Source organism: Corticium candelabrum, chromosome 10 (genome assembly GCF_963422355.1).
Source record: "Corticium candelabrum chromosome 10, ooCorCand1.1, whole genome shotgun sequence".
Lineage (NCBI taxonomy): Eukaryota > Metazoa > Porifera > Homoscleromorpha > Homosclerophorida > Plakinidae > Corticium > Corticium candelabrum.
Genome location: NC_085094.1, coordinates 4,954,412 through 5,024,494, shown reverse-complemented (window position 1 = coordinate 5,024,494; position 70,083 = coordinate 4,954,412). Strand labels below are relative to the sequence as shown.

General features: G+C 40.8%; 5 protein-coding genes across 7 annotated transcripts in view; all 5 read right to left on the bottom strand.

The window, feature by feature from the left end:
• LOC134185298 (tyrosine-protein phosphatase Lar-like) overlaps nt 1-4,795 on the bottom strand; it is a 6,043-nt gene extending 1,248 nt beyond the window's left edge. The window contains exons 1-15 of the mRNA XM_062653079.1: nt 4,777-4,795; nt 4,184-4,489; nt 3,804-4,112; nt 3,432-3,725; nt 3,028-3,360; nt 2,686-2,970; nt 2,315-2,626; nt 1,923-2,246; nt 1,513-1,848; nt 1,345-1,457; nt 1,100-1,277; nt 985-1,041; nt 589-927; nt 394-506; nt 145-325 (exon numbers count right to left, since the gene is read on the bottom strand). Coding sequence (XP_062509063.1) covers nt 145-325; nt 394-506; nt 589-927; nt 985-1,041; nt 1,100-1,277; nt 1,345-1,457; nt 1,513-1,848; nt 1,923-2,246; nt 2,315-2,626; nt 2,686-2,970; nt 3,028-3,360; nt 3,432-3,725; nt 3,804-4,112; nt 4,184-4,489; nt 4,777-4,795 — 3,499 coding nt within the window. The remainder of the gene's footprint in view (nt 1-144; nt 326-393; nt 507-588; nt 928-984; nt 1,042-1,099; nt 1,278-1,344; nt 1,458-1,512; nt 1,849-1,922; nt 2,247-2,314; nt 2,627-2,685; nt 2,971-3,027; nt 3,361-3,431; nt 3,726-3,803; nt 4,113-4,183; nt 4,490-4,776) is intronic.
• Nucleotides 4,796-10,998: 6,203 nt separating this feature from the next.
• LOC134185296 (phosphatidylinositol phosphatase PTPRQ-like) lies at nt 10,999-17,392 on the bottom strand. Its single transcript, XM_062653078.1, has 15 exons — nt 16,974-17,392; nt 16,429-16,571; nt 15,752-16,057; nt 15,393-15,683; nt 14,996-15,328; nt 14,646-14,936; nt 14,272-14,586; nt 13,879-14,199; nt 13,464-13,799; nt 13,055-13,167; nt 12,811-12,991; nt 12,319-12,425; nt 12,078-12,258; nt 11,805-12,006; nt 10,999-11,706 (listed from the first exon to the last, which is right to left on the bottom strand). The coding sequence occupies exons 1-15, from the start codon at nt 17,390-17,392 to the stop codon at nt 11,538-11,540; spliced, it is 3,708 nt and encodes a 1,235-aa protein (XP_062509062.1). The 3' UTR covers nt 10,999-11,537.
• A 4,446-nt stretch (nt 17,393-21,838) lies between these two features.
• LOC134185295 (phosphatidylinositol phosphatase PTPRQ-like) lies at nt 21,839-25,898 on the bottom strand. Its single transcript, XM_062653077.1, has 11 exons — nt 25,891-25,898; nt 25,723-25,817; nt 25,216-25,632; nt 24,621-24,923; nt 24,229-24,552; nt 23,826-24,155; nt 23,422-23,748; nt 22,771-22,874; nt 22,533-22,713; nt 22,269-22,467; nt 21,839-22,203 (listed from the first exon to the last, which is right to left on the bottom strand). The coding sequence occupies exons 2-11, from the start codon at nt 25,796-25,798 to the stop codon at nt 22,032-22,034; spliced, it is 2,433 nt and encodes an 810-aa protein (XP_062509061.1). The 5' UTR covers nt 25,799-25,817; nt 25,891-25,898; the 3' UTR covers nt 21,839-22,031.
• A 1,418-nt stretch (nt 25,899-27,316) lies between these two features.
• LOC134186081 (uncharacterized) lies at nt 27,317-58,647 on the bottom strand. Of its 3 annotated transcripts, none has more exons than XM_062653993.1 (60): nt 58,254-58,643; nt 57,758-58,174; nt 56,160-56,483; nt 55,515-55,835; nt 54,824-55,123; nt 54,444-54,758; nt 54,055-54,378; nt 53,573-53,893; nt 53,203-53,502; nt 52,823-53,137; nt 52,404-52,718; nt 52,015-52,338; nt 51,539-51,859; nt 51,170-51,469; nt 50,790-51,104; nt 50,371-50,685; nt 49,980-50,303; nt 49,641-49,919; nt 49,261-49,587; nt 48,859-49,191; nt 47,618-47,941; nt 47,152-47,472; nt 46,786-47,082; nt 46,406-46,720; nt 46,013-46,336; nt 45,674-45,952; nt 45,293-45,619; nt 44,892-45,224; nt 43,638-43,961; nt 43,172-43,492; nt 42,806-43,102; nt 42,426-42,740; nt 42,033-42,356; nt 41,694-41,972; nt 41,313-41,639; nt 40,912-41,244; nt 39,897-40,220; nt 39,739-39,845; nt 39,491-39,677; nt 39,327-39,426; nt 38,896-39,112; nt 32,222-32,261; nt 31,863-32,154; nt 31,640-31,794; nt 31,501-31,577; nt 30,713-30,803; nt 30,568-30,650; nt 30,473-30,509; nt 30,316-30,413; nt 30,137-30,256; nt 29,910-30,058; nt 29,689-29,824; nt 29,461-29,607; nt 29,312-29,402; nt 29,164-29,255; nt 28,957-29,091; nt 28,795-28,899; nt 28,579-28,730; nt 28,386-28,521; nt 27,317-28,327 (listed from the first exon to the last, which is right to left on the bottom strand). In XM_062653993.1, exons 1-60 carry the CDS (start codon nt 58,366-58,368, stop codon nt 28,229-28,231), a joined length of 14,415 nt encoding a protein of 4,804 aa, XP_062509977.1. In that variant the 5' UTR covers nt 58,369-58,643; the 3' UTR covers nt 27,317-28,228. The 3 variants fall into 3 exon arrangements, with proteins under 3 accessions (XP_062509977.1, XP_062509978.1, XP_062509979.1); XM_062653994.1 differs by having other exon boundaries at nt 49,986-50,303; XM_062653995.1 differs by lacking the exons at nt 27,317-28,327; nt 28,386-28,521; nt 28,579-28,730; ... (15 more) ...; nt 32,222-32,261; nt 38,896-39,112 and having other exon boundaries at nt 39,330-39,387; nt 39,457-39,677; nt 58,254-58,647.
• A 4,341-nt stretch (nt 58,648-62,988) lies between these two features.
• LOC134185294 (fibronectin-like) lies at nt 62,989-65,554 on the bottom strand. Its single transcript, XM_062653076.1, has 5 exons — nt 65,395-65,554; nt 64,829-65,152; nt 64,403-64,684; nt 63,559-63,885; nt 62,989-63,502 (listed from the first exon to the last, which is right to left on the bottom strand). The coding sequence occupies exons 1-5, from the start codon at nt 65,552-65,554 to the stop codon at nt 63,162-63,164; spliced, it is 1,434 nt and encodes a 477-aa protein (XP_062509060.1). The 3' UTR covers nt 62,989-63,161.
• Between the last annotated feature and the right edge of the window lie 4,529 nt (nt 65,555-70,083).

The following is a 70,083-nucleotide window of genomic DNA, read 5'->3' as shown; positions in this document are numbered from 1 at the left end:
TGTGTGTGTGTGTGTGTGTGTGTGTGTGTGTGTGTGTGTGTGTGTGTGTGTGTGTGTGAGCCAGAACAGACAATCCAATGAATTGCCCCCAGATATCAACAGACACGCCAATCAAACGTAGAGTCTTGTACGAGTTCTGTATACCTGGCAAAGTAGTCCGTGTTTGCAAATAGCAAGGCGGCCCTTCAAGAATTCTTGTGTTGTTTGTGACAGCAATGACGGTTATATCATACATCGTGTAAGGACGCAATTTCCCTAGTTGAACAGACTGATCATACACTGTAAGCGACTTAGCTGTTACGTCTCTGTTCGATGCATAGTTGACCTAACACGATTTAATTTAATCAGTTAACCATGCAAATATTAGGTAAAAATGTTGAAAGTATACTGTACCTTTACTTTGTAAAATTCTGCTTTGTAGTCAAACGGATAAGGAGTGTCCCACGACACAAGAATAGAGGTGCTGTTTTTATTTTTGATATCACAATTAAAGGGAGCCGTAGGAGCTATTTAAACAAGAGAAAATGGCATCCAATTTATTGATGTTTTAGAAAACAGTAGTGTGTGTGTGTGTGTGTGTGTGTGTACCTTCGTCACTTGTTCGAAATTTCACAGTAATAGTCTCCTGGCTTTTTCGACTCGATCCTTTGAACACTGTGACCGCTCTAACTAAAACTTTATACCAAGTATATGGCGACAGACCCGTGAGCTTTATCTGACGTGTGCTGCCGTTGGCACGAATTTCTTTGTAAAAATTCCACGGTTTCTTATCTGAGGAACTGATATCTAGCTTTTCATAAAGTGACAACACGTAATATTGGGTATCGCCATTGGGTTTTGTTGGAAGATTCAATCGAATGTTAGCCGAACGAGAAAGAATGTTTGTAGGCTTGGCTAGATCGGAAGGAGAACGAGCTGTAGCCAAATCTGTCAGAACAATCAACGTTATTTTAAAATAACTTGTAATGTATAACTAAAGCTAACCTGCCTGATCAATGGTAGTGGCTGGTGAAGAATGATACAGCAGAGGTTTTTCTGAAACTGTTGGTACTAATACTAATACAAAGATACTAACATTAGATGTTGCATGTACACTTACCTTCAATAGTCTTATCTTTCAAATAACAAGGGAATCCTTCCCAAAGTTGTGTGTTGTTTGTTACAGCAGTCACTGTGATTTCGTATTCTGTAAAGGATAGTAAATTGCTGGCATTACTGCTGAGATTAAACACTATCTTAGAGTGGTTATTTGAATCAGCTGCAGTCGTGGAGTTAACCTGCATTTTGTAACATAAGTGCATCACGTAACATATCACTGAGCATCTTGTTTCATGAGCTAGCAACCTTAACGTAATAAAAAACAACTCTGTAATCACTGGGTTCAGGAGGCTGCCACGACATAAAAATAAAGTTTGCTCCTCGTCTATTCACAGTGCACATTGATGGCGCAGCAGGCTCTACAACATACAAATATTCATTATATGAATCTCACAAAATGCTACAAAATTTGACTTTCATCCGCAGTTGTGAAATTCACTAGTTCACTTTGTTGCGATTTTAGTTCTGTATTATTCATGATGTTGACTGCAGTTACTGCGGCTCCGTAAGATGTGTAAGGTGATAAAGAAGACAACTCTATTTGAAGAGTGCTGTTCTTTGCAGGATGTCTAAACGTATCTATGTTTGATGTGTTATGTGATATCAATGGATCAATATTGTCAGCTTTCTTATAAAGAGACAAGAGGTAGAACTGAATGTCACCATTGGGAGCATCAGGAAGTTTCCACTTAATTAGACAAGAACGAGAGAGAACATTTGTAGCATTTGGTCTTGCAGGCCGTGAAGGAGCTACGAAAAGAATACAGAAAAGTATCTTGTAAACAAGTCAAAGTATTGGTGACTACTGCATGAGTATGTCTAACCAGCTTGTTGTGTTGTAAACGTGATTGTTGATTCATCTATGTTTGCATCACTCCACAGTAGATTTGAACAACAATTAGCACGAGTTCCAGCCTGAACTGTAACAGTATATTGAGTATAGGGCACAAGATTGTCAACAAAAAGAAAAAAAGTATTTTCATGTCTTTTTGCTAATAATTTCTTGACAATCTTTTGCTTTAGAAATGAAACCAACGACACGCTGTATTTCTCAACATTTCCATAAACTATGGCTGGCTTTCTCCATGAGACGATGACTGAATGAGAAGTAACGTTAAACCACTGAACTTCTCTTGGTGGTGATGATGCTGAAACAAAAACATAATAATTTAAGACTACCAAACAGTGTGGTCCTCATGATTCATATTCTGTAAACCTTCTGCATTGGTCTCGAAAACAGTGGGACGTTCAAAGTCACTTTCTAGTTCACGCCCATCCACATTGATGGCAGTAACCCAAACATAGTAGGTAGTGAAAGGAATCAATTTGCCGATTGTTACAGCTGTCTCTGACTGTGAAACTGTTTTATTGCCATTATTAAGATTATTGGGTCGACTAGTGTGATAAGACTGAATATATATTCTGTATTTCTTCAACACACCATTGGCATGAAGTGGCGGCGTCCAAGATATTGATGCACTTCTAGATCTGATGTCATTTGCTTTTACTTTCTGTGGAGGACTTGGTGCTAAATTACACATTAATTAATATTAATGACAGCACATTAAAATTGGTCAATTCACTCACCAGCTTGTTTAGTTGTAAAATTATATGATGCATAATAAGGAGACAACAGAGGACTCACATAAGCTGCTATGTCTATTGTATAGTTTGTATAAATGTCCAAATTAGTAAGATTGAATCTTCTTTCCCTTGTAGATTGCGGGTATTCGTCAGGTCTTGTTGATTTAAAATATCTGATATAGTAACTACTAACTGATCTTGGTGTTGTAAACCGTGGTGGCTGCCAAGTGATTAGAGCTGAAGTACTAGTCACTTGGGAAGTCATAATTTTTTGAGGAGCAGTATTTACTGTCACACAAATACAAATAAAAGCAAAATAAAACACGTTACGTTCTTTACACTAACCTCCACCCTTTGTATCAAACGTTATCACTTGACTTGGACGACTTGTCAATTTTGCTTTGTCAGTTCGTCGAATATTGACTGCAACAATCCACACACTGTAACGTGTTAACTCTGTCAATCCAGTTACTGTGTAAGCTGAGATGCTCCCACTGACAGTCTTGTTAACAACCAACATCTTGCTATCATAGTTACTAGGATCGATATCTCCTCCCTGCACTACAATAATCTCAAATTTTGCTATCACTCCATTGGGATTAGACGGTTTTTGCCATTTGAGATGAACTGATTGTATTTGTTTGTCAGAGGCTGTCAATTGTTGTGGTTGGCTTGGAACTTCATGTACAAATAGAAATAAATGATGTGGTTTGCGTCCATGTGCAAGTACAAATTGCTAACTCACTTACTAGATGACAAAGTTCGGAATTGTATTTGCTTGCTCCACTTGCTTTCCAGTTTAGTGCCTCTTTCAACATTGACAGCCCTCACAATTATAAGGTAATAAGAGAATGTTTTGAGGTTGGTGAACCGACTCTTAGTAGTGGTGGTTGATCTACATGTTTGTTTGCTACTACCATTAATCATATAACAAACTGTATAGTATGAAATTGGGCCATTGGATACTAAAGGACGCTGCCACTTGATCACAACCGAGTCAGCAGACACTGTGTCAACTTGCACATTACTTGGAGGATTAGGTTCTGAACAGCCAACAAGCTAGGTTAGTCAAGATTTGGTAATAAAAATTACATCACATGATGCTATATACAACATCTTACTTGCTTGACGAGTTTGAAATGATATTTCAGCTTTGGTACTTCTCAGCCAAATAGAAAAGCTGACATTGATTTGGGCATATGTAGCAGCTTGAATTATGACTTTATATTTAGTATAGGGTGTAAGATCAACCAAAGTAGTAGTTGGTTGTGTGCTGGTCTCTGAAGTTACAATAGTACTACTATCGAGTTTGAAATAATTGATATAATATGTGAGGTTAGATCCATTAACATAAGGAGGTACCTTCCATGTCAGCACAATGCTAGTTGCCAGTATAGAGAGATGTCTGATCTGTCTGGGAGGAGATGGTGCTGCAGAGAATTTGTATAGAAGTGCAAATTAGTACAAGACATAGAATGCTACTACACATTTGTCTTCTCACCTACTGGATCTGTCCTACCAACAACTACATCAGGATATGAACTGCAGTAAGATTGGTCGTAAGTCACATTTACTTTGATTTCATAAGAAGTGAATGGAATAAGATGGTCCAGCTTAAATGAACGTGTTTTGGAAACTCTGGTTGCAAAATTGGCACTAGTATCCACAGGACGAAACTGAACTGTATAGTTAGTGATACTACAAGCATAGTGATCCTCTCTAGTATAAGATGGGCATTTGAATGAGACAAATAGAGAAAAATTAGAACTACTGGCTATTGTTGGTTTTCCACACTTTAGCCTTCTTTCTGTAAAACAGCAAAGAACATGATTATTTTAGCTAATTCTATTACGTCGTAACAAACACAAACTATTAGCAATTACCAATCCAGTATTTGTTCTAGCATGCCAAACTATACAAGGTTACAATGCAACAAGCAAGAAGACACGTGCAAGTAATACAAATATATATTGTTTCATTGTGTTACTAAATTAATACTAACATTAATACTAAGGCCACCTGTTCCATAACTTCTACTTTAGGAAACATAGATTTCTTATACTGGATAGACTGTTAACATGTTATTGTGCTGACTTGCAAACTGTGGATGCATGGTTACACGTAAAAGAGTAAAGTAGTCTAAATAAGAGTCTTAGTTGTTCGCATTTAAGAAATCTATACCATTAACTTTATAACACAATAATAATTGGATACATAACATAAATTACAAACAAAATAGCATTACATACAAACATAATATCTTACCATAAACTCTCAGTTCAGAAGTTTGGCTAATCGTGCCGTTACTATTTGTGGCAGTGCAACGGTACTTGTTTCCATTAGATGTTTGAACATTTGTGATAGTGAGTGTGTTGCCATTGGCTTTTACATTATTTGATACTTTCCTGGAAAGGACTTGCCAATAATATGATGGAGTTGGATGACCAAATGCATTACAGTGAAGTATAAAATCGTGGCCAGATAACACGTGTGCAGTTTCTCCAATCTGATATACATGATTCTGTTCAGCATGTTGATGGTTTACTGTGGATGGCTGTAAGGTCTTAGCAGAAAAGACTGGAGCAACTGACAAAAATGAAAACAAGAACGTCATAGTTACAAAATATCATCTGTTTGCTCAAATACTCACAAAAAGTTCTCAACAATTTCTAGATGTTTACTAAAATACATGCAACTTTACTTATGCCTGTTATTGCAATGTATGTGATAATTAAGATCACTGTTGTTGTGTACTTGTTGTTTGCATTATCCTGCCTTGTTAAACACTGCAATAGTCAGTGCATCTCGTGTATATGTGATAAAGACATTTTGTCACTATGGAGGCGTTTGAATACTAACTCCAGTTTGAACTGGAATTGTGTTTTGAACTGCCACGCCCACAGTTTCAACAATTCCGGCTCAGATGGTCAAACTGCTAGAGAACTCTTCTGACAGTTTTGGAACTCTCAGAACTATCAATCGAACACAAACTATCCCCATCAATTCCAGTTCCAGTCGTAGTATTCAAACGCACCCTACATGCAGTATCTGAAAAGACAAAGTACATGATAAAGTCATAGGATACATATATTAGTGTGAACACTATTGCTCTCCGGGAAATGTCAAAGGCGGAAAGAGACTGGGTTGAGTCTACTCGTAGAAAGGATAAATGACACAAGCACCATCACTGCTTTTACTACAGCAAGTGTACTTGTTGCAATATTCGCACAAATGCCGTGTCTGTACTAGAGTGTACTAGTCATGAAGACTGAATGCTGATGTCACAAAGATGTATTGACAAAGGGCTTTGCCAGAACACAATTACAAACATACACATATCACCATGAGCTTTAGAAACAAAGCACAAAGCTCCTCTATCGCTCTAGCTTGATCATCGGTACCACAAAAGTAAAATTGAGGTCTCTTAATTATTAATTGTTACAACATCTCCCACCGTTGCTTAATTATTAAGTCTATGAGTTAGTTGTTTGCTGGTAATTGTTTTTAGGAATAATGGTCACGTATTTGCAGCAAATGGCTAAACCATGCATTGTGATTGTTCTTTCCCAATTTTACAACAAAAAGGTGTTCATAGCTCATACTCAATTATCTAATTTTTTTATTTTAAGACTCAAACAGTTGATTTAATCACACACACACACACACACACACACACACACACACACACACACACACACACACACACACACACACGCACGCACACACACACACACACACACGCACGCACACACACACACACACACACACACACACACACACACACACACACATACACACACACACACACACACACACACACACACACACACACACACACACACACACACACACACACACACGAGTACTGTTGACAAACAACTAAAAGTTACGAGTGATTTCCACAACAGCTAGAAAGCACGCGCTTTTTGAAACAACTTACCAATGCACATTTTTAGTAGGCTGCAGGATGTTCTTAGCTTCCGGATATAGTTACTGACACATCCGGGTGTTTACAGGTATGGTACATGTACGTACAGTACTGTGCAGAAGGTCGTGTCCTAGAAGAGTATACGCCAGAGCAGAGTTACCTGCGGATCTTGAGAGCGTTTACACAGTCTAGGCTTTAGACGCATCTAGGCCTAGTGTACTAGCTTGTCTGCATGGCACCTTGATCCATGCACTGTGAAATGTAAATTTATGTTTACTGTGAGTCGGTGACAAGTACGTCAAAGCACACATGACGTCTAATATATCATTTTTGCTCTACAGATCTAGCTAGCCAATTGTAGATAGGCCCTAAACTGAAAAAATAAAATATCAATTAGTAAATGCTCCTTTTACTGAAGACAACTTTCTCTAAGTCAGTTAGCAAACTGTACTATTAATGTCTTAATTAAGCAGTAGTTACTACAATGGTTATTTATCTCATCTTGAGAAGGCACTTTGTCAAAAGAGTTGTAGCTACCTAGCTAGAGTACATGCAATACTGTTGCTGTTGGAGTTTACATATCTAACAGTATTGTCTAGAAATGGCAAGCACATCTCGTTACTTTATCAATTAAGAAAATGAGAACTAAGTCACTTGTACAATTAGCATACTACGTACTAGATATTCGTCAAACAAGAAACAATCTAAATTATTGTTAGTTTTACCTGGAAAGGCGTAGATGTTTAGTTGACAAATGCTAAAACCAGCTTCTACTTCAACTGTAACCTGTCTGGCTGAAACTGTTAAACAGTTATAATTAAATGCTCCAGATTTCTGACCACTCGGCGCACATATTTTTGATTTCTTTCCTGTTTGTGTTGAACACATGATTCTTGCAGTTACATTCCACCCGGTCTGATCAGATGGCGATGACATTGATGCTGTTATGTTTTTCCCAACAATTGTAACGGACTGAAGTTGTAAACATTGTTCAAATGTAATCCCTAAAGTTAGCTGGCGATATGCAGCCGATATGCGTCGAATGACGCAGGTGCTAGTGTCCGTATCAGTCAGCCCTCGCAATTGCTGTCCCAATATTTTTTGTGCGTCTTCTTGGCCTACAGCTAGTGATATTTCAGGAGCTGTTAAGTCTACAGCAACTGTAGACAAAAAGAGATACGTCCAAGCGATGCTTAGCTACACCCAGCCTACACATGCAGCACGAGACTACCTGCATTGTTCGTTTCACATCGAATGCTTCTAGTGAGAGTGTACACGTAGAAGCAAAAACGTAGAAGCCACAACAGTTGTCTGGTCGACGACATCATGAAACACAACAACGAGGATACAGAAATGGCAGCACTGCACGCAAGTTCAGAAAGATTTCCAGTCGAAGAGGAAGTCAGACCAACTTCTCCGAAGAGAAAGTGTTGCCCACGCCTACAAATATCCTACTCAGGTCAGACGTGAAGTAGACTTATAGCGGTATGTTCTTCCGCGTTTCTTCTAGCTAGACACGCTAGCGTTTATCGGTTGACGGAAGTATATCACGTAGAGTAGCAACTGCATTGACACATTCTAGAGTTAGAGCACCTATAATGATTGTGATCAAAGTACACCCTCCAACTATTGCACGTAGTCTAGATGCAGCATCACTCTTCCTGTTTTAGCAAATTATTATTATTAATCTGTACGTTGCAGCGTTGTTTATAGTTGATGTTTTGGCAACGCATGGCCAGTACTAGCTAGATATCTTGCAATTGCATGCACGTGCTGCGTGCAGCGATTTTCTTACCCTAGCTCTAGGCTTGACCTTCGCAACAATTAAAATTAGAAATTAGTATGTTAGGAAATAGTGTTTATATGTTTGTAGACAATATCTGAAAAAATAATGCTTCTATACACTTACTGGACTCCAACAAACTGCGATGTGCATGTGCGAATTAACTTAATTGACGAATGCGTAGCATTTAGTCTTGCGTCATTGTGTACATTTGTATAGCAAACACTTCGACACGTCCAGCCACTAGGCAAGTTTCTGCATGGTTCCTGCTTTTGAGGCACTGTTCATATGTTGTTCACCCCGCATGCACGCCTTTGATGAAATGGCGAGGTATGTACGTGGGCGAGCGCTCTTTCGACACATCTTTCCTGATTTTGTAGACACCCTAGTTCCTAGAACTGACAGTTCTGGAGGCTGATAAACCATTTGTGTAAAAACCTTGCATCTACGCAGTCAGAAAAGTAAATGGGTAAAATAAGAGATTTCTCATGTTAGGCTAGGTCTAGTTTTACATCTGGAGGGGCCCTGCAAAAGCAAACCTAACGCGCGTTAAATAGGCGTGGTCGACTTGCGCACGTCGGTTAGTTTTTCTTACTGAAATTTGTGACATTGACATTATGATTGATTATGTATGCGCACTAGCAACTTGATGACTTTAAATATTTAATACGCCGCAGACTGTAGTAAAATTAGTCTACCTATTTAAATTAAATTAATCATTTACTTGTTAACCGAAAGTATACGCTAATGAAGTCTGGCAAAGTTAATATTTGTATCAGTGACGGCAGACTTTATGTTTTTGTAGATTTTAATTTTAGGTGACTTACTATTATTCTTCTCGACCTGAAGATCACTTATATGGTGGTGATCTCCTTTAATTAAGTTAAAATTAAATTAAATCTAGTGTACACTGTATACATAGTGTATATATCAGCTACAAAATTTACAAATATATATATATATATATATATATATATATATATATATATATATATATATACATATATATAGACATGGGCATAATTTTGGAGCCACCCCCATATCAGCTGACGCAGGGAAATCAACAGGATATTGCAGATTTATGAATATACCTGCTGACCCGCTGATTCTACATCAAATCATGCTATTTGGATATTTAGATTGTTCTCATTGGACGTTTCGACAACCGGTAGCAACAAAAAAATTAAGAGAATGGCCACACTAACCACTGCCGCATTAGCATATCCAAACAATTCATGTTGCATGTGACATCACAGGAGCAGATGAGAATAGACTACAATATGCAAATAGACTGAAACGTATAGTCTCTATTTGATCTTTGAGTATGTCTTACAACGTAAACGAAAAATTCATTTTATTGTTAAAAGTTTTTGAAAACGATTTGATTATTAGCCTTCAAATTTACTGGTTGAACTGACACAGCAAGAAGCAGCTAGTCGTGTAGCTCAACAGGTCACACATCACCTCCAATCTCAGACATGCGGATGGCACAATCAGAGCCATTACCTCACCAATATGACTTGTTTTAATTTACTAAAAAGTGCAGCTTTCACTGTAGATGCATGTACTTGCAGTGTCTGAGAAAGTCCAACTAGTTGTACGGTATCCGTAGGTGCCTCGTGTTCGTGAGTGACACGTCCAGCGGAGTTTTCTGACCGTCTACTGAGACGCCGGGTCCTTGATAGACAATACGTATTTGTTGAAACCCTAGCTAGCTGTCATGGAAGTAAATATGCAAACTTTCTAGTAGTTTAGATTACGTATATCTAGAGGCCTGGTATAGGTACAGTAGTCGTCGTTTTGCGATCGTGATCAAGACAATTGAAATGTACAGTCTAGCTATCCGTTGTAACGACAGTGGTATGGTATTTACTCACATAGAAATTGATATCGGCAAACAATGACTATCAACAGTGTTAGATGCAGCACAGTGTAGTAAAGGATTGATTGTAGTATGGGACGTGTAAATAGTTGACTGTAGGTGGCATTCAGCTAATAAAGGGGTTTCTTGGTTGTCAAGTACACACAATCTCTAAATACAGTTAGATGCAGCACAGTGTAGTAAAGGATTGATCGCACTGTAGTACGGAACGTGTGAATAGTTGACTTTAGGTGGTATTCAACTCCTGAAGATGTTTCTTGGTTGTCAAGTACACACAATCCCTAGCTACAATACAAAAGGATGGGGCGACGGAAGTTCATGAAGCTTTTTCGTCGCCGTTTGCTCACTTAAACGAAACGTTCTTAGACTCATCTGTAGTCGGACACGGAAACGATACATATGTATACATATGTATGGTATATATATATATACCAAGAGCTCGATGGAGAGCCGTATAGGACCACGCCCCTTTCTGTTGTGCGACCCGGATTAGAAGCCTCGCTACGCTCGGCAATAATGGGGATTGGCAAAAGTTATTTTTGAGAAAGTATTTTCGCTCTGCCGGACCTGTTCCGTCGCCTATTTTTTAATCAGTAATGGTAGTCTTTGTGTTTTTGTGAGTTTTATAGTTTTAGGTGATACTCCTCGACCTGAAGGTCGCATGGATTTTGGTAATCGCTGCTAGGTTAATTAAGTTAACTTAAATCTAGTGTACATGGGATGCATATTTGTAATAAATATTAAAAATTTACAAATAAGTCGATTGCGCTTGTCACTCGTTCCTAGATAACAAAGCATATGTACATGTACTGAAAACAACAATCAACCCGTTACTTAAAAAATGTGATTTTATGAATATTTCAAGTGTTGTATAGATAGACGTGATTCGGATATCAACGTTTTGAAGTACCGAGTCTAATTTTATTGTATCATGGATGGTGTGGTAGTCTAGCTAATATATGAGTGTCAAACTCTTTACCTAATCTGTGTCAATAGGTTTATATGATGAATTCAAGAACGCGCGTTTCGTTTCGGTGCTGTACTGTACGGGCATTCATCGACGCTTAGCTAAAAAACTCAACCATCATCGGTGACTAGATCTGAGATCGTCGACTGTAACTAAGCTTCATAGTTCAATAGTGCCGCTTCATGAATGTTTACCACATTTTGATTACATACGTTTTTCTTTCCTGCTATTGTATACAGAAACGTGATACGCGTTTGTTTCGTGTTTGACCAAATATTGCACCATTGATGTAAATTCAAATGTTTACTTCTTCGTAGATAATGGAATCGTCTGATGTTGTTAGTGACCCAACTTTGCTCTGCATCATTGTTGTGCCAACGTCAGCGTATGAAGCAATCTCACATGTCTTCACGGTGACATAATTGTATGCATTACTTTCTGCCATGTCTAGATCATCGATTCCACTACAAAATACATCACAACGTAATTGCCAAAAATTACATATATATATATATATATATATATATATATATATATATATATATATTAGACATTATTTTACCGTGTGGTTTGTGCAATTGATGGCAGCTCATAGCAACGAGCATTTTTTTCTGTGTCATTGGCGTCGTTCTTCAGCATGTGTCTGTTGCAGCATCTCTTGCGATGCCGAACGACATAAACAGCAACCACAACACTAGCAATCACCAGCAAGCAGGGTAACACCCCAGCAACAACAAGAGGTGCTGCAGTAGACTTCGACTCATCTAAACAATAATTATAGATATGTACAAACAGAAAGGATCAACATTCAGCAAATATTCAATCAACTACATACGAATATCGTTTTTGTCGGTTCTTGCTAACAATTGACATGGTGGCCCACTCAATAGTTTCGTGTTGTTTGTAAATGCACTAATTGTGATGTTATAGTTGGTATCAGGTGTAAGATTCGTCTCTTGAAGTCTTGTCTGTATGGTCTTGACAATTTTCGTCTCGAACTGAGACTGAAATATCAACTAAGCACACAACATACATTGAAAGGATTCTTGCACAACAAATTGTAATATACAAATTACTTGATAGAATGCAACTGCGTTGTCTCTTGAAGAATAAGGATTCCATTTCACAAGAAGAGAAGTTAAATTGGTTTTTGTGGCAGTGCAGTTGGAAGGAGTGTCCGGTACTAAATCGAACAGTTGGTAATTATAGCAGAGAAAGAAATTGTGTGCACGACGATGCAACTCAAATGTGCATCAGTTGTGTGTGTGTGTGTGTGTGTGTGTGTGTGTGTGTGTGTGTGTGTGTGTGTGTGTGTGTGTGTGTGTGTGTGTGTGTGTGTGTGTGTGTGTGTGTGTGTGTGTGTGTGTGTGTGTGTGTGTGTGTGTGTGTGTGGACAGACAAACCAGATATGAACAGACAATGGCGTGCCGTTTCTGCCAAGACAAGTTCATAGTGACTATTGCTCACTATTGCTCATTAGTTAGCAAGTGCTTAGTGACTTTTGGTTTCTGAGTTTCGTCCTAGCAAGTGCTAAGTGACATTTGATCTAAAGTTAGAGAACTGTATACTTGGCAAAGTAGTCCGTGTTTGCAAATAGCAAGGCGGCCCTTCAAGAATTCTTGTGTTGTTTGTGGTAGCAACGACGGTTATATTATACATCGTGTAAGGACGCAATTTCCTTAGTTGAACGGACTGATCGTACACCGTGAGCAACTTAGCTGTTACGTCTCTGTTCGCTGCATAGTTGACCTGACACAATTTAATCAGTTAACCATGCAACTATTGCGTAAAAATGTTGAACGTATCCTGTACCTTCACTTTGTAAAATTCTACTTTGTAGTCAAACGGATAAGGAGTGTCCCACGACACACGAATAGAGGTGCTGTCTCCTTTCTTGATATCACAATTAGATGGAGCCGTAGGTGCTAAACAAGAAAAGAGAAGAATCAAATAATTTATTGACGTTTTCAGAAAACAGTATGTATATATGTTTTGACCCATACATGCACAAATCAGAACCATTCGCGAATTGGTTAAACAGTACGGAAATTTGCATAGGCTGGTTAACCATTTGCAACCCATTCGCAATCCATTCGTGAATGATTAGAATCATTCGCTTACGGCTAGCCCATATTTATGCGAATTCCCGTACTGCATATTCGACCCATTCGCGAATGGCCATGGTTCGCATCTACATCTCACAGAATGCTACAAAACTGACTTTCATCTGCAGTTGTGAAATTCACTAGTTCACTTTGTTTGGATTTTAGTTCTGTATTGTTCATGATGTTGACTGCAGTTACTGCGGCTCCGTAAAATGTGTAAGGCGATAAAGATAACAGCTTCATTTGAAGAGTGCTGTTCTTTGCAGGATGTCTAAACGTATCTATGTTTGATGTTTTATGTGATATCGATGGATCAATATTATCAGTATTCTTATAAAGAGACAAGAGGTAGAAGTGAATATCACCATTAGGAGAATCAGGAAGTTTCCACTTAATTAGACAAGAACGAGAGAGAACATTTGTAGCATTTGGTCTTGCAGGGCGTGAAGGAGCTACAAAAAGAATACAGAAAAGTATCTTGTAAACAAGTTTCAAGTATCGATGACTACTGCATGAGTATTTATGTCTAACCAGACTGTTGTGTTGTAAATGTGACTGTTGGTTCATCTGTGTTGGGATCACTCCACAGTAAAGTTGAACAACATGTAGTACGAGTTCCAGCCTGAACCTTAACGGTATATTGAGTATAGGGCACAAGATTGTCAACAAAAAGAAAATGATTTTCATGTTTTTCTGCTAGGTATGTTTTGACAATCTCTTGCTTTGGAAATGCAACTAAAGACACATTGTATTGAACAATAGTTTCATGAACTTTGGCTGGCTTTCTCCATGAGACAACGACTGAATGGGAAGTGATGTTCAAGCACCGAACTTTCCTTGTAGGTGATGACGCTAAAACAATAAAATAATTTAACAATCTAAACTATGCAGTCGTCATGATGAGATTGTTCATATTCTGTGTACCTTCTGCATTGGTTTTGAAAACAGTGGGACGTTCAAATTTGCTTTCTAATTCTTGTCCATCCTCCACATTGATGGCAGTAACCCAAATATAGTAGGTAGTGAAAGGAATCAATTTGCCGATCGTTACAACTCGCTGTGACGGTGAAACTGTTTTATTGCCATTATTAAGATTATTGGGTCGGCTAGTGTGATCAGACTGAATATATATTCTGTATTTCTTCAACACACCATTGGCACGAAGTGTCTGCATCCAAGATATTGATACACTTGTAGCTCTGATGTCATTCGCTTTTACTTTCTGTGGAGGACTTGGTGCTAAAATACACATTAATTAATATCAATGACAACACATTAAAATTGGTCAACTCACTCACCAGCCTGTTTAGTTGTAAAATTATATGATGCATAATAAGGAGACAACAGAGGATGCACATAAGCTGCTATGTCTATTGTATAGTTTGTATAATTGTTCAAACTAGTAAGATTGAATCTTCTTTCTCTTGTATTTTGCGAGTATCTTTTGCGATCAGGTCTTGTTGATTTAAAATATCTGATATAGTAACTACTAACTGATCTTGGTGTTGAAAACAGAGGTTGCTGCCAAGTGATTAGAGCTGAAGTACTAGTCATTTGGAGAGACGTAATATTTCGAGGAGCAGTATTTACTGTCACACAAATACAAATAAAAGCAAAATAAAAAACATGCTATGTTCTTTACACTGACCTCCACCTTTAGTATTAAACGTTATCACTTGACTTGGAGGACTAGTTAACTTTGCTTTGTCAGTTCGTCGAATATTGACTGCAACAGTCCACACACTGTAACGTGTTAACTCTGTCAATTCAGTTACTGTGAAAGCTGAGATGCTTCCACTGACACTCTTGTTAGCAACCAACATGTTGCTATCATAGTTACTAGGATCGATACCTCCTCCCTGCACTACAATAATGTCATATTTTGCTATCACTCCATTAGGATTAGAAGGTTTTTGCCACTTGAGATGAACTGATTGTATTTGTTTGTCAGTGACTGTCAATTGTCGTGGCTCGCTTGGAACTTCATGTACAAATAGAAAAAGTGTTGTTTGCGTGAATTTAGTACAAATTGCTAACTCACTTACTAGATGACAAAGTTCGGAATTGTATTGGCATGCTCCACTTGCTTTCCAGTTTAGTGGATCCTTCAACATTGACAGCCGTCACAATTAGAAAGTAATAAGAGAAAGGTTTGAGGTTGGTGAGCCGACTTGCAGTATTGGTAGTTGTTCTACAAGTTTGTCTGCTGCTAACCTTCTTGTAACAAAATTTATGGTATGAAATTGGGCCATTGGATACTAAAGGACGCTGCCACTTGATCAAAACTGAGTCAGCAGACACTATGTCAACTTGTACATTAGTTGGACGATTAGGTTCTAAACAAGAAAGAAATTAAGTTAACAAAATTAGGTTACATCACAAGATGCTTTATACAACATCTTACTTGCTTGACGAGTTGTAAATGAAATTGTAGCTTGGACACTTTTCAGCCAAATAGAAGAGCTGACATTGATTTGGGCATAAGTAGCAGCTTGAAATATGACTTTATATTGAGTATAGGGTGTAAGACCAACCAAAGTAATAGTTGGTTGTGTGCTGGTCTTTGAAGTTACAACAGTATTACTAGAGGATGTATAATTGATATAATACGTGAGGTTAGGTCCATTGACATAAAAGGGTGCCTTCCATGTCAACACAACTCTAGTTGCCAGTAAAGACTGAACTCTGATCTGTCTTGGAGGAGAGGGTGCTGCAAAGAATATATAAAGTGCAAATTAGTACCAGACATAAAATGCTACTACACATTGTCTTCTCACCTACTGGATCTGTCTTACCAACAACTACATTTTGTTACAAAGACACATTTTAGATTTCAAAAATAGTTGTAGCATGCAGTTACTTAGTTGGCTTACTTTGCTTTTTAAAACATGTCTACATGTGTAAGAAAGAGATGGCAAGCACATTTCTTTACTTATGTTATATTGATCAATTAAGTTATAAAAAACTGAGACAGTGTCTGCTAATACTTGTCTAGTGCTGCTTCAGAGTTACTTGCATCAGTATTCTACGTACTATACTTTTCGTTAAGCAAGTAACAATTTAAATTATTGTTATTTTCACCTGGAAAGGCGTAAATGTTTAGTTGGAAAATGCCAAAACCAGCTAATGCTTTAACTGTATCTTGTTTGGCTGAAACTGTTGAAAAGTTATAATGAAATTCTTCAGATAGTTTACCAGTAGGCTCACATCTTTGTGCCTGTTTTCTGATGAACACAAACTTCTTGCACTTACTTCCCACTTAGTTTGATCAGATGTCGATGACAATGTCGTTTTTGTTTTTTCTAGCAATTTTAACAGACTGAAGTTGTAAACATTGTTCAAAGGTAATCGTTAAATTAAGTTAAGTTCAGCTGGCGATAGCGAGCCTTTTTGTTGCATCGAATGACGCAGGTGCTAATGTCCGTATTAGTCAGCCCTCGCAATTGGTCTCCTGTAGTATCGAGACTCTTGTATTTGCACTCTACATTGTATAACTCAACAAGGTCCACCAAAACCAACTTAGACTCTACTACTGCACAAGCGCCCAAGGCACCTCCCCCAAAACAACCCTAAACTATTACACCCCTTCCCTCTAAAATTTCTAAGTTCCCACATTACTACCCTACAAATGCAGTTTTTCTGGAGGTCTCGAAATCTGTGCGGAACGCCGGAGGACAGCTCTCATTTCCCATTGCTGATCAGCCTCGGTCTCTGCTTGTTCTGTTTGCTGATGTTCGGTGACATCCGGAGCGTTCGTTGCTGTTGACAATCTTGTGCTCTCTTTTCCTTGCTGTTGGTCTACCTCAATGTTGGGATTGTCCTCCATCATTGCTTGTCCCTCTGGACTTTTAGTCTTGGTCGTTCTCTGTCGAACGTGATCTATGTGTCGCTTGACTAACCGTCCGTCCTCTAACCTCACTCTGAAAGATAAGGGTCCCGTCTGACTCTCAACCACGTCTGCTAACCACTCCTGGCCCCTGGCCAAAGTTACGCACAAACACTGTTTGCCCCGTCTCCAGATTTCGGTAACTGCGCGATTTGTCATGATCCTTCCTTTGTTGCTCTTGTGCTTCCCTTGTCTTTCTTGCCAGGTCCGGATGTAGTAAGTCCAGGCAGCTTCTTGGTCACCGTCCCATCAGAATCACAGCTGGCGCCTCCCCTGTTGTCGCTTGTGGTGTGATTCTGTACCAAAAAAGAAATTCATCCAGCTTCATTTGCAGTGTTCCCTGTTCGTTTTTCATTCGCTTCATGGCTGCCTTGAATGTTTGAACCGCCCTCTCAGCCAGTCCATTAGAGGATGGGTGGTAGAGTGCAGTTGTAATATGCACAATTCCCTTGCTCTTCATAAAGTTTCCAAATTCTTAACTCGTAAAGGCCGAGCCATTATCACTTACCATGATTTCAGGTAGTCCGTGGGTTGCAAAAATAGACTGTAGCACCCGAATGGTAGGTCCGGTTGCGGGGTAACGCAGTGATTTTACTTCGAACCATTGAGAGTACGCATCTGACAGTATAACAAACCACCGCCCCAAGAATGGACAAGCAAAGTCGATATGTAATCTCGACCACGCACGTTCTGGCTGTGCCCAATGTGAAGAGTCGCTTTTGGTGGTGATCGCTGATGCTCTTGGCATGTCCCGCAAGATTTTGCTATCTTCTCTATATCAGCATCCAATCCCGGCCACCACATGTAGCTTCTTGCTAGGCTTTTTATTCTAGATACCTCCGGGTGAGCCACATATAATTCCTCCAACACCCTCGGCCACGCCTTCTGAGGTATAATGACTCGAGACTCCCACAGTACACAACCACCCAAGACACTTAGCTCGTGCCGGCGATTCCAGTCATGTCAAAGCTCGGAGTCTACTTCTCTCGGCCATCCACTCAACACATAATGCCTGACAGTTGCCAGGTTGTCCATCTCTGTCTGTAAATTGCCGAAGTTGTACAGTTGTTATCGGTCTGGCAGGGATCATTTACAAGATGTGCCGTGATAGCACCGCTTCACTAGGATCCTCTGTCACTTCTAGTTTAACAGAAAAAGGTAACCGACTGAGTGCATCGGCGTTGGCATTTGTCGTCCCTGGTCGATAACGTAGTTTATACCGATAGCCAGAACATATTATTGCCCAACGCTGCATGCGACCTGATGCCATCAAAGGCACGCCCTTATTCTCTCCTAAGAATGAGACCAACGGCTTGTGATCGGTAAGGATTGTAAATGCTCTTCCACTTAAGTGTCGATAGCACTTCTTCACACCAAACAGCAATGCGAGTGCTTCGCGGTCTATCTGCGCATGTCTCCTTTCTGCTTCAGCCAAGCTCCTAGATGCGAAAGCGATTGGTCGCTCGGTACCGTCGCTTAGCCTGTGTGAAAGCATGGCTCCTACCCCGTACAGTGAGGCATCAGAGGCTACGATGACTTCCTTCCTTGGGTCAAAATGTATCATCACTTGACTAGACAGGAGAGCCTCCTTCGCTCGTCTGAACGCTTCCTTATGCTCATCTTTCCACTGACAACGTACGTGCTGGCGCAAAAGCTGATACAGTGGAGCCAGCCTTGAAGCCAGCTTCGGTAAAAACCGGCCATAGTAATTAATCATACCCAAGAAGGATCGTAATTCCGTAACATTTTGAGTTCAGGTGCAGCTTGAATAGCCATCACCTTCTTTTTGTCTGGTGCTAGCCCCTGACTGTTGATAGTACGACCTAAGTAACTGATTTCTTTCTGCAAAAACGCGCATTTAGCCAGCTTTAGTTGCAATCCCGAGTTGGCTGGGCGTTGTAATACCATTTATGGGTTCTGCAAGTGTTCTTCCAGACAACTTCCCGGCACTTGAATATCGTCTAAATAGACCACTGTCATGGGAATATCCTGAAGGAGAGTGTCGATTACTCTTTGAAATATGTCTGGACCCGAGGCCACCCCAAAAGGTAGGCGTTTGTACTTGAACAACCCCAAGTGATTATTTATGACTACGTACTTCTGCGACGTCTCTTTCAGCGGCACCTGCTGATAAGCTTGGCTCAGATCTAACTTGGTGAACAGCTGACCTCCAGCTAAAGAGGCAAATATATATTATTGATCTTTGGCAATGGGTATTTCTCACAAGGAGCAGCCTGGTTAATCGTCACCTAAAGTCACCGCATATTCTGATTGAACCGTCCATTCTTAGCTAAAACCGGTACTACTGGAGCAATCCAATCAGAGAATCGAACGGCTTCTATAATTTCGTCTCGTTCCAACCGTCTCAACTCCTGTTCGACTAGCGTCCCGTCTTCTCCTTGAATACTTTCTGGTATTTGGTGATGAGCTCCTATGTTGAATCCTTCCTTCCTCGTGTGATGTTCTACCAGTGATATGGAGATGGAATATCTCTTCCCATTTCAGTTTTAGGTTCTGCATCCAGTTTCTACCAAACAAATTTGGACCCTTGCCTTTGACAATGATCAATGGCAGGAAAGCCACTTGCTGTCCATATCTCACTTTCACATCTGTTTCACCAACCAAAGAATGATTTCCCTGAATATGTCCGTAATTGTACTTGTGGCCTACGCAAACCGGGGGCCTTCCGCTTAGACCACAATGCCTTGAAAGTAGCTTCATTCACCAGAGTTACCGCTGCCCCAGTGTTGATCTTCATCTCCACCTTCTGCTGATTAATCACAACTTCTACCTTGAGTGGCTTCACTTCATTGCCACGCCCCACTATGTGTACAGCGTTCATTGCCGTCTCTAACATTTCTTCTGATTTCTGGAAATCCTCTTCTTGGCTTATTTGGTGAGCTGCCTTTGATTCTCCTTGTTGATTTGACTGACTTCGGCACGCTCTCGCAATATGGCTCCGCTTCTTGCACTTCCTACACTCAGCTGTCTGGAAAGGCATGGCTTGGGAAGATGCCAACCCCAACACCGAGAACACTTACTTTTTTCTGGTGTATCGTCCCTCCTACTTGATGTCTGATGTACTGCCACTGGTGCTTGAGTTGCTGTTGATGTAAGACCACCTTGTTGCATTTCTAGCAAAGTTTTCGAAGCTGTTTCCATCGCTCGGGCAATTCGTAGGGCGTCCTCAAATGTCAAGTTGGCTTCTTGAAAGAGTCTCCGCTGAATCTTCTCTTCATTTATCCCGCACACCAGTCTGTCTCTTAGCATGTCTGAGAGAGTATCCCAAAGGCACAGTCTGTCGATAATCGACGCAATCCCATCACGAAATCCGCCACAGACTCACCTTCTTTCCTGTTCAAACTGTTAAATCTAAACTGTTGTAGAATAAGAGAAGGCTTTGGTCTCACGTGATCTTGGACTCTCTTGACGATGTCATCATATTCGACTGCATCCGGTGTCTGCGGCGCGAGACGGTTGCGGATGAGTTCGTACGTTTGAGCGCCACATGCGCTCAACAACACTGCCTTCCGTTGGTCTTTGTCAGTCACCTTGTTCGCCGTGAAGTAAAACCGTAGTCGTTCGACGTAGTGTTCCCATTCATCTGGAGTTCCATCAAAGAACCTCACTTTCCCGATCATCGATGTCATGTTTCGTTCTTTGCCTCGTCACCAATATGTAGTATTGAGACTCGTGTATTTGCATTCTACACTGTCTAACTCAACAAAGTCTGCCAAAACCAACTTAGACTCTTCTACTGCGCAGTCGCCCCAAGACGCCTCCCCCAAACAACCCTAAACTATTACATATCCCAATACTTTTTGTGCGTCTTCTGTGCCTACAGCTAGTGATATTCCAGGAGCTGCTAAGGCTACAGCAACTGTATAGAAAAAGTAGCTAGGCTCATTTAGCCTACACATGCATGCAGCATGTACGAGACTACCTGCATTGTTTGTTTCACATCGAATGCTTCTGGTGAGAGTGTACACATAGAAGCAGAGCCACAGCAGCTGTCTGATTGACGACATCATGAAACACAACGACGTGTATAGGTGCAGATCAGCAACTCACACGACTAGTCTAGTAGAGCGCGATCTTCTCAGACAAGCAAGTGTTGCCTCCGCCTATAGACCAACACTTCCTCGTTTCCCTACGACCTAGTTGTAAGATAACGTCCATGCAGTCGCAACGGAGCTAGCTGCACAATCTCTATTTTTCTAGGCGACTGTCCAGCAACAAAATCCCCTGGAGTCCATGTACTCCGGTTTTTATGAACCGTAATTAACTTAGATAAGTTAGACCAACGATTTCGCCGTCTACTATGTGGCAGATCGAGGAACGTACTAGAAAAAAGTGTTAAAGCCTTTGTAAACTAGCATGCACCATCGATTGATTCATCTAATAGAAGAACGATAGCCTCGTCTCCATGAAAGCCCACTTTTCGCTTTTGCAAAGAGACGTACACGTGGTCCATCACATGACATAGTTAGACACGTGGCGAAACGCATGGAGTGGGTCTGGAAACGAGTTTTAGTACACACAGACGACGATTACATTCATAATTTTTCGAGAATGCATGTAATCATAAACTGTGATAGCTACAAATTTTCATGAGCACCTTTAGGTTTCGTTTATTGCTCAAATTGCTTTTAGAATGTTTTAGAGACAAGGACCTAATTACACTCTAATCAAGATTGCTATCAATTTGTACCAAATGTTTCTATCACGTATTGATTTTCTTAGACATTCGTCTTGTCGCATGCATCAGTGTAGATAGTGTTGCAAGTAAAATTTGCATCTAGTGTCGACGGAAATTTTCGTAAATAACGTCATTGTCCGGTGTAGTCAATGAGCGAATCTGGTCCGACATCACTGTTGCATTACCGTAGACAGGATCAGTATCCGACTTCATGCTAACTGACCGGGAGCTGTTTGCAGCGCTTTGTGTAATGTCCACATTCTCGACGGTACTGCAGCAGACATCACAAAACAAAAGTTAAGATTACTTAATTGGTATCATACATTATTAAAATACTGAGAAGTTTGTGTAGCTATTGGCAGCTCATAGCAATTTGTGTCTTGATTTTTGGTCTTGAAGTCGTCTTTCTGGACGCGATGGTCGCAGCATCTCTGCCAATAACGAACAAAACAAACGACAGCCACAATAACAATAATCAGCAAACAAATCACGACTCCGACAATAACATAAACTATTGTGGAAGACTCAGATCCTTCTAAATCATCAAACACAAGTATACACATTTAATGTTTTAATAAGTTACAAGTTAAAATAACGTACGAATATTTTTTTCGACGGATTTGGCCAACAACTGGCATGGTGGCCCACTCAGTAGTTCCGTGTAGTTTGTAAATGCAGTGACTGTGATGTTGTAGTAAGTAGAAGCTCTGAGGCCTGTCTGTTGAAATGTCCTTTCCATAGTCGTTGCAACTTTTGTCTCAAAAAGTGATTGAAATTTTAACTAAGCAACACGTAAATTAAACATTTGCGTTTATATAATAGACTGAATGCAGAATACTTTATAATACGCAATTTGTTCGTCTCTTGGAGAAGAATCCCATTCCACAAAGAAAGATGTCGAGTTAGTGTTTTCGACTATGCAGTTGATAGGAGCATGTGGTGCTAAATTTATTACAGACAAAAACAAGAACAAGTTAAGCATTGTTAATACAAGTGAATTCTGAGAACAAAAATAAGTTTTGAAAACATGTCTAACTTTCAGTGTATGTTGATGTGTTACAAAGCTCCACTTGCTTTTATAATGTTTCTCTGTCTTATTGATAATCCTTAGAACTCTATTTATTGTACACGTAGTTGTGGAACGAGCATGAAGCCACACAATCTGCTTACAGTAAAAGAGGCGTAGCGTGGCATGGGCTAGACCGGGCTTTAGCCTCCCTTCATTAATTTGTAGATGTGGTCATAAAAATTGTGGACTGTAAATACGTGTGATCGAGGACCAAAGCTGATTATAGTATATACAACACCCTTTTTCCAGTCTAGATCCGCCACTTTTCTACCGTATTAGTCAATTAGAAGCCAATAAAAGTGGGCGTGACCATAAAAGTGGGAGTGTCCCGTAGCATATTAGCTCCCCCCATTTCTAGAGGTCACGCTACATACAAGGGAGAATGATTTAACTTCTAGAAATTAAGTTTGTCACACTAACCTTCTTCCTTGGTAGCAAAGATTATCACTCGACTTGGAGGACTTCTCAACCTTGCTTTGTCAGATCTCCGAATATTGACTGCTGTCACCCACACACTGTACTGTGATCTCTGAATCAGACCAGATACTTCGTAATCTAAGATGTCGCCACTGACAGTCTCCTTAACGACCGATCTCGTAAGAGTACTAGGATTGACGTCTTTCCCCTGTACCACAATGATCTCATAACTTGCTATATCTCCATTAGGTATAGAGGGTCGTCTCCACTTGAGATTGACCGATCGTGCTTCTGTATTATAGACAATTAGCTCCAGAGGTCGACTTGGTGCTTTCAAGGTGAAAAAGAACACACCGAGCGACATTATTAGCTAATAATTTATATAAACAAATAGAAGGCTCACTTACCAGCTGCTAAAGTTTTGAATTGTACTGGTTTGCTTTCATTGCTCTCCAGCTCAACGTTTTTCTCAACGTTGACAGCCGTTACGACAACGCGGTAAGTCGAGAAATGTTGAAGCCCGTTCAGTAGTGCGTTGGTCGAAACGTTAACGACGTGGAGCTCGTTCAGTAGTGAAACGTTAACGACGTTTGGAGCACTTACACTGAAGTTATAATAATAGATTTTATAATACGAAATTGGACCGTGAGATATTTGAGGCCGCTCCCAATTGATCTCAATCGAATCAGATGTAAGTGTTTGCGTGTTTACTTGTATGTTGACCGGAGGATGAGGCTCTGGTAAGACAACAATAACAAAGTTATGTTATCATGACAGTCTCACGTGACCAAACTCAAAAGGCCTTTATACTTGCTTGATTTGTCGTAAATGTTGATGTAATTTTGTTACTCCCAAGTATTATAAAATTGTTGTTGTTGATATTAATTTTAATTTTGGTATTGATTTTGGCGTCGACATAAGCTTTAATCGCGACTGTATAGAAAGTATAGGGTGTAAGACCAGTCAAGGTAACATTTGGTTGTTTTCTAGTGTTCAATTTGTACATATTTTTCGACTTTAAATTGATGAAGTAGCGGAGATTAGATCCATTGATATAAAACGGTGGTCTCCACGTGAGTACAACACTCGTTGCTGTCTTAGATACAACTTGAACGTCTTCTGTTAGAGATGGTGCTGCATAAATTTAAAAAAAAAGTAAATTTGTACTAAACACAGGGTCCTATACACATTTGTTGTCTCACCAACTGGATCCGTTTTACCAAAAATTACGTCAGAATGTGATTTGCAATACAACTTGTTGTAGGTTGCGTTTACTCTGATTTCGTAAGCAGTAAAGGGAATCAGTTGAGACAGTCTAATCGAACTTGTACGGGACTCTTGTATTGTGAAGTGATCTCCAAGTGTCGGACGGATTTGAACCAAGTGCTTGTCAATGCGACAAGCGAAACGATCTCTTGTGTTACTGAACGAACAGTTGAATGAGAGAACGAGAGAAGAAGCAGTAGTCTCGGTTATAGTTGGTTTTTCGCATTTTGAGTTCGTTTCTATACAACAGAGGATACGAACGTTTGATGTGAGAAGCATATGTAGCAATATCTGCTAGATGAACAGGCAACACTTACATATACCATGCAGTACGATGTCAATAAAAAAAGATTCGTTAGGTTTGCTGTGTGTGTGTGTGTGTGTGTGTGTGTGTGTGTGTGTGTGTGTGTGTGTGTGTGTGTGTGTGTGTGTGTGTGTGTGTGTGTGTGTGTGTGTGTGTGTGTGTGTGTGTGTGTGTGTGTGTGTGTGTGTGTGTGTGCGCGCGCGCGCGCGTGCACACAGTATTTCTACCTGGAGGTGCGTAGATACTTAATTCACAGATCGTGGAACCGGCTGGAACTTTAACCGTAATTGTCTTGGCCAAGAATGATAAGCAATCGTATGACGTTATCGATGATCCAGCGAGCTTCACACTAGACCACACGCATTTTCGTGGATAGATGGTTCCTGTACAGCCGATCTTTGCAGTCACGCCAAACGAAGTGTGAGCAGTTGCGTTCTCAGCAATGTTCACCGCAAGAAGTCGTAGACATTGTTTCAATCGAACTGTTATGAGTAATTGAAGAGGATATCCGTGTTTGCTAATAGGAGTCACACAGCTGCTATTCATGTCGTCAGTCAGGTAGTGCAATGACAACGGTTTGTAGTCGTTCTCATCGACTGCAAGCAATTCTACTTCAGAAGATCGCAAGTCTACAGCAACTGTATCTAGAAACGAGAGAGTAAAACCGTTTGTTTAGTACATGGTTTCGTTCCAACAGAGTGGAAGCACGCCCTAGGGAAGTGTCGAGGTGGTACCTGCGGTGGTGTTTTCACATCGACTGCTTTTGATGAGAGCATGCAGATAGAATGAGAGCAGTAGTCGCGATATCATGAGACTCAGCAAACGTAGACTATAATAAAAATTCAGTAGAAACTCTACTCTAGCTAGCTAGAGAGTAGAACGTGGTGGCTAGAAATACCAACTTGTGAGAAAAGTGTTGCCCACGCCTACAGATGTTTGTCACAGTTCACTTGCTAGTTGGCGATCGAAGAGAACCTCTCCCTTGTCATGTCGAGATATACAGACTCTTGCAAAATTATAAATCCAGCCTACTCACGTGAGAAACAAAATGTGTGAATGGTGTAAAATGATACCAGGAGTTTCGTTCATGATTACTTTGAACTACCAACCTATAGCAATACTTTTGTTCCTAGAGTTAGAGCTACAACTAAATAATTTTGTTCGTCTTTCAATATAGAAATGGAAGTGCGTTTGTCTGGCAGGAAACCACAAATGTCCAATCTAAACAGTTTCCTTGATACACTTTCTACCTCTGAGAGAATTTAACATTAAATTCATCTTCAAGTTGCTAGAAATTGCCGTTTTGTCCTTGTTTGACAGCAAATGAGCAAATTGTTTATGACGTAACAAACTCGTTCATATGGTCTGTAATTGTACAAAATACCAAACAAAAGCACTAAATCAATGCACTAATGATTACAAGACGCAAAACTGTTGGCTTCAATGTTAGTTCTTACTGCTTAGCGTAGAAATTCCTAAATTCGTTACTTCTGGTTATACTCTGTGATGGTTCAGAATATTGCAAGTTGAGACAATGGCGCCAAATTGTCCTGTTTGTACACGCTGTTTGAGTTCACAGAGCGGCGAACGTCGGCAACCTTACAGTTCAGTCATCTAGCCTTTCGTTTCAATTTCAGTCTTTGCTTCGATTCTCTGCGTTGTTCGTGTGTATCCATGTCCAGACAAAAATATTATAAAACAAAACATGCACAGATTCCTTTTCATTATCTTGCTAACTACATCACGTGACCATCTTGTTGCTCATGCGCAGTTTCTCCGTGCCGAATCCGTGAGGCTCATGAAAGCAGTTTTGTCTAGAAGGTGATCTATTTGTGATGTAGATCTAATGACACTGTAAGTTGCTTGCAGTAGCTCAGTAGCTCGTGCATGGTCAGTACATAGTAGACGACGAACAGCTGAATGGATATGGTCGTCGTTTAAAATAGAGTGTACGACAGTTATCGCTCTCTGGGCTACAACAGCATCGGTACAAGTTATTTTAAATGTTGTTCTCTGAGTCTCAGACTCTGTTCTCTTGTTCGTCCTCGCAATGCCTGACCTTCATCGCGCGCTTACTAGATGACATGTGTAGTGCGGAGCATATCTACAGTAGTGTGTGTGGTGTGTGTGTGTGTGTGTGTGTGTGTGTGTGTGTGTGTGTGTGTGTGTGTGTGTGTGTGTGTGTGTGTGTGTGTGTGTGTGTGTGTGTGTGTGTGTGTGTGTGTGTGTGTGTGTGTGTGTGTGTGTGTGTGTGTGTGTGTGTGTGTGTGTGTGTGTGTGTGTGTGTGTGTGTGTGTACAAATAATCATTATCTAAGAAGGCTAGACCATTTGTACCAGATGCTAGCGATAAGCGTTTCTTAAAGATGGGCGTGGTCAACGGATTATCTTCAACTCCGCTTTTCAAAATTTCCAAATTTGCAAAATAATAGGCATAATAATAATTTAGATTGTTAATTGACGATCATTATCTAGCACTAGTAGTTGCCCATGCAGTTAGGGTACTGAAATGAGAATGAAATCTGTGTTGTCTAGATGTCTTGAAGCATCTATAAGCCAAAGGATTTGCAGAGTTACTGCAACAGAGAAATGATTGATCAGAGACCAGGAATTGCTGTGCAAAGACAGGTAAGACAATGGTGGTACTAAAAATCACGTTTATACACAATGTACTGTAGCCTGGAAAGTTTAGCGACAATTTTAATTTGGTGATTGCCATATTAAATTTGTTGATATTAGTAGGACGTTTTGTTGTGCATGCGCATGCGCATATTTACTGTAACAAAATTGACACAATCCACTCATCACTGCCATGCACAGCGTTTCGATAATGCATGACCATTGCCAGTCTTTCTTATATGAGATATACCTCTAGTTCAGAGATGTATCCATGGTACACTTTGCAATATAGTCAACGACATTAGATTTACGTTCCCAACAGTTCCCAACGTTTCTTTATGATAATAATATTTCTTAGTGTATGGATCAGCCAATCACATGAAGCTATTGACTAAAAGAAAAAATGGCCAAAACGGATTCTTAAGACTAATGCAAGCACAACATGTGTGATTGCAGATCATAATGTAGGAGGGTCTTCGCAAAACAAACTAAATTAGAAAAAAGTTGAAAAAAACATTTAACTTGTCAGGACGTCATAACTTCTATTCTAACCTTGATTTAGTTTTCTACCTCTAGCAGTCTTAACTCTGAATTTTAAATTCTGGAGACGGATGTAAACTTTTTAGAGGTTAGTGCCGTAGGTTTTGTCAGGAATAGTGTAGTAGGGTTTGTCTGATTGCTGGTAGTTATCGACAATAGTGTAAACAGTCTCATAGTCTTCCTATAATGCACCAGCTGTCAGGTGAATATCGTGAGTGTATAAGATCAATGAGACTTACGGGTGTCTGTATGATTCTCGGTCTCTGGTTGTAAAGAATTTTAGTCACGTGAAGCACGTTGGCTACGCCTTCGCTGTTCAGCTGGTCGATGACATTGTAGGCGGCGCAGAACGAACCAGTTCGTCCCACACCAGAGCTAAGTGCAAATGATCACTTTGTGATAAGAACCTTTCAGTGTGAAGGTTGTGCGTACCAGCAATGGACGACCACACGGTTTCCACCAGTCGTCTTCATCCACTGATCCAATCGATTCATTAGATCCAACAGTCCCGCCATATCCTTGGGATGAGAATTATTCGGCCAGGCAGTGTAATGAAATAGGGAAACGTCATTGGAAGACTGACCCTGATGCAAACACCCAAAATTACACACAGACACACTATTTTTGTATTTTAGAAATCTTGTTTACCCTGTTTACCAGTACTCTGTGCACTGCAAACGATTGCTGAATTTCTGAGGACAGAACATCGACGCTGACATCTCTGTATGTTTGTGATACCGAATCGGGCCAGTACTAAACACAAAGAGATGTTACCATGTCTGATGATCGTAATGGGGTGGACGCATCGACCTGATCGAATTCATCTTCTTGAGCCAAATTGACAATGGCACTCACGTTCTGGTGAGACACCATGTTCCACATGTTGGTTATTGTGCTGGGAAGAGGAGCTTGAGTCACGATGAAGAAATTACGTTTGTGGTAGCCCTTGAGGAACGCACATACAAGCAACCGATGAGATCTCAAATTCTATGGATTTATTGCATGCACAGTACTTACGTCTACAAAGCTTGCATTGATGTAGTCTGCACCTTTAGCAACAGCAGAATCACATAAACTGCTGGGGAATAGAAGCACGCGAGACGTTTCAGCTAATGTTAACAAAATGAGAGACAAACATTGAGACAGAAGTATGACATCAACATACGGGGGACAAAGTCGAGATCTCGGTTCCTCTCTTGCAGCACAGTTGTCTCAATTGGCGTTGTAGAACATGGTGGACTAAGCTTTAGGAGAACCTGTAATAAAGATGGTATTACGTGGCAGACATATTGTTTTGATTTGAGACGGTCAGACATCAAACTCTCTCTTGAATTTCTTGAAACCGGATACGTCTAGGCACATCAGACTTTCAGTCTTGCTGGAAAACTTTGAGGCTGTAATTTCTGTCCTTCTTGTGTGGTAAGCTTCCAAGACGGCATCGTGAATGAAAATGTACTGCATCTAGTGCCACAGCAGATGCACCGTGAGACGAAGCTGCATGTATGCATGGCAGTCGACAAGACACCGTGTTTGTCATCTTACCATACTCTGCACCATGTTTGTGCGACTCATCCTCAAACGCACAACAACAGACTTCACATCGATGTCTCCCCCGGCCGCTAGGACATTCATCAAAGTATCAATCGCCACCAACGTGCCAGACCGCCCAACACCAGCACTATAGCACAACAAACAAACATTAGAGAATTTTCTAAGAAACAAGAGGCATCCTCTGATTGAGAGCGACTTAAGTGCGTCGGCACCTGCAATGGATTATCAGAGGAGCAGTCGAGCCTCTAGAGTCTCTTCTGTAGTGGTAAATGAGGCCCAGCAGATTAGTGGCACTAGAAGGGACCCCGTGATCGGGCCAACTTTTGAACTGATAGTGCGTCACCAAACGCTCCGCGTCCCTCTGCAACAACAAAGTCGCATTGCATACATGTGATACCGTTACAGCAGAGTATAGTCGAATTTGAGCTTGTACACTTACCAGTTTTAGCGTCATGGTTCGCATTGTGTAGTCCGCCATTTCGCTAACTGTTTCAACGGCCACCGTTAAACCACCAAAGTATTTGGGTGTACTGTCCGACCAATATTGGAAACACTTTTCCTAAAAGCAGCAGAAACAGTGACATTTCATGCATAGTCATGCACCAGGGTGCATCTCACTTTGCCACTTTCAACTGCTCGAGTCACCATGACAATAAACTCCGCTCCTTCCAGCCACACCATACGCCAAAAATCAACAGATGTTTCAAAAAGAGGTCCTATAGGTGGACAGTAAACCAATAGAATGTTAGAGGTGTGTTAAGGTTGATCGGCCGACCTTGTGTCACAATGTACTTTTTTCTTTTTGTATATCCCTGCAATGGGTATACCAAAATTGATCACAGTCAGAGATCAAGGGACAAAGTTACGTACGTTTATGTACGTTGCATTGATGTAGTCATTCTCCAGTGCATGCATTCCATCGACGTCGTGGAGCATGACACGGCCGTCGTCATCTAAACGGACGACATGTGCATTGAGTGTTTCATCGAAATTAGCTACTTGTATTTGCAAATACAGGGCACGACGTTGCGGTAGCGGTTCTTCATTGCGTTTTCGGGTCTTCTTGCAATCGAGGTGCTCTGATAAGTTCCGACACTGTTGAGCTCCTAGGGATAAGAACATAAGTTGACATGATCAAGGGTGGCCAAGTTTGGCTAAAGCTTGTGCCTGGTGCCTAAAGATAATGGCACACCCACTTGGACACACCTGCGCGAGACTGGTTTGAGGCTACCTACTTACCTACATAGTACATGCACACCTACATACATGCATACATACATGTACATACTGTACTCTTGTATGTATCATGGTGTTGCCTCGTGTTCAAGAAATTACCACTCACCATCTGCTTGAGTGGCTTCAAGTCTTGGTGCCACATCTTTGCTTGCTTGGTGCTCAAGACCAGATTCTGATGCCACCTGTGGCACCATTGTGTCAGTTGGCCACCCCTGGACACGGTAATGCATAAGGAACCAGGGGCACTGGAGGCATGTGCCCCTGAACTTTTCCAACTGTCAAGTGACCTACTAATATATATGGATGACAGACGTAGAAACTGATAACACTGACATGACATGCAGTATTACTGCACTAACACTATAGTGTAGCACAATGTTGGTTTTCTGTTTTTTTGCTGTGTAGCGTGCATATATATGATTAATTAATTAATAATACATTAATTAATAAAACATTAGCTTTGTTGTGCAGAGCCTCGCCCTAGCAAATGTGTGCCTTCTCAACCAAATCTAGGTTCCTACACTTATGTCTAGATAGGCATCTCATTTAACATGTTAGAGTACGTACGTCAAATTCAGCAGCGAATCCTTCGTTGTCACACGCTTTCAACCTCTTCACATGTCTTTCAAATTCGATTATTGATGCTGCATGTAATAGATGACAGTCGTGTTAGTTTAAGTAGATTTTTGTTGGTAATTTTGCTTACTCGATTGCTCTGTTTCCCAGTTGTTGTTCATGACGAACGACACAAAGGTAGAAGGTTCTACGGACTCGTTGCTAGGTCTAATCTCCTTCAGAGTGACCTCTTGTGACAAATTCTCAGATCTTCCTTTGTACAAGGTCACCGACTTTCGTTTGCCTCTATGATAAGCAAAAAGATTATAAACATTGAATGTAAAAGTTAGCTTGTAATTTCAAGTGGTTCTTGCCTGCAGCAAATTAGCCAAATCAGGATGATTACCAGAATGGTAGATATTATTATTATCGAGACTATAATAGCTACTAGGTTTAGATTGCCGCCAGCTAATAGTGTTGAAGTCCGCGATCGTGGTGTTGGCGTTGGCAATAATGGCGATGATAATGACGATGTTGGTGGTGAGGACGTTGATGATGAAGACAGTAAGAGAGATGACGGTGGTGGAGAGTGCTGTCTTGGTCGTGATGTTGATGGCGGTTGATGTCGGATGATGAGCTGATCGTTGCCAACATCAGTTGAAAATTCTAGGAAAGCAATTGCATCGAGTAATTAGAGAGTTGAGTGGAATATAAAGAGAGAAGGCCAGTTTACTATTAATTTGACTGGCTGATATAAATACTGTTTCAGCATCCTATAATCACAAGTAGTAAAGTCAGAAGACAAGTGATCATCATTTCATATGGAATTGTGATTTGTAACATATAACATAAAAATTTATTAAGGCTAGTTTAGAAATATATAGAAATTTAATTTTTAATTTAAATTTGGCTTAAACGCAAATTGCATTTATTAATATATGTCAATGTATATAATTAAAATATATAATTTTATACTTATATATTTATCGAATGCAATGTGCTGAATTGAGCCATATTTAAATTATATATATATATATATATATATATATATATATATATATATATATATATATATATATTACACACATGTACCACTGCAGGTACACTCAAAACTATTTACTCACATACAGGAAAATCCAAACTCAGAACATCATCCATTTCTGCAATATATATATATATATATATATATATATATATATATATATATATATATATATATCAACTAGTCGAAATGGCTGTGAGGTGCTGTTTCTAGCGCTCGTATTGTAGTTGACGGTTTGTCTTCAGAGACGCACGTTTCGTTTTCAGTTTACTTGATACAACGTACTCTCCATCGGGTATTTTCATGGGTGTGTCCCTGGAGGTCTACCGTTGTCGAATTGGATGTTTCGCTCCTATTGCTCATCTCCTATCCACTTCAGTGTCTGAGAAAGTACAGCTCGGCCACACAACCAGCAGGAATAGGAACGTGAATGCTCATACCGCTCCTAAACGTGTGAGATGTCTTTTCAGCTGTTGCTTCTGTCTCACACTGGCCGCCATTTTGATACTACGTTGTGGTGACGTTCACCCACATCCGGGTCCTCCCACACGTCCTGAAGAGGACGTCCATTCTACAGTCGACCTCAGCACAGTTCGAGACTGCTCTTCTGGTACTTCCGATGATGTGAGTGTTTTAGAGGATTTGTGTACTCTATCCTCCCAAGCTGCGTCAAGCAGTGGTGTTTTGCCACAGTGTCCACTTTGTGCTTCTTCCTTCAGAGACATTGGGTCCCTGTGGCAACATATAAATGCTAGTCATATTAGTCGCCATTTATTTCCAAGCAGAGCTTTTCTTCAGGGTCATAATCGTCGTCTTTGCTGTGATTGTGGATTTGCCTATTCAAAGAGATTTCAGTGTTGCAGACGTTCTTTGGGATCAGGAAATCGCTGTCGTGGCTTGATGGAGGACCCTGTTTCTTCATTATGGCTGAATGGACAATCAGACCAAGATTCACTTTCTTCCTCCTGTGAGAATTCTCATAGTGATCTCCACCATGACACACACCTGTCAGCTTCTAATAGGCCTGACCCTTCTTGTGTGGCTTCTTGTCCTGCTGACTTGGATTTGGTATTAGAGGGAGTTCATGCTGCCTCTATGTTGTCTCCTCCCACGCAAGATGAATCTTTAGTATTCACGTCAGTAATGGATGAAATTGCTTCATTACGTGTTCAGACAGTTAAGCATGTGCCACGTTCGACTCGTCCATTACTTGCTGAAGTTCTTTCTGGTGAATTCTTACGTGCCTGTGAAAATGGTATTTGGGGTTTTGTTCGGCTGTTCATGTTTGCAAAAGCTGTGTTACGCGTTCCTCCTCGGGGAGGCAGAAAGAAGCGTTTGGTCATTAAGCAGCTGTTGTTATCTCGCCTGCGTCAATGGCAGCAGGGTAACTTGGTCGCACTGTGGACAGCAGCCAGGCAGGAGTGTCAGTCCCGGTCAACCCGTCAATCAGTCTCTATTGCCAAAAGTAATGCTCGTCGTTCACTGAATTTGGCACGCGAGGGTAGGTTTGGTGATGCTATGAAAGTGTTGGGCTCTTGTGGTTGTGCTTCTCGTGATGACCCAATGGTGCTAGATGAACTTAAATCACGTCACCCAGAACATGCTTTACCTGAATGGTCCGATGATATTCCACCTCCATTAGTTGTGGATTCTCTTGCAGTTTTATCAGCCTTAGAAAGTTTTCCCAGAGGTTCCAGTCCTGGTTTTTCTCAGCTTCGGGCTCAACATCTTTTAGATATTATGAAAGGAGCATATGTCCCAGATGCTCAGTTGTGCCTTGCAAATCTTTCAAGATTCATGACAAAGCTTTTGGCGGGTAAGTGTGATCCAAGAATCGCACCTTGGTTGTCTGGAGCACCACTGACTGCCCTCTTAAAGAAATCAGGAGGTTTTCGGCCAATTGCAGTTGGAGAAGTACTCCGGCGCCTGGCAAGTAAACTCTGTTGTGCTTCTGTGAAAGACCGCCTTCCAGACGTCTTTTTGCCAACTGGCCAAGTAGGAGTGGGTATTAGAAGTGGTATGGAATCAGCTATTCACACCACACAATCGTTTCTTGATGCTAACTGGGATAAAGAAGACTTCTGTTGCTTGAAAATTGACATGACTAATGCTTTTAATGAGTGCTCCAGACCAGCCTTTCTTTCACGTTTGCGGAGAGAATTTCCAGAATTATTTGCATGGGCTCAGTGGTCCTACCACGTACCTAGTGAGATGCGTTACGGTAGGCATCAAATCTTATCTACAGCTGGTGTCCAACAGGGAGATCCCTTGAGCCCTCTTCTGTTCTCACTTGTGATTCTGGAATTATTGGATTCTATTGGCGCTATTTCGAACCTACACCTTCAAATTTGGTATTTGGATGATGGGACATTTTTCGGCTCGAGAGAGTCTGTATCTTCTTTATTACAAAGTGTTTCGGAAAAGGGTCCCAGTTATGGCTTACATGTCAACTTAAATAAATGTGAACTATACTGGCCGTCTGGAGACCAAGCTTTTCCCTTGTTTCCCAGTCAAGTCAGACGTTTGTCAGAAGGGGTTGAGTTGCTAGGATCACCAGTCCATGGCTCTGTAGACTTTTTTAGATCATCTATATCCAAACGTGTTGATAAAGTCTTGGAGTCTCAAACGCTTCTGAGTAACCTTGAGGATCCACAAGTTGAATTGCATTTGCTACGGAGCTGTCAGAGTATCTGTAAAATCAATCATTTGTTACGTACTGTGACTCCTGCTTTGTTGACAGACCAATTACGCCGTTTCGATGTCGGCTTACGTCGATCTTTGGAAATCATCTGTCGATCCTCCATTACAGACACAGCATGGTTGCAGGCTACACTACCTGTACGACTTGGGGGTCTCGGTTTGAGAGAAGCAGTCAAGTCTGCACCAGCTGCATACGTGGGGAGTTGTAATTCCACAAAATTGTTAGTCCAAGATTTCCTTAGGAAAGCTTGTAATTCTCTGGCCTCAACAAACGTACACGTTCCGACTTCACTGCTATTGGAAGAATCTGAAAGTTATCTTCAGAGTTGTTCCTTTCTGAAAAACGAACACAGTCATTTGCTTCTAGATTTCAACAACTCGACTCAACGACAAATTCAATCAAAACTCGATGCTGATTTATTCAATTGTTTATTGAACAATGCCAGCTTGAGAGACAGAGCTCGTTTAAATTCCATCAGTACACCCCATGCGGGAGCGTGGTTGAGGGCAATACCAAACCCTAATCTCGGCCTTTCCATGCTTTCTCATGAGTTTGTCATTTCTATACGGCTCTGGTTAGGGATTAAGATGTTTCCCTCTCCTCCAACTTCGATCCTGTGCACTTGTCGTCAACACATCGATCCTTTTGGAGATCACCTCATCAGCTGTGGTACAGGTCCAGAACGCACCAGAAGACACAACGCATTGGCAGAAGTCATTTTCCAGGCGTTATTAGTTGAGAATAAAGACGTGGTAAAGGAAGTGAGATGCAGTGGTAGTGACGAAAGTCGTCCAGGTGATGTTTTTCATCCTGACTTTTTAGAGGGCAAACCAGCTTATTTCGACATAACAGTCAGAAACTCATTGCAGCCATTGTACGTGAAAAGCAGCAGTAAGGGCTGGGGCAGCAGCTGAAGCAGGTGAAGAACAGAAGGACACACGTCACGAAGCAAACGTTCTGGCAACAGGTGGTCTTTTTTACCCCTTGGTATTGGAAACATTGGGTTTCTGGTCTCCGTTCAGCATTAAAACGTTAAAAGCTATTGCATCTAAAACTTCAGCTGTCAGCGGAATTCGATTCCATCAAGCTTTCCAGAATTTGACGCAACAACTTTCGGTACAGTTGTGGAAATTCAATGCAAGGATGTTGTTCAGAAGAATTCAACTTGAAGTACAGGACATTGATAGTTGGGATATACCCACCGTAGCGTAGTGTAGAATTTGGTAGTTAGTTCTGTTTAAATGTAAAAGTATATATATATATATATATATATATATATATATATATATATATATATATATATACATATATACATATATATATATATATATATATATATCAAAAAAAAAAAAAAAATAAAAAAAAAAAAAAAAAAATATATATATATATATATATATATATATACTAGAATTTTAAAAACTTTTTCCCTGAAAAAAGAAATAGATGTAGGGATTGTATAAAAAGTAATAGAAACAAGATCTATAGATAATATTAACCAAAGCCAGACATCATCATTAGTGAATCCTTCCAACCCAATAAAGTAAAATGTAGGGAATGTGGTTGGAAGGATTCACTAATGATGTCTGGCTTTGGTTAATATTATCTGTAGATCTTGTTTCTATTAGTTTTTATACAATCCCTACATCTATTTCTTTTTTCAGGGAAAAAGTTTTTAAAGTTCTAGTTTGGTAAGTTTTTAGGAGTGCGAAAGCACAGCCTACTCCATTAATTAAACAAAGATTTTATAGCCTAACAAAAATACACATTTTCTAAACCATACTTGGTCTACATGTATAGTCTCATATCTCGAGCATGTGGATCTTAGGTTTACAGTGCACTTGTAAATATGTTAAGAGCTTTGCAGTGTTTGTGTATAGGTGGTTTGAATCAGACGTTACATTTAGTTGCAATAATACCACTAGTAAGTATGAAGCTCTGTTCTACTTGCTTCAGAACTACGAGCATACGTACATGTAGTTGTGTGTGTGTGTGTGTGTGTGTGTGTGTGTGTGTGTGTGTGTGTGTGTGTGTGTGTAGATTGAAGAAGAAATTTATGCAGATGATTAGGTGTTAGATCTCCTGGTTGTCTACAACAATTTCTAGATGCATTCTTGCATAATTTTAAAATTTGTGTCCGGTGGGGTATGAGTATTATCGTTTAGACAACTAAAGTTCTTGGTGTGGGCAACAAAGCAAACTTGCATTTCCATTGATGGTCATGCATCACGTTACAGAATGTTGATGAGTTTGTTATCTAGACCACTTAATTGAAAACACAAGATTCGGTTAGATAGACTTGTCACTACTATGAGAATCGAGATGCCAGTTTCAGCAGCGTCACCTTTTTCTTCGTCATCATTGTTGGCCAGGTGTCATTGAACGCCACACGCACACGCGGTCATTTGCGCACGTGCACGTGATCGAACGTGTGTGTACGCGGGTGCCGAGTGTCTTGAACAAAAGCTCGACTTCTACACGCGACCGGCTTGTACACAGTATGAGGTCTTTGATTTGCGGGAGTTTGGTCTTAAATATAATTCGGTAGCACTAGACAACTGCAAAATTATTATCGTAGGCCACATCTTTAGGCTCGTAACAAACGTCACATTCCGAGCGCTGCAAAGTCGACAATTTGTGATGGAAGCGAGTCGAAGTAATTTGCTTTTGCCATAATTCAAATGCTTGAAGGCTTTGGTGTTCCAACTATGGCAAGAAGAGGTATATCGCGTCTTCGATTGAGATGATGTTCAACATCACTTCTAATTAATTAATTACGTGCACTTCTTGCGTTTGCTCGTGTGATTCAAGAGTGCGATTCTTTGCCTAACTGTAGGCTTTCAGATTTTTCAACCACGAAACGTGTCAAGAATACTTGTGGCCTTGTTGTACACGTGTACCCTAGACTACTTCAAGCAACGTAGCAAGAGCTTGTGATTGGCTGCCTGGCTATTGTTTGTTAACAATGGCTTACAACAATTGTGGTTGAACGTAAGTAGGGTAGCAGGTTCAAATCCATTCTAGAAATCTTTTTTTCTTAGATGTTTCTTTTTCTATGATCAAAAGAATACAGGTCGGCTAATTCTATGTCGTTTCCCAAAGTTTTAGCTTTAGATATGCCGTAGTCAAGGAGTTATGCGTGACGAAGGAGAAGAAGAAGAAGAAGAAGAAAGAAGACAAAATCCAGCGAAAACTCCGAAATTGACGAACGATTTTCTCCTTCTGAAGCAAGCTGAGATCCATTCAGAAAGTAGTCAAGCGTAGTTGAACTTGTAAGGTTTTCTATCTGTCGTTTTCAAGATATTTAACCGCATTTTAAGGTGATTTCTGAAGGTCTAAAATATGACCACGCCTACACAACCTGGTCAATCCCTACATACAGGGTACTACCGTACCCTGTGATATATATATATATATATATATATATATATATATATACATATATATATAATTCAAGACTGATTAGTGACTATCTGCCTAATTATTATGACTTAGACTCTTTGTGCTTCTGTCCTTAGGGCGGATATGTGTTATCTGTGTTATCTGTATTATATATATATATATATATATATATATATATATATTACAAAATATATATAAATTAATATTGATGCATTGCACCACTTTAATTAATGAATTATTATATCAATATATACAGCAAACTGACCTCACTTGATGTCCAGCGAAAATAAATGATATAAGAAGTGTTTGGTTTGAGCATAGGGAGTTGAGAATCATTGTTCGCCATTGTAAAATGACTTCCAGACATGTCAAGTGACATATTATACATTTGACTAACCCTGACATCTCCAGACTCAGGCAATGGCATACCTTTTGACCAGGAAAATCCCGCTTTTAGTTCAATAATCGTAACTTGAACGGATCTAGACAAGACGTAGTTGTCAATATTGTCATACAATTTCAGACTACTAAAATAATTAAGTAATTAAATTAATTATTAATTAAATAATAACAATAAAATTAATTTATTAGTGAATTTATATTTTAATTAATTATTTAATTTAATAATAATAAAATAATTAAGTAATAGATAATTAATTTAATAATTAAGTAATTAAATAGTTAATTAAAACTGACTTGATTGTATTGTTGGGTTTGTTTGAAGACGGGACAGCAATAACAACCATCTTTTCATTCTCTGTGGTATTGACAAACAAAACAAGCCGAATTGGGTTCACTGTAGGAAAGAATGATGTCAATCAAAAACCTTTAATACAAAAGATGAGGCCGGCAGTTCTAACGTGTGTTATCTTTTGCACGAGGTTGGACTTGAAAATTGCATAACTCTTCTGTTGAAATGTTTTTGCTGTTCATGACGGCAGTAATTGTTATGTAGTAGGTCGTGGAGGGATGCAAGCCGGTCACGTTAAAATGGTGGCTGTATACTTTCTGAAGCTGATGGTTAGGTTCTTCTGTCCGTATGTCGACCTGAACAGTAATGGTTTTGGTGACGGACATTAGCAACTATTTGATCGAATATGTCACGTACTTCGTAGTATGCAACTTTGAAATCAGACCGAGTAGCAGGATTCCACGACAAACTGACAAATGTGTCATCGATTTCATGAATATCGCAGTTGGACGGAGCTGTCGGTTCTAAAACAAAATGATCACGTGATGATGTAGTTGGACTGCAATACTAGATACCTTCGTCATCCGTCAGGAAAGTGGTAGAAGTCATAGTGCTCTTCAGTTCTAATTTGTCACAAACATTAACTGCACTTACTGAAACATTATACCAAGTGTGTGGTGAGAGATTGTGCAGCTGCTTGTACTGTGTGCTGCTGTCGATGCGATGATTGCGAATGAGCATCCATCCCTCTCCATTTGTCGCATTAGAGTCTTTTTTAAAGAGAGTCAAATTGTAGAAGAATTGTATCTTGCCGTTCATCTTTTCTGGTGGTTTCCAGTGAATCAATGCTGAATGAGAACGAACAGTTGATGCGTTAAGCAAAGTAGGAGGCGAAGGAGCTGCAAAAACGGTATATCACATTTATTTCTTGCCATCAGTAGAAGACTAATAATCAGGGCGTAGGAAGCAAAGGTAACCAGTCGTGTGTAGGGCATGCTAGTATAGGTATACAGCGTACCAAGCGGGCACCTTTGGGGGTTTTGAGGGATGTGAACGAACCAACCCACTTCAGTCAGAGGTCTGCTCCTACCTCTGTATCTAATCAATATGCATGCAATATTTGCACCAAATGTACAAGCTGTAAGTACCTCTGACGTGCCGACTTCGGTCCCATGCATGTTCTAGATATAGTTAGAATGATGGAAGCAAATTTAGACTCTGAGATTTCTTGGCACGTACTGTGCAGTGTATATTAGTATTACGTGTATACTTTGCATATGACTGATGTCTTCCAATAAACCTGGCAATTAATACATGGATGCATTCATTAGAATAGAGCATGTTGAAGTGACAGGAGGTCCGCTAGATCGAGCACTGAAAGAACCGACCCATTAATGGTGTTAGGTACACCCCTGCATACGCACAAGTTACTGCCCTGATGATATACTTAGTCAATTGGCTATACACTAAATCGGCAGTTGATGCCATTGAGAGTCTGGCAAAGGTGCATTTTTGAAAACTGGTTAGCAGCCATGCCCAGTCTGGTCTGACTGGACTCCATGCCCCTGTACTATGAATAGATTATTTTACCTGGACAATCAGTGATGAAGGTCACTTGAGCATCAACGACGTTGGAATCACTATATAGAATGTCAATTGATTTTGAACTCGTATGTCGAGTGCCGGCGCTAATTTCAATGTAATATTTCGTGTAGGGTTTGAGACCTGTCATTGTGGTCGACTGATTTGGGCTGCTCTCTGTGTTGACATTCACGACTTTGATTTGAGATGACAAGTCAGAGGAAGTCAGTGTCACTTGGTATACAGAGATTTCGCCATACACGTGTTTTGGTTTTGACCACATGACAAAAACGGACGTTGCAGTGACGTTAGAATAATGAACATTTTGTGGAGGTGAAGAGGCTGAGACATAAATGAATGCTGTTATTGCATTGCAATGTTAGATCTCCAAGCACAACATGCGTAGTTACCTTTGGCGAGTGTTGTAAAGTTTATTGGTCCAACAAAATGGCTCATCAACTCGTAGTCTTTACCGTCATCTCTAATGGCTGCAACCCACACGTAGTATATACTGTAAGGAATCAATCGATGCAATGTTACTCGCGTCTTTGACGTCTCTGTTGTTGTGGTGGTGTTTTTGCTGTCTTGTGACGGCAAAGAGTCGTTTCGAGTTTGAGCAAATACTTTGTAATGCAATGTGATATTGTTGGATTTTGCTTGAGGTGGTGGAGACCAACTGATTGTTGCGTTCGTTGATTGGACGGCTTGAGTTTCCAAATTGATGGGAGGACTGAGTGCTAAAACAGTAACTATAAGAAATTCGGTTTTATTAGAAATAGGGATAGTTTTACTGTTTTGTTTTGTTGTGAAATTAAGTGATGCAGAGCTGGTCCATACATCATATACGATGGGAGTGATTGTTACTCTGTATTGGGTAAATGGGAGCAAGTTGTTGAACGAGACATTTGTATTGTTTGCAATCGTTTCTTGAATCATTTGTCGACTATTGAATAACTCGACTGTGTATGATGTGATTGGCATTGATGGATTGAGAGGTGGCTGCCATGTGAGTGTTGCTGAATCGTTAGTCACGATAGAATGAAGACTGTGGGGAGGGCTGGTCTCTAAATCTAAACGAGACAAATACAACGTATAGAAAGTGGCAACAAAAGCAAACTGTTATGTCTCACGTTTGCTTTCTCCAATTGTTTGAACCACTTCCACTAAACTAGGATCACTTCTCAGAAATTGAGAATTTTTGATGTTAACAGCTTTTATCCATACACTGTACTGGCTCAATTGTGTTAGTCCACCTACCGTGTATGTTGTACTATTACCTGTGACAGTGCTGTTTGCTTTCCCCTTGTAATATGCAGGATCACTGACGTTTCCTTCTGCAATCATAATTTCATAGTAGGTTATCAGTCCATTGGGATGGACAGGAGGCTGCCACGTGAGCCTAAATGAATCTGTTTGTATTTGGGATACTTGCAGATGTTGAGGTGGAGTTGGTGCTACAATTTTGTGTAATACACAAATGATTCAGAGAGTCGGTTTCTGAAACTGTTAAATACAGACGTTACCTGCTTGCAACGTTACAAATGTTTTTCCAGCAGTTGTGTTACCAACGAGGCTTTTGTTTCCTTCAACGTTGACGGCTTGTACCCAAATCATGTAAACTGTAAATGGTTTGAGATTTTGGATGATGGCCTCGGTTGTGTTATCAAGTTGGATTGTTGTTGAGTTGGAGACACGAGTGTCAATAAAATGATCTCCCATCACATAGCTGACATCATAGTAGGCAATTGGACCATTGGGTCTAGATGGAATTTCCCAGACAATTTTTACAGAAAGGGCAGTTCTGTGTACGACTTTCACATTTCTAGGCCTGCTGGGTTCTAAACAATCACAAGAGACACTATGTATAGACAGCATGCAAGCGGCAGTAACATAAATGTCTAACTTGATTGACGAGTCATAAATGAATAGTCATTACTCCTTGGACTCTCCAAATATTCTGAGGTTTGACTAGCATTTCTAGGTTTTACAACAACCACGACATTGACAGAGTATCGGGTGAACGGTTTGAGTCCATCAAGCATAATAGAAGTGAAATTCGTCTTTAATAATTTAGCATGTGATGTCGTGTAGACTTTGTAAGCTACCACAGACCCATTTGTGTAAAGTGTTGAATTCCATGCAACTCTAGCAGCCCTTGCTGTCCAAAATGGCACATTAATTCCTATTGGTGCTCTTGGATCTGTGCATAAAACAACATAATCAATTAATGTTAACTACACTTACACCCAACAGGTTACTACAAACTAACCTTCGGGTTTTAGCCTTGTCGTAAGAGATGGACTGAAGGAAACATTTTTGCTTGTACAATATGAATGCTTATACTGTGCTTGTGCATTGATCTCGTATTCAGTGTATGGTATGAGGTTAGAAATTGTAAACATGGGCAATAATACATTCTCGGTTGAAAATTCAGAATTGGTGTTTGCGATTCGGTAGCGAACAGAGTATTGAGTGATGCTGCAATCGTAATCGGCTGCTGTACGTCCGGGTGGACAAGACAGTTCAAGAGAAAGAGATCTGTCTGTCTTGTTGAGCTCACGTGGTATTGCACATGGCTCATCAACAGACTCTGTCAAACAGCAAATAAACAATAAAAACAAACACATTTGAGCAGATTAGAAAATCCAAGACAGCAAAAAGTTTATTCTTTGAATGCATTGTACATAAATATTCATGGTACAAGTTTGTATTTTATTACTCAATACAAATCTTACCATACACTGTGACCAGTGAGCTGTTTGTGATTTTTCCAAACTGATTGCTAGCGGTGCACTGGTATTCATTGTCATTTTGGGCTTGCACGTTTGTTATTGTCAGAGTATTGCCATCTCTGACCACATTGTCTGCTTTTGTGACTGTGAGGCCTTTTCTAGGAACACTCCATTGATATGCTGGACTGGGACTGCCAGACACATTACAATGGAGAACTAGCGTTTGTCCGACCACGAGTCGAGCTGTTTCTCCGACTTGGTAATGTTGAACAGGCTTTGTGAAATTGACAGTTGTATGACTGACCAATGGATGAAACTTGAGGAAATCTAAATGGAAGATTGCAATACAAGAAAGATGGTGAAAACATTCAAATTCTATTGGAACCAAATAATATCCAAGCAACAAAGATGTCATCTCAAAACATTTTTAGTGTTTACTATATTGATATTTTTTAATAACATAAGTGTCAAAACTTTATTTATTTTATTGAATATTTTTTGACATATATTATTATCAGAGTTTTTTCTTGTTTACAAAATTTAAAATATCTTTAATATCAATAAGCAGACAAAGGCAAACAAACATATAGACATATGACAATCAGCACTTACTGTAAAATACACTTCATGAATCTAGTTACTGTATTGTGTTCTAATAAGTCTTCAGCTTCCTATCGAACTAGTCTCAGTAGATTTTTTAATTGTTTGTTGACATGTTACAGTTGTGTGATCCACATCAACGTTAATGGAAATTGTTCTTTAAAACTTTTTTCATAGCAACATCTTGAAACGTGATTTGGTCATATGGGCAGTAGACTACCCAGAATTTTTGTGTTGTTTCTGTTCAATAACTGGAGTTTATACGGGATATCTGTGTTAATTAAATTACCTTGTTAATCAGTTAGTGTTGAAATTTAATATGCTTACCTTTCCTTACCTTCCCTATAGTGTATATTAGTATTACATGTATACCCTGCATATGACCAATGTCTTCCAATAGACCTGGCAATTAATACATGGATGGACTCATTAGATTAGAGCATGTTGAAATGACCCATTAAAGGTGTTAGGTACACCCCTCCGTACGCACAAATTACTGCCCTGATGATATACTTATTCAGTTGGCTATGCACTTAAATCGGAAGTTGACGGCATTGAGAGTCTGGCAAAAGTGCGTTTTCAAAAACTGGTTAGCGGCCATGCCCAGACTGGTCCAACTGGACTCCATACCCCTGTACTATGTATAGATTATTTTACCTGGACAATCAGTGATGAAGTTCACTTGAGCATGAACCTTGTTGGAATCACTGTATAGAATGACACTTGATTTTGAACTCGTATGTCGAGTGCCGGCGCTAATGTCAATGTAATATTTTGTGCAGGGTTTGAGACCTGTCATTGTGGTCGACTGGTCTGGGCTGCTCTCTGCTTTGACATTCACGACTTTGCTTTGAGACAACAAGTCAGACGAAGTCAGTGTCACTTGGTATACAGAGATTTCGCCATACACGTGTTTTGGTTTTGACCACGTGACAAAAACTGACGTTGCAGTGACGTTAGAATAATGAACATTTTGTGGAGGTGAAGAGGCTGAGACATAAATGAATGCTGTTATTGCATTGCAATGTTAGATCTCCAAGCACAACATGCGTAGTTACCTTTGGCGAGTGTTGTAAAGTTTATTGGTCCAACAAAATGGCTCATCAACTCGTAGTCTTTACCGTCATCTCTAATGGCTGCAACCCACACGTAGTATGTACTGTAAGGAATCAATCGATGCAATGTTACTCGCGTCTTTGACGTCTCTGTTGTTGTGGTGGTGTTTTTGCTGTCTTGTGACGGCAAAGAGTCGTTTCGAGTTTGAGCAAATACTTTGTAATGCAATGTGATATTGTTGGATTTTGCTTGAGGTGGTGGAGACCAACTGATTGTTGCGTTCGTTGATTGGACGGCTTGAGTTTCCAAATTGATGGGAGGACTGAGTGCTAAAACAGTAACTATAAGAAATTCGGTTTTATTAGAAATAGGGATAGTTTTACTGTTTTGTTTTGTTGTGAAATTAAGTGATGCAGAGCTGGTCCATACATCATATACGATGGGAGTGATTGTTACTCTGTATTGGGTAAATGGGAGCAAGTTGTTGAACGAGACATTTGTATTGTTTGCAATCGTTTCTTGAATCATTTGTCGACTATTGAATAGCTCGACTGTGTATGATGTGATTGGCATTGATGGATTGAGAGGTGGCTGCCATGTGAGTGTTGCTGAATCGTTAGTCACGATAGAATGAAGACTGTGGGGAGGGCCGGTCTCTAAATCTAAACGAGACAAATACAACGTATAGAAAGTGGCAACAAAAGCAAACTGTTATGTCTCACGTTTGCTTTCTCCAATTGTTTGAACCACTTCCACTAAACTAGGATCACTTCTCAGAAATTGAGAATTTTTGATGTTAACAGCTTTTATCCATACACTGTACTGGCTCAATTGTGTTAGTCCACCTACCGTGTATGTTGTACTATTACCTGTGACAGTGCTGTTTGCTTTCCCCTTGTAATATGCAGGATCACTGACGTTTCCTTCTGCAATCATAATTTCATAGTAGGTTATCAGTCCATTGGGATGGACAGGAGGCTGCCACGTGAGCCTAAATGAATCTGTTTGTATTTGGGATACTTGCAGATGTTGAGGTGGAGTTGGTGCTACAATTTTGTGTAATACACAAATGATTCAGAGAGTCGGTTTCTGAAACTGTTAAATACAGACGTTACCTGCTTGCAACGTTACAAATGTTTTTCCAGCAGTTGTGTTACCAACGAGGCTTTTGTTTCCTTCAACGTTGACGGCTTGTACCCAAATCATGTAAACTGTAAATGGTTTGAGATTTTGGATGATTGCCTCGGTTGTGTTATCAAGTTGGATTGTTGTTGAGTTGGAGACACGAGTGTCAATAAAATGATCTCCCATCACATAGCTGACATCATAGTAGGCAATTGGACCATTGGGTCTAGATGGAATTTCCCAGACAATTTTTACAGAAAGGGCAGTTCTGTGTACGACTTTCACATTTCTAGGCCTGCTGGGTTCTAAACAATCACAAGAGACACTATGTATAGACAGCATGCAAGCGGCAGTAACATAAATGTCTAACTTGATTGACGAGTCATAAATGAATAGTCATTACTCCTTGGACTCTCCAAATATTCTGAGGTTTGACTAGCATTTCTAGGTTTTACAACAACCACGACATTGACAGAGTATCGGGTGAACGGTTTGAGTCCATCAAGCATAATAGAAGTGAAATTCGTCTTTAATAATTTAGCATGTGATGTCGTGTAGACTTTGTAAGCTACCACAGACCCATTTGTGTAAAGTGTTGAATTCCATGCAACTCTAGCAGCCCTTGCTGTCCAAAATGGCACATTAATTCCTATTGGTGCTCTTGGATCTGTGCATAAAACAACATAATCAATTAATGTTAACTACACTTACACCCAACAGGTTACTACAAACTAACCTTCGGGTTTTAGCCTTGTCGTAAGAGATGGACTGAAGGAAACATTTTTGCTTGTACAATATGAATGCTTATACTGTGCTTGTGCATTGATCTCATATTCAGTGTATGGTATGAGGTTAGAAATTGTAAACATGGGCAATAATACATTCTCGGTTGAAAATTCAGAATTGGTGTTTGCGATTCGGTAGCGAACAGAGTATTGAGTGATGCTGCAATCGTAATCGGCTGCTGTACGTCCGGGTGGACAAGACAGTTCAAGAGAAAGAGATCTGTCTGTCTTGTTGAGCTCACGTGGTATTGCACATGGCTCATCAACAGACTCTGTCAAACAGCAAATAAACAATAAAAACAAACACATTTGAGCAGATTAGAAAATCCAAGACAGCAAAAAGTTTATTCTTTGAATGCATTGTACATAAATATTCATGGTACAAGTTTGTATTTTATTACTCAATACAAATCTTACCGTACACTGTGACCAGTGAGCTGTTTGTGATTTTTCCAAACTGATTGCTAGCGGTGCACTGGTATTCATTGTCATTTTGGGCTTGCACGTTTGTTATTGTCAGAGTATTGCCATCTCTGACCACATTGTCTGCTTTTGTGACTGTGAGGCCTTTTCTAGGAACACTCCATTGATATGTCGGACTGGGACTGCCAGACACATTACAATGGAGAACTAGCGTTTGTCCGACCACGAGTCGAGCTGTTTCTCCGACTTGGTAATGTTGAACAGGCTTTGTGAAATTGACAGTTGTATGACTGACCAATGGATGAAACTTGAGGAAATCTAAATGGAAGATTGCAATACAAGAAAGATGGTGAAAACATTCAAATTCTATTGGAACCAAATAATATCCAAGCAACAAAGATGTCATCTCAAAACATTTTTAGTGTTTACTATATTGATATTTTTAATAACATAAGTGTCAAAACTTTATTTATTTTATTGAATATTTTTTGACATATATTATTATCAGAGTTTTTTCTTGTTTACAAAATTTAAAATATCTTTAATATCAATAAGCAGACAAAGGCAAACAAACATATAGACATATGACAATCAGCACTTACTGTAAAATACACTTCATGAATCTAGTTACTGTATTGTGTTCTAATAAGTCTTCAGCTTCCTATCGAACTAGTCTCAGTAGATTTTTTAATTGTTTGTTGACATGTTACAGTTGTGTGATCCACATCAACGTTAATGGAAATTGTTCTTTAAAACTTTTTTCATAGCAACATCTTGAAACGTGATTTGGTCATATGGGCAGTAGACTACCCAGAATTTTTGTGTTGTTTCTGTTCAATAACTGGAGTTTATACGGGATATCTGTGTTAATTAAATTACCTTGTTAATCAGTTAGTGTTGAAATTTAATATGCTTACCTTTCCTTACCTTCCCTACAGTGTATATTAGTATTACATGTATACTTTGCATATGACCAATGTCTTCCAATTAATACATGGATGGACTCATTAGATTAGAGCATGTTGAAATGACCCATTAAAGGTGTTAGGTACACCCCTCCGTACGCACAAATTACTGCCCTGATGATATACTTATTCAGTTGGCTATGCACTTAAATCGGAAGTTGACGGCATTGAGAGTCTGGCAAAAGTGCGTTTTCAAAAACTGGTTAGCGGCCATGCCCAGACTGGTCCAACTGGACTCCATACCCCTGTACTATGTATAGATTATTTTACCTGGACAATCAGTGATGAAGTTCACTTGAGCATGAACGACTTTGGAATCACTATATAGAATGACACTTGATTTTGAACTCGTATGTCGAGTGCCGGCGCTAATGTCAATGTAATATTTTGTGCAGGGTTTGAGACCTGTCATTGTGGTCGACTGGTCTGGGCTGCTCTCTGCTTTGACATTCACGACTTTGCTTTGAGACGACAAGTCAGACGAAGTCAGTGTCACTTCATATACAGAGATTTTGCCATACACGTGTTTTGGTTTTGACCACATGACAAAAACTGACGTTGCAGTGACGTTAGAATAATGAACGTTTTGTGGAGGTGAAGAGGCTGAGACAATAAATGAATGCTGTTATTGCATTGCAATGTTAGATCTCCAAGCACAACATGCGTAGTTACCTTTGGCGAGTGTTGTAAAGTTTATTGGTCCAACAAAATGGCTCATCAACTCGTAGTCTTTACCGTCATCTCTAATGGCTGCAACCCACACGTAGTATGTAGTGTAAGGAATCAATCGATGCAATGTTACTCGCGTCTTTGACGTCTCTGTTGTTGTGGTGGTGTTTTTGCTGTCTTGTGACGGCAAGGAGTCGTTTCGAGTTTGAGCAAATACTTTGTATTGCAATGTGATATTGTTGGATTTTGCTTGAGGTGGTGGAGACCAACTGATTGTTGCGTTCGTTGATTGGACGGCTTGAGTTTCCAAATTGATGGGAGGACTGAGTGCTAAACAACAACTATAAGAAATTCGGTTTTATTAGAAATAGGGATAGTTTTACTGTTTTGTTTTGTTGTGAAATTAAGTGATGCAGAGCTGGTCGATACATCATATACGATGGGAGTGATTGTTACTCTGTATTGGGTAAATGGGAGCAAGTTGTTAAACGAGACATTTGTATTGTTTGCAATCATTTCTTGAATCATTTGTCGACTATTGAATAGCTTGACTGTGTATGATGTGATTGGCATTGATGGATTGAGAGGTGGCTGCCATGTGAGTGTTGCTGAATCGTTAGTCACGATAGAATGAAGACTGTGGGGAGGGCTGGTCTCTAAATCTAAACGAGACAAATACAACATATAGAAAGTTTTAACACAAGCAAACTGTTATGTCTCACGTATACTTTCTCCAATTGTTTGAACTACTTCCACTAAACTAGGATCACTTCTCAGAAATTGAGAATTTTTGATGTTAACGGCTTTTATCCATACACTGTACTGGCTCAGTTGCATTAGTCCACCTATTGTGTATGTTGTACTATTACCTGTGACAGTGCTGTTTGCTTTCCCCTTGTAATACGAAGGATTACTGATGTTTCCTTCTGCAATCATAATTTCATAGTAGGTTATCAGTCCATTGGGATGGGCAGGAGGCTGCCACGTTAGCCTAAATGAATCTGTTTGTATTTGGGATACTTGCAGATGTTGAGGTGGAGTTGGTGCTACAATTTGTGTATACACAAATGATTTAGACAGTCAGCTTCTGAAACTGTTAAATACAAATCTCACCTGCTTTCAACGTTACAAATGTTTTTCTTGCACTTGCATCACCCACGAGACTGTTGTTTCCTTCAACGTTGACAGCTTGTACCCAAACTGTATAGACTGTAAATGGTTTGAGAGTTTGAAGGATGGCCTTGGTTGTGTTATAAATCTGGAATGTTTTTAAGTTGGAGACACGAGTGTCATTAGAAAGATCTCCCATCCCATAGCTGACATTATAGTAGGCAATTTGACCATTGGGTGTAAATGGAATTTTCCAGACAATTTTTACAGAAAGGGCAGTTCTGTTTACGACTTTCACATTTCTAGGATTGCTCGGTTCTAAACAATCACAAGAGACACAATGTACAGACAACATGTAAGCGGCAGTAATACACAAAGAATTCAGACAGTTAGTTTCTGAAACTGTTAGATACAACTATTACCTGTTTGCAACGTTTCAAATGTTTTTCCAGGAGTTGCGTTACCCACAAGACTCTTGTTTCCTTCAATGTTGACGGCTTGTATCCAAACCGTATAAACTGTAAATGGTTTGAGATTTGGGATGACGGCCTCGGTTGTGTTATAAACTTGGCTTGTTGTTGAGTTGGAGACACGAGTGTCGTTAGGATGATGTCCCATCCCATAGCTGACATCATAGTAGGCAATTGGACCATTGGGTGTAAATGGAATTTCCCAGACAATTTTTGCAGAAAGGGCAGTTCTGTTTACGACTTTCTCATTTCTAGGCCTGCTGGGTTCTAAACAATCACAAGCGACACAATGTATAGACAGCATGCAAGCAGCAGTAACATAAATGTCTTACTTGATTGACGAGTCATAAATGAATAGTCATTACTCCTTGGACTCTCCAAATATTCTGAGCTGTTACTAGCATTTCTAGGTTTCACAACAACCACGACATTGACAGAGTATCGGGTGAACGGTTTGAGTCCATCAAGCATAATAGAAGTGGAATTCGTCAATGAAAATTGATGAGGTGATGCCCTGTAGTAGACTTTGTAAGCTACAACAGACCCATTTGTGTAAACTATTGAATTCCATGCAACTTTAGCAGCCCTTGCTGTCCGAAATGGCACATGAATTCTCTTTGGTGCAGTTGGATCTGTGCATAAAACAACACAACTAATTAATATCAACTACACTTACACCCAACAGGTTACTAAGAAATAACCTTCGGGTTTTAGCCTTGTCGTAAGAGATGGACTGAAGGAAGCATTTTTGCTTGTACAATATGAATGCTGATACTGTGCTTGTGCATTGATCTCGTATACAGTGTATGGTATAAGGTTAGAAATTGTTAGCATGGGCGATGGGACAGTCTGTGTTGAAAATTCGGAATTGATGTTTGCGATTCGGTAGCGAACAGAGTATTGAGTGATGCTGCAATCGTAATCGGCTGCTGTATGTCCGGGTGGACAAGACAGTTCAAGAGAAAGAGATCGGTCTGTCTTGTTGAGGAGACGTGGTATTGCACATGGCTTATCAACAGACTCTGTCAAACAGAAATAAACAATAAAAACAAACACATTTGAGCAGATTAGAAAATTCCAAGACAACCAAGACTTTATTCTGTGAAGGCATTGTACATAAACGTTCATGTGAGTGTATGGTAAAAGTTTGTAATTAATTACTCAATACAAATCTTACCATACACTTTGACCAGTGAGCTGTTTGTGATATTTCCAAACTGATTGTTTGCGGTACACTGGTATTCATTGTCATTTTGGGCTTGCACGTTTGTTATCGTCAAAGTATTGCCTTCTATGACCACATTGTCTGCTTTTGTGACTGTGAGGCCTTCTGTAAGAACACTCCATTGATATGCTGGACTGGGACTGCCAGACGCATTGCAATGGAGAACTAGCGTTTGTCCGACCACGAGTCGAGCCATTTCTCCGACTTGGTACTGTTGAATAGGTTTTGTGAAATTGACAGTTGTATGACTGACCAATGGATGAAACTCGAGGAAATCTAAATGGAAGATTGCAATACAAAAATTAGTGAATTCTGTTGTACAACCAATGATATCCACCTACCTGCTTTCAATGTCTGAAATGTTTTCTCAACACTTTTGTTGCCTACGAGGTGATTGATGCCCTCAATGTTGACAGCTTGTACCCAAACCGTGTAAACTGTAAATGGTTTGAGAGTTTGAAGGATGGCCTCGGTTGTGTTATAAATTTGGAATGTTTTTAAGTTGGAGACACGAGTGTCATTAGAAAGATCTCCCATCCCATAGCTGACATCATAGTAGGCAATTTGACCATTGGGTGTAAATGGAATTTTCCAGACAATTTTTACAGAAAGGGCAGTTCTGTTTACGACTTTCACATTTCTAGGATTGCTCGGTTCTAAACAATCACAAGAGACACAATGTACAGACAACATGTAAGCGGCAGTAATACACAAAGAATTCAGACAGTTAGTTTCTGAAACTGTTAGATACAACTATTACCTGTTTGCAACGTTTCAAATGTTTTTCCAGGAGTTGCGTTACCCACAAGACTCTTGTTTCCTTCAATGTTGACGGCTTGTATCCAAACCGTGTAAACTGTAAATGGTTTGAGATTTGGGATGACGGCCTCGGTTGTGTTATAAACTTGGCTTGTTGTTGAGTTGGAGACACGAGTGTCGTTAGGATGATGTCCCATCCCATAGCTGACATCATAGTAGGCAATTGGACCATTGGGTGTAAATGGAATTTCCCAGACAATTTTTGCAGAAAGGGCAGTTCTGTTTACGACTTTCACATTTCTAGGCCTGCTGGGTTCTAAACAATCACAAGCGACACAATGTATAGACAGCATGCAAGCAGCAGTAACATAAATGTCTTACTTGATTGACGAGTCATAAATGAATAGTCATTACTCCTTGGACTCTCCAAATATTCTGAGCTGTTACTAGCATTTCTAGGTTTTACAACAACCACGACATTGACAGAGTATCGGGTAAACGGTTTGAGTCCATCAAGCATAATAGAAGTGGAATTCGTCAATGAAAATTGAGGAGGTGATGCCCTGTAGTAGACTTTGTAAGCTACAACAGACCCATTTGTGTAAACTATTGAATTCCATGCAACTTTAGCAGCCCTTGCTGTCCGAAATGGCACATGAATTCTCTTTGGTGCAGTTGGATCTGTGCATAAAAACAACACAACTAATTAATATCAACTACACTTACACCCAACAGGTTACTAAGAAATAACCTTCGGGTTTTAGCCTTGTCGTAAGAGATGGACTGAAGGAAACGTTTTTGCTTGTACAATATGAATGCTGATACTGTGCTTGTGCATTGATCTCGTATACAGTGTATGGTATAAGGTTAGAAATTGTTAGCATGGGCGATGGGACAGTCTGTGCTGAAAAATCAGAATCGGTGTTTGCCATTCGATAGCGAACAGAGTATTGAGTGATGTTGCAATCATAATCAGTTGCTGTATGTCCGGGTGGACAAGACAGTTCAAGAGAAAGAGATCTGTCTGTCTTGTTGAGCTCACGTGGTATCTCACATGGCTGATCAACAGACTCTGTCAAACAGCAAATAAACAATAAAATCAAAGACATTTGAGCAGATTAGAAAAATGCAGACGACAAAATGTTTATTCTGAGTGTTCACGTGAGTGTAAGGTACAAGTTTGTAATTTGTTTCTTATCAACGTTAATACACAATTTGCAATACAAATCTTACCATACACTTTGACCAGTGAGCTGTTTGTGATGTTTCCAAACTGATTGCTGGCAGTGCACTGGTACTCATTGTCATTTTGGGCTTGCACGTTTGTTATCGTCAAAGTATTGCCTTCTATGACCACATTGTCTGCTTTTGTGACTGTGAGGCCTTCTGTAAGAACACTCCATTGATATGCTGGACTGGGACTTCCAGACGCATTGCAACGGAGAACTAGCGTTTGTCCGACCACGAGCCGAGCCATTTCTCCGACTTGGTACTGTTGAATAGGTTTTGTGAAATTGACAGTTGTATGACTGACCAATGGATGAAACTCGAGGAAATCTAAATGGAAGATTGCAATACAAAAATTAGTGAATTCTGTTGTACAACCAATGATATCCACCTACCTGCTTTCAATGTCTGAAATGTTTTCTCAACACTTTTGTTGCCTACGAGGTGATTGATGCCCTCAATGTTGACAGCTTGTACCCAAACTGTGTAGACTGTGAACGGTTTGAGATTTTGTAGGATGTCTTCTCTTGTGCCAGTGACGTTGCTTGTTCTTAGATCAGATACATTCGTGCCATGGGAATGATTGCCCATTATGTAGCTGACTTTGTAGTATGCAATTTGACCGTTTGGTGTGACAGGCGTTTTCCAGACAACTTTTACAGAAACGTCCGTTCTGTTGACCACTTGTACATCAATGGGACTGCTAGGGTCTAAAGAACCATAAACAGATATTATGTAAAACGCCATATGAATGGCATTAACAATGATATTGTACATGATTGACGAGGAGCAAATGAGTATTCAACACTCTTTTCACTTTCCAAGTCTTTCGAGCTGTCTACAGCATGTTGAGGTCTTACAACAACCGATACGTTGACGGCATATTCAGTGTAAGGTTTAAGTCCATCAAGCCACACGAAAGTGAGATTCGTCGAGACAAATGCTGTAGAGATTGCTGCAGAGTAGACTCTGTAAGCTACAACCGATCCATATGTATAGACAGTTGCATTCCATTCGACTTTAGCAGATGTTGCTGTGCGGGATGTGACACGAACTCCTGTGGGTGCACTTGGTACTGTTCACGAAAAAACAGTATACACCATAATGTCACATACATTCTGTGCGAACAATAGGTTCCTGCAGGGGCTGATACAGGGGAGGTGGACTGGGTGGCTAGCCACCTCCCTTTTTCTCAGGGTTTTGAAAACCACCTTCTACATTGTAATTTTTGGACATAGTTATTACACCACAAAGTTAATTAAACTAAATACAAAACGCTTCCGTTAGCTTTGATATGGATATTTCCGGGGGGGGAGTGAACTGAGGTTCACTCACACACTTATCTGTTTGCTGGTAGCTATCCAGCACAATTTTCTTCACAGACCAATATGAGTCACCTACGGGTACTAGCTGGCCACCCCTCTGCAAAAATCCTGGATCAGCCCCTTGTTAGGCACTCTCTCTACCTTCTGCATGTAGCCTTTCAAAGAGAGACGGACTCGAAGAAATGTTGTTGTTGTCACAATATGAATGACTATAATTTGCTTTTACAGTGATCTCGTACATAGTGTTTGGAATGAGATCGGTAAGGTTGAGTAGAGGTGATTTCGCAGTCACAGGTAGAAACTCGGAGTTGTCATTTGCAGCTCGGTAGAGCACGGCGTAGTTAGTGATGTGGCAACCATATGGATCTGATGCGTTTCCGGATAGACAGGAGAGTGAGAGGACAAGAGATCGTTTCGTTTTCTCGAGCACCTTTGGTATGTCACATGTCCACCCTGCGAACCCTAGAAAAAGACAGCAACTGTAACATTGGATACAAATTTCTAATAAATTAAGGGAAAATCTAAATTTAGCGAACGGGTTGTGTGTGAGACCATGTGTTTGTTGGTTTATTTGTTTGCTTGTGTGTGTACGTGTGTACGTGTGTGCATTTGTTTGTTTGTTTCTTTGTGTGTGTGTGTGTGTGTGTGTGTGTGTGTGTGTGTGTACGTACATGAAATAGTGTGTGTGTGTGTGTGTGTGTGTGTGTGTGTGTGTGTGTGTGTGTGTGTGTGTGTGTGTGTGTGTGTGTGTGTGTACATGAAATATAGACACAAATTGATTCTTACCGTATACTTTGACAAGTGAGGATTTCGTAATCGTTCCCAGTCGGTTTGTGACGGTGCACGAGTATATATTCTCTTGCTCTTTCTGCATATTTGTAATTGTCAGTGCATCGCCTTCAACTGTAATGTTCTCAGTGGTCGTCACGTGACGGCCTTCTGGAAAAAGTTGCCATTTGTATGTTGGGTTACGGGGTGCAAATGCAGCGCAGCGAAGATGTAGAGTCTGTCCGACCACGACTCGAACTGTTTCTCCAATCTGGTAATCTTGAATGGATTTTGTAAGATCAACAGTTCTGTTTGTTGTCAACGGGGAAAACTTTGGTAAATCTACAAGTATATATGTTAAGGTATAACGTAAATAGTACACTAACCCCAAATGAGGTACACAACCAAACATTCCTAGGACTAAATTGTTTTAGTCTGAAATATTAATTAATTATTATATATTAAAAGTAAACAATTATTTAGCTAATTGCACTAAACATTTCTAATGTGCAAACATACAAAAGTATCAATGTGTCAATATAATAATTGCTTTTTGTTTCTCATTCATTGTTGATTGCATAATATTTGTTGCTGTTAATTAATTAAACTTGTTGAGATCTTGCTTGGTCTTTGTACAATATAAACAAATATTGGAAATAATGGGTTTTGTACATGCAATTGTTTCTAGGATCTCTAAACAACAAAAACTTGTAAAACATACTGAGTACTGAAAATTTGTACATAGTTATGGCTATCTGCCAGCAAATATTTGTAAACTTATATACTCTGGATAATCGAATCAAATACCCAGTGGCTTTAACTGTTAAGTTTTGAGTGAAACAGGAAAATAGAAGCATTAAGAGGCACTATACTGTGTAAATTTATACATTGACATCAGGGCCCAATTCCACTGAAGTGGTCCCGGGGAGGGGCTCCCAGTTAGCACCTATCGGTGCTAACAATATATCTCATGCTGGTCAACTGTGTAAGCCAGCAATAATGTTGCTAATAATTTGACTATTTACCTAATTGCACTAGAAATTTCTAATGTGTAAACATCAAAGTATCAAGGTGTCAATATAATAATTCTCTTTGTTTCTCATTCATTGTTGTCATGATTGCATAATATTTGTTGTTGTGACCTTGCTTGGTCCTTTGTACAATAGTAAACAAATATTGGAAATAAACTGTGTTGTCCAACTATTTCTTTTTTTGATTTTTGATTTTTGCGTTGCAGTTACCCTCTAAACAACTACTCGTAATACATATACCGTGTACTGGAAATTGCACTTTTGTCATGACTGCCTGCCCTGCAAACAATTGTAAATTCACATGCTCCGGATAATTGCTTCACACGTCTATTGGCTTTAACGGTTAAGTTTTGAGTGAAACAGGAAAATGAAGACATTAGACTGGCTACACCTATACTTAATTATTGACATTGACACCAGTGCCCAATTCCGACTAAAGCGGCCAGCCGTTGCTAGTTAGCACTTATACACTATATCTTATGCTCTAGCGTTTGGTCAGCTGTATAAGCGAGCAATAATGTTTGCTAACAAAGTGACTAGCCCGGTCAAATGCGTTGACTACTATTTTCGTGCACACTTTCTCACCTCTCGCCACGACGTACGACATGGCGATCTCACAGATCGATTGATTGGCCGGAACGACGATGGTAACCAGTCTGCCCGGATCGTCCGAGCATTCGTAGACGGCAGACCTTCTCGAGTCGTGACGAATCATCTCGCACGCCTTCGTCTGCGTAGACGTCAGACAGAGCTGTCTGAGATACAAGGTCGGATACAAAGACGACGCGTTGGCCATGACGACGTGAGCGATGATGTTGTCGAGACACTGATTTCCAAGGTCAACCCTAATGATCACTGCAGACTCTCTGAAGTCTCTCGGTGTGGCGACGACGCACGTGTTATTGTCTCCATCCAGAAGAGCTTGCGTTACTTTTCTAGAGAGAAACGTTCTGTTCCTACTGACCCGCAGCCTCACGTTTGAGGCACTAAAGTCGAGAGGGACTATGTATACATACCAACGAGTAACAACAATGTTAGAGGCAATGGAGGGCAGAATCGAGAAGGATCTCAATATACTGACCTCGTGACTGCACGGATTCTGCAACAGATGCGTGTTTTCTCGTTTGCCAGAGACACAGCAGCCAGACGATGCACCAAGTCTGTAGGATAACGCGCACACAACGCGCACAGGCCATGGAGCAGACGGTGAAGAAGACGGATTGCGGGTTCTGATCAGAACTATCTCACAGCCGAACAATGGTCAAACTACCGACAGCTGAGCCTATCGCCTTTGTATGATCTTCCGGTGCAAACGCTATCAGTGCCATGTGGGTGTATCATCCCCTCTCCACATGTTGGTAACGGAAGAGCTAGAGTCTTATCCCAACTTGTCTACAGTCTTGCCAATCAGACAGAGATCTTGATTATTTTTAATTAAGATGTGTGTCGCTAGGATACAGCAAACGACGACGCCACCGTTGAGCTGCGCTGCGTGCATCTGTAAGCTGGATTTACAATTGACAACGCTTTAAGTGTCGCGTCGTGGCGTCGTGCGTGGGAGCGGCACGCGTCGCGGCATACGCTTTGTACCGTACCATTTACAATATGGTTTTAGCGCGCCGTATAGACGTCGCTGCATAAATTCTTGAACTGACCACTCGCGCTTAGATTTTCTATTGGAAGAACTCTGCCGGAGCTCCCAGCTTGCTCGAACACTTTCCATGCCTTCCCTCTTGCACGCACAAGGCTCTAGCTGGTCAGCTGAGAGGTGGGTTTGCTCTGGCTGAGACATATAACGTATGTCTGGAACTATAAGGCTCATGAGTTACATTTATCATGCCATTAGCAGCAAAGAACGACCGCTCACTGGCGGAATGGAGATCCCGGATGTTGTAAATAATTTGTGGCAACACGAGGCTTGGCTCCTTTCCAGACTGTATAGAAATGTTAAGTTTGGAACGAGCCTAACAGGAGCCCAATTCACACAGAACACCTCCAAAGTAATAACCATGCACTGTATATCTAGATGTCATGGGCGCGCCCCACAGCCATAGGAGAGGGCGGAGCTGTGAGAGGGGTTTGCTTGCAACCCCAAACCCCCTCAGGTACGCGCCTGCCGCGGGTCTTTGTACATCTTGCACAAGCAAGGACAGCTCCTTACACAATCTAGGAACCGCTCAACGTCGAGTACAGTGCAGACATCAATAGCCATTGCTCAAGGAAGCCACACGTACATTTCTAGTTGACTGTGATTGGTCGAAGTCTAGGTTATACTTCCGGCGCGAAGTGCACAGCTTCCGGTTTGACGCTCAAAATAGATACGTAGAACTTGAATCTATTTGGACGCGTCACGTCGCGTTTCCTTACGTTTCGTCGCGTCGACCATTTTAATATTTGAATTTTTACAACGTGACATTCAAGCATTTGCATATTGTAAATGCAGGTTTAAGTGTATTATGGTTTTGCTCGAGGCTTTTAGAGGTCTGGAGAGTTAAATGATGTGCATGGGCGTAGGAAATGTGTCGACAAGACTTGAAGTGACGCTAACGAGCAGTTTGGCGCCATCTTTAGCAGCACCTTGAAGCTTCACTATACGTAAATTCTTTGTCTATTGTGTATTTTTTATTTTTCGTTGGAAACGCCCATTGACGTTCTTCTCAATCTTTGCTCGTTGAGTTTCTGGGAAGGCTTGTCGTTGCATTGAGGTCATCTCGGAATCAGACAAATGGGAGGAGTTCGACACCATTTTTTCTCACATTCACACGTTTCGGCGGCGCGCTAATGGTCGAGATGCCGCAGTCTGGTTTTGTCGCTTTCATGCTAGTGCATTTAAATCAGTGCACGATGCCCAATGCTCGACAATTTACCGTTACACCGGAGACCCTCCACACGCGTTGAACATGTCAACGTTTGTTGGACACCAGGTTACGGTATTCTTGTGGCTGGCTTGGAGACTAGGTGCGAGCTGCAAGCGTCAAATACGCGTCCGGTTTCCTCAAGCTGACGCAATGCTGCCTCGGAAAAGGATTGTAGACTAATTTTTTTATCTCTTTGGAACTCACTGGAGTTCATATTGGTTGCCGGAACGAAATTGTCCGACTGGTGTGTACAGTATTGCCAGCTGGGGTCGTGACGCATGCGTGGCGTGTTGGGTGTGGTTTCGTGGGTGTTAGTGTGTAAACGACCCGTAATTAGCGATGGAATGGCGGCTGCTGGCAACAGGTTGTTGCTCTTGCATGTGACTGGGCAGTTGCGGGTTCTGTCTGCTCTTCTTTCGGTGAGGCATACTTACGAGGATATCTGTTACTTGACGAGTATCATGCATCTTTGACAGAAGCATCACAGTTTGGAATGCTTAGACAACTTCGCATCATGTTTGCTATCATCTGTGCGTACTGCCATCCATCAGGTGACGCAATGCTTTGGGCAACGCACATTGATGCTCTCGCTGAAGACTTTCTCAAGAACAGTGATCGTGCAGTTGCGGTCAATAGAGTCTCCATGAGGTCAATCAACTGTTGCAAGAGAATGGGTCCAGCTGTACCACTCTGGGACTTCCCACACCACTAAGTGAATACAGAAGTGATGTACACGTGTCATCATACTTAGAGGCACCCAGTCTTGATGACCTCAATCGTGAACGAATACGACATATGGAAGATGTATTGGAGGACGATATCCATGGGATCGGATGTACAACATCATAGCTTTCTTCGTAGACGCTCCTGGAGGGTGTGGAAAACCTACCTTTTTACCAAGTTGGCCGCATACTTGTGACATCACTCAAAGACTGGGGTTTGTGCGGCTTGGACTGGTTGTAGCAACTCTCCTTCCTGAGGGAAAAACGGTGCATAACGTTTTCCGACTCCCTGTACCAGTTCTAGAGAACAGCACGTGCGATATCTTTCCTTGCAACGTCAAGCCGTGCAGGTAGGCTGCAAAATGTTGATCTTTTCATCATTGACGAGGCATCAATGATACCGTCTCATGCTCTTCACGCAATAGATCGCTGTCTGCAGGACATCTTGAACACTGCAAGTCCACTTGGAGACAAAACGTTTCTCCTTGGTGGAGACTTCAGACAGCTTCTGCCTGCATGTGTTCCACGCGTGTCACCAGAATTATTGAAACGTGCCTAAAGCGATCGCCTCTGTGGTCTCTGTTTCGCGGGCACCTATCCCTAAACATGCGCGCTTGATCAGGAGAGCAAGAGTTTGCTCAATGGCTTAGAGAACTAGGCAACGGGAACATGAACTCATTTTTTACAGGAGCTAGAACAAGGCAGTGCAGAGGTACCACCAATTGGTGTGACTTGCTCTGATCTGGTTGAAGAGATTTACTCCGGTGTTTGTGACAATGACTTGCACGGCAGAATCATACTCTAATCAACTAATGAACAATTTATGGATCTAAATGAGAGAGTTTGGAAATGTTGCTTCGAGAAACTATCACTTTCCCTAGCGCTGATTCCGTGAAATGCGATAGCCAAATGGAAGGAGACAACTACCCGCTTGAATTCTTAAACTCAATTACACCATCATGCAGGCACGCACCCCACCGATTAGGCCTTAAGAGAAATTGTATGTACAGTCATTCTGCTAACAAATCTTTCGTTCCGTCAAGGACTATGCTACGGAACACGACTTAAAGTGACACACGTGCATTCGAACTGTATCCATGAATCTGTGCTTCACTGTTCTACCATTGGTGACTCAGTCCTAATTCCAAGAATAAACTAGACTTATGCAGCGATAGCAACCTTCCTTTCACACTGGTAAGATCTACAAGCCGAGCGTCATCCCAGCGTATAACATAAACTTAGTCAGACGTTGAAACCTATTAATTACATTGATTTACAGTAAAATGTCTGAACGCAACCCAACAACGTCTTCTCGGCTACGAAAAGGGTCTGGCGTCGAAGGTCGTTTCTATAGCGCACGTGAAGCAAGTGCCGCTGCTGTTGCTGTATGCCTTCTTACCAAGATTTCCTGCTTTTAGTTGTTGAGATCTTCGCCGTCCATGTTAGACAACCGGACCACGTGAGTAAATGCGCGACAGCCGATTGGTAGTTACAAACCGCATATTTCCGGTTTACGTTACGTTAACTCTCGAATAGAACTTGGGTCTAATCCAACGTCTTGACGCCGGTCAGAACGTATAGTGTCTCGGCGAAAGGTGGTAACATGTTTACAGTAGCACGCTGACGTTACGTTGGCGATACGCTGGCCTGACCCTCAGCTTGCCTAAAGTTCCTGTAAACCAGCCAAAAAGCACAAAATTCCCTCTTCGTTTGGCGTACACAATTAACAGGTCTCTAGGGCAAGCGTTTGAAAAAGTGGGAATATTTGTACCGACACCTGTGTTCGCCCACGGACAACTCTAGTCTGGTTAGCCACGCCCCTTCCGCGAGAGAAGAAAGGGCGTGGCTAGCAAGAGTAGGGCGACTCTACTTCGCATTTTTTCCGCGAGCTAGAGCGATGGCCGACGTAAGGTAAAAGTGGAAGAAACCAACACACAATGGACAAGGAAAAAACTGTCACTTCGAATGTTGTACACAAACAAGTTCTCTCTATATAAGATAGCCTCTAACTGTAGTTGTTATATGTGACCAATTAATGAATCAATTACGACTGCCCCTATCGCATTTTGCAGAAATTCTGTGGGTCTTGCTAGTTTAAGTTAATTGGTACGTGTAACATCGTCCAACTGGAGCAGCTCTTAATGCTGTAATGAGCACACCTGGTGTGATCTCTATCTCATTACTCAGTCCGAGTTTGCACTTGCGGGGAATAGACAGTACAGGACACTTACGCAGACATGACGTCGTACACTTTTAGCTCTCATTCTCCGCAATGCAAACCGTGAAGAAAACAATCTAGGGTCTGCAGTATTCTACAGAAACCTAACATTGCTGGTTGGTAAATTGTGACCTAATTAGTGTGTTACTACATGCATATACACCCACAGCGGGATGTCCCTATAATGTTGTTCAAGTCTGTAGACCTTCCTCCAGTGTTGTAAAGTTTATTGGTCCAACTACGTGACTCATCAATTCGGATTCTTTACCTTCGTCTATAACAACTGCAACCCACACGTAGTATGTAGTCGATGGTATCAGTCGACGCAGTATTATCCGTGTCTCCGACCTCGGCAACACCATATCTGCCTGACCCAGGCGTGACGGCGCGCTTTCATTTCTAAATAGGACAAAGATTTTGTACTCTAGTTTGACGTCGTTTGGCATCGTTGTTGGAGGTGGTGAAGACCAACTGACCGTTGCATTTCTGGATCCAAAGTTTTGAATTTTTAATTTCGTGGGAGCGGCAAGAACTAAAACAGGCAAACACAATTATATATACTGACACACATATAATGCATAGATATACCTTCCTCTACTGTTGTAAAGTTCAATGGGCCAACTAAGTGACTCCTCGACTCTGAGGCTTTACCGTGGTCTACAACAGCTGCAGCCCACACGTAGTATGTAGTCGATGGTATCAGTCGACGCAGTATTACTAGCGTCTCCGACTTCGGTAACACGATATCTCTGTGATCCAGATGTGACGGCGAGCTTTCATTTTTAATATATAGAACGTGAATTTTGTATTCTAGTTTGACGTCGTTTGGCGTCGTTTGAAGTGGTGGTGACCAACTGATCGTTGCATCTCTGGATCCAAAGTTTTGGATTTTTAAATTCGTGGGAGCAGCAGGAACTAAAACAGGGAAACACAATTAATTCGAGAAACTGAGCAGGAAATGATGTTATATATATATATATATATATATATATATATATATATATATATATATATATATATATATATATATATATATATATATTAGATATACATACACACATGTACCCATGCACCACTGCGGGTGGACACTCAATGCTATTTACTCACATACAGGAGAGTCCCAACTCCAAACATCATCCATCTCTGCAAGCATGCGTCTAGAAATCATTCTAGCGTTGTAAAGCCATAATTTTATAGAAAGTTGCTCTAAAGGAAGGGAACGGCTAGCACAGCACAATACGTTCAAATCTATTGATTTCAACGTTTCTAGGCTATCTGGTAACCAAAGTACAAGTGTTTCTACTACCAAGGGGTAAAACCCTGCCGTATTATATAGAATAATATATATTAATATTAAATATTGGTTTTATGATTAATTAGTATTGATAGTGTGTATTATTATAATAGTTTGATATTAATTTTATTTATATACCGTTGCGTTTTGTTTTGAAATCGAGCACTGCTGGAAGTGTCGACACGTGACGTCGGAAACCAGTGACGATCACTCTGTAGTTAGTGAACGGGAGTAAATTCGTAAAAATGGCGGATGTCGTCTTTGTGGTCGTCGACGCAACCGTTGCTCGAATGTCGTTTTGACGAAACAGTCTGACGTTGTATGATGTGATCGATAGTGATCGATTAGGAGGTGGCTGCCACGTGATGGTGGCCGAATTGCCCGTCACAGTTGAGCGAAGTTTGTAAGGAACACTGTCTTCTACATACAAGAAACGGGCATTATATGAGGCAAACAGTTATGGCACTAAAAGCTAGAGGTTTAACGCGTGCAGGCTAGAGACGAGAGTGTAGCCTGCGCGCGTTAAGAGGTACTGCGGGAAAGGCTAAAACGTGTTGCACGTACTTCCTCCTGTTGTTTGAAACACTGCTGTTAGACTGGGATGACTTTGTAGCAGCTGGAAATTTTCAATGTTAACAGCTAGTATCCACACACTGTACTGTTCTAATTGAGAAAGTCCTCGTGCTGTGTATGTCGTCGTTGTGCCGTCGACGGTCTCGTTTAGCACGATGCTATGACTGTCGTTTACGTGATCACTAAGGTTTCTCTCTGTTATCATAATTTTGTAGTGATCTATCGGCCCGTTGCGATGGGCAGGAGGTTGCCACGTGAGCACAGCCGAATCTGTTTGTACGTTGGCAACCTTCAGTTGTCGAGGTCGACTCGGTGCTGCAGGTTGTGAGGCAGAAACAGCAACATTACAATAGAAACTAGTAAACGAAGCTGTGGTCTACTCGCTTCAGAGCTACGAGCGTATGCAGTGTGTGTGTGTGTGTGTGTGTGTGTGTGTGTGTGTGTGTGTGTGTGCGTGCGTGCGTGTGTGTGTGGTATGTGTGTGTTTGTCTGTCTGTCTGTCTGTCCGTGTGTGTGGGGGTGCATGCGTGTGTGTAACAGTAACAGTAATATCATACATGATTGAAGAGTACTAAACGACTGTTCAACACTTTTTTCGCTCTCTAGTTCTTCAGACTTGTTTTGAGCATTCTGAGGTCTGACGACGACAGCAACAGCAACAACATATTCGGTGAATGGTTCGAGTCCGTTCAGCCAAACAAAGGTGAGATTCGTCATCGAGATAGATACACTACGTATTGTTGCCTTGTGGTAGTAAACTCTGTAAGCCACAACCGATCCATACGTATAAACTACTGCATTCCATTCGACTCTAGCAAATGTTGCTGTTCGAGATGTGACACGAACTCCTGTTGGTGCACTTGGTACTGTTCACGAAAAAACAGTAAAAACACCATAATGTCACATACATTCATAGCAAACAATATAGATTAGGCACTCTCTCTACCTTCTGCATTTAGCTTTTCAAAGAGAGACGGACTCGAAGAAACGTTGTTGTTGTCACAATATGAATGACTATAGCTTGCTTTTACAGTGATCTCGTACGTAGTGTCTGGAATGAGATCGGTAAGGTCGAGTAGCGGTGATTGTGTAGTCACAGATAGAAACGTGGAGTCGTCATTTGCGGCTCGGTAGAGCACGGCGTAGTTAGTGATGTGGCAACCGTATGGATCCGATGCGTTTCCGGATAGACAGAAGAGTGAGAGGGCAAGGGACCGTTCCGTTTTCTCGAGCACTTTTGGTACGTCACATGGCCAGCCAGCAAACCCTGCTACAGGAAAAAACGGCAACTGTAACATTGAATTTTAAATTTTACAAACGGGTGGTGTGTGTGTGTGTGTGTTTTGCTATAGCTCAGTTAGTTAGAGAGTTATCCAATCGTGTGCGTACATCCGGGACCTTGCAGGATTGCATGTTTAAGTCACGGTGATGGCGAGCTATGACATAATTTCCTTGGGCAAAAAACTCACACAATTGCCTGTCTCGACTCAGGAGTATAAATGAGTACCTAGTCGTTGACTGGGGACTAAGTGGCCATCCGCTGTGACGTGATATCAGCCACTGGGGTCCAGGCGAGACTTCGGGTGCTCACACCACAGTTGGCTTCACAAACCGGTGCTCCTGTGAGTACCTGGCCCGGCTCTAGGAATTGCTATCGCAGACCCAGAGTTCTCCAGAGTAGCACACAGGAGCACAACTGTTAGCTGGGGGCGTGACCAGAATCTGGCAGCTCCTACTGTGTGTTAGAAAATCTGCTTCAAATCATTCTCATTTACTCAAATACTTGTATGCATAAAAATATAAACACAAACTGATTCTTACCATACACTTTGACAAGTGAGGATCTCGTAATCGTTCCCATTCTGTTCGAGACGGTGCAAGAGTATATATTCTCTTGTTGTTTCTGCATATTTGTGATTGTTAGTACGTCGTCTTTGACTGTAACGTTGTCAGTGGTCATCACGTTGGTGCCCTCTGGAAGAACTTGCCATTTGTATGTTGGATTACTAGGTGCAAATGCAGTGCAGCGAAGATGTAGAGTCTGTCCGACCACGACTCGAGCTGTTTCTCCAATCTGATAATCTTGAATGGATTTTGTAAGATCGACTGTTCTGTTTGTTGTCAACGGGGGAAACTTTGGTAAATCTAGAAATATATGTAAAGAAGTTGGTGGTAAATCGGATGAACTATATAACGCATATGGTTAGTCAGAAAAGACAGGTGCAGGTGGCCCCCGGTGAGATCCGAACCCACGTCTCCCGCATCAGCCGTTAGGTATGCTAACTACTACACGCGCAACATACTCCGGATAACTGTTTCACACGCCTAATGGCTTTCAAAACATTAGACTGGCTACAACTATACTTTGTAAGTTTAACTTAATTAATTAATACACATTCACATCAGGGCCCATGTAAGTCGATGCACTAAAGCGGCCAGCCGTTCCTAGTTAGCACCTACCGGTGATAATTATTTTCATATATCAATCTTCTAGCGTTTGGTCAGCTGTACACAAGCGAGCAATAATGTTTACCAACAATGTGACTATAGACCCACAGATCAAATGAGTCGACACGCTTATTCTCGATTTTCGTGCACACTTTCGTACCTTTCGCGTACGACATAGCAATCTCACAAATCGAATGATTGGCCGGAACGACGATAGTAACCAGTCTGCTCGGATCGTCCGGGCATTCGTAGACGGCAGACCTTCTCGAATCGTAACGAATTATCTTGCACGGCTTCGTCTTCGTCGTCGTCAGACAGATCTGTCTGAGATACAAGGTCGGATACAAAGACGACGCGTTGGCCATGACGACATGCGCGATGATGTTTTTGAGACACTGACTTCCAAGATCAACCCTGATGATCACTGTGGATTCTCTAAAGTTTCTCGGTGTGGCGACGACGCACGTGTTGTTGTCTCCATCCAGAAGAGCTTGCATCGTTTTTCTAGAGAGAAACGTTCTGGTCTTACTGGCCCGCATTCTCACGTTTGAGGCACTAAAGTCGAGAGGGACTATGTATACATACCAAAGAGTAACAACAATGTTAGAGGCAATGGAGGCCAGAAAACGAGAAGGATCTCAATATACTGACCTCGTGACTGCACGGATTCTGCAAGAGATCCGTGTTTTCTTGTTTGCCAGAGACACAGCAGCCAGACGAGGCACCAAGCCTGCAAGATAACTCGCACACAACGCTCGCAGGCCATGGAGCAGACGCTGAAGAAGACGGATTGCAGGTTCGAGCTCGATCAGAGATAACACCCAGCTGAACAATGGTCAAGCCACCGACAGCTGAGCGTATCACCTTTGTATAATTTTTCGTTATCAATGCACGCGTCATGTGGGCTGGAGTATCACCCCCTCGCCACATCCATATGTCGGCAACAGAAGAGATCTAGTCTCATCCAACTTGTCTACAGACTGGCCAATTAGACAGAGATCTCTTGATTAGTACGTTGCTATGCAAACGACGACGCGAGTGCGTTAATTAAGCTGCATTGACAATAGGTGCGACACTCAAGCGTCGCGTCGCGTCGCGTCGCATCACACTTGTTGTACCGTCTATATGGTTTCAGCGCGCCGTATAGACGTCGTCGCTGCATGAATTCGTGAACTGATCACTCGCGCTTCGATTTTCTACTGGCAGAACTCTGAGGACCCCCAGCCTGCTCGAAATCCATTTTTGCCGCGTTCTTTCTTGCACGCGGGTCTTTGTACATCTAGCAGTTGATCATCTAGAAGCAAGGACAGCTTCCTACACAATCTAAAAACCGCTCAACGTCGAGTGCAGCGCCGAAATAGAAATCATTGCTTACTGAAGCTATACGTACATTTTCAGTTGGCTGTGATTGGTTGAAATCTAGGTGATACTTCCGACACGTGTACACACTTTCGGTTCGACGCTCAAATAGAAATCAATTCTATTTGGACGCGACGCGACGCGACGCTCAAGCGTTCGCATATTGTAAATGCAGCTCTCTAGGTGTATTATGTTTCGCTTGAGGCTAATAAAGGCCGTGAGTAAAATGATGTGCATGGGCGTTAGGAAATGTGTCGACAAGTGATGCTAACGAGGTGTTTGGCGCCATCCTTAAAGCAGCACCTTGTAAGGCTTAATTAGAGTTAGCACGACGGCTGCTGGTTGTTACGTCACACGCAGCAGTGATCTGTACTCGCAATGTTTCAAACTTTTGTATCAGAACCGAATTGTTTGATACCCCGCCGTACAGCAGTGGCTGAGGCAACACATTGTGAGTGGCTGGCTTTGCTACATTGTTGCTACTAAAATTTATATTTGCATTGAGAACGCCCTATTGTTTTACAATGCACACATTTTATTCATGGTACTAGTATATTAAATCTACTGAATGAAATGGTGTATTTGAATGGATCACAAACTACACTATAACATTATTATGACATAAATAACAATGATACTGCAACCACCAACCAAAAACATTTATTTGTAGATTACAATTTTAATCAAAACATATATCTAGACTACTTGTACGTAAAGCCCACTCTCTGCGCGCACAGAATTAAGCTACCTGATAAATACACGATTTTCTACCAAACCTACAGCTTTCGCAAACATAAAATGAAGATCTCGAAAAGCGGACACTTCTCTGCACCTTATATCCAGGCAATAGCTGGACTGTATGGTATGTCCTTTCTTCTGAAGAAGAGATGATATCTACTTTAGGCAGCTACAGTGATTGTCAATTTGCTACTATATACTACTATACGGTACTGCTATTACGGTACTGCTATACGGTACTACTATACGGTACTGTATGACAATACTACTACTATACGGTACTACTATATGGTACTGCTATACGGTACTACTATACGGTACTACTGTACGATACTACTATATGGTACTGCTATACGGTACTACTATACGGTACTGCTATACGGTACTTCTATACGGTACTACTATACGGTACTGCTATACGATACTACTATACGGTACTACTATACGATACTACTATATGGTACTGCTATACGGTACTACTATACGGTACTACTATACGGTACTGCTATACGATACTACTATACGGTACTACTGTACGATACTACTATATGGTACTGCTATACGGTACTACTATACGATACTACTATATGGTACTGCTATACGGTACTACTATACGGTACTATTATACGGTACTGCTATACGATACTACTATACGGTACTACTGTACGATACTACTATACGGTACTGCTATACGGTACTAC

What these genes read in the sequence shown, in the direction of transcription:
- LOC134186081 (XM_062653993.1), bottom strand. Translation starts at nt 58,368, where the DNA reads ATGGCCTGTGCGCGTTGTGTGCGCGTTATCCTACAGACTTGGTGCATC. An exon ending in ATTTGAAACGTTGCAAACAG is followed by an intron (nt 50,686 to 50,789) that starts GTAATAGTTGTA and finishes GTGATTGTTTAG; the next exon opens with AACCGAGCAATCCTAGAAAT. An exon ending in AAAGTACATTGTGACACAAG is followed by an intron (nt 30,414 to 30,472) that starts GTCGGCCGATCA and finishes GTCCACCTATAG; the next exon opens with GACCTCTTTTTGAAACATCT.
- LOC134185294 (XM_062653076.1), bottom strand. Translation starts at nt 65,554, where the DNA reads ATGACGAATCTCACCTTTGTTTGGCTGAACGGACTCGAACCATTCACC. An exon ending in GTTTAGTACTCTTCAATCAT is followed by an intron (nt 65,153 to 65,394) that starts GTATGATATTAC and finishes CACAACCTGCAG; the next exon opens with CACCGAGTCGACCTCGACAA. An exon ending in TTTCAAAACAAAACGCAACG is followed by an intron (nt 63,886 to 64,402) that starts GTATATAAATAA and finishes TCCCTGTTTTAG; the next exon opens with TTCCTGCTGCTCCCACGAAT.
- LOC134185296 (XM_062653078.1), bottom strand. Translation starts at nt 17,392, where the DNA reads ATGACAAATCGCGCAGTTACCGAAATCTGGAGACGGGGCAAACAGTGT. An exon ending in ATTTACAACACAACAGTCTG is followed by an intron (nt 13,800 to 13,878) that starts GTTAGACATAAA and finishes TTCTTTTTGTAG; the next exon opens with CTCCTTCACGCCCTGCAAGA. An exon ending in TTTCACAACTGCAGATGAAA is followed by an intron (nt 13,168 to 13,463) that starts GTCAGTTTTGTA and finishes TTTCTTGTTTAG; the next exon opens with CACCTACGGCTCCATCTAAT.
- LOC134185295 (XM_062653077.1), bottom strand. Translation starts at nt 25,798, where the DNA reads ATGATATCGCGACTACTGCTCTCATTCTATCTGCATGCTCTCATCAAA. An exon ending in ATTCAAAACTTTAGCAGCTG is followed by an intron (nt 23,749 to 23,825) that starts GTAAGTGAGCCT and finishes TCACCTTGAAAG; the next exon opens with CACCAAGTCGACCTCTGGAG. An exon ending in AACAAATTGCGTATTATAAA is followed by an intron (nt 22,714 to 22,770) that starts GTATTCTGCATT and finishes CGTGTTGCTTAG; the next exon opens with TTAAAATTTCAATCACTTTT.